Here is a 53,159-nt window from a genome sequence, read left to right as displayed (position 1 = left end):
ATCAACTCCTCCTCTAATGATTTAAACCCATCTGCCCCATATGTTGGCTTTTGGAGAGACTCTCTGTGAGATATCATACGTTGTTTCTAGATCTCTGTCCAGTGCCCCATACTCTATTCATGTATGTTGTCCAATAGAATAATGGTGAAAGATCTGTATCTGATGATTGTTTATTGATAGGTTATCATAAACGTTTGACTATATAAAATCAATATCTATCTATCTATCGATCATCTATCTGCCTATCTATCTATCTATCTATCTATCTATCTATCATCTATCTGCCTATCTATCTATCTATCTATCTATCTATCTGTCTGTCTGTCTGTCTATCTTAACTGTTCCCACTAGTGGAAGTCTGCATAAGGACTTTGGCTAGCACAGTGGGTCTTTCCCTCTTCTCCTCCCCGCACTGTGTCGGGAAAACTCTCAGAACAGCTTCTGAGGGGAGGTGAAGCATTCCATCCCGTGAGCTGAAAAGCTTGCACTTACAAAAAGTTGTCATAGTGCTACATTGCATTCTCCCAGGAACTCTTAAGTTTCAGACAAATGTGCATCTTGATTGCAAAAAAAGGGAAGAGACAGCATCCCCCCCCCCCTTCCGGGACAGGGGTGCCTGGTGGAGAGTCATGCCTGTCCTCCTATCAGCCATATTGCTGCGCTTACTGGGAGGGAGAAAGGAAGGAGAGTGCAAGCACAACAGCAGAGTCAATGTGGCACTTCTGTTGCTGTGCCTGCATTGTGTAGATCCACTGCCTCTCCCTCCCAGTAAGCGCAGCAACAAGGCAGATGGGTGGCCCGGTGTGCATTGTCTCCCCTCCCTGCTTTCTGCCCCAGCTGCAGGGCTAACTGTACCATCAGACACAATGAGCCAGAGATCTCAGGCAGCAGATGCAGCGAGGGAAGGAGTAGCAGGGGGAAGGCTGAAGGTCAGGGTTGCTTTTACTTGAAATTAACAGTGCACACAATGATTGTGGAAACTCACACTAAGGCAAAGTTGTCTGTTTTAAAAACTAGCTTCCCTATTTTACACATTACAAAAGAGGGTGTTTTATTCACATAGCAAAGTGAATTTTTTTTCACCTTCTATGTTTGTTTTAACAAACGCATAACAACAACTCTCAATTTAAAACCACATATTACAGAAATCCCAGCAGAACACACAACAGAAATACCATGAACCCCAGCATTATTGCTGAAATGCCTGAACAAACCGTCAAGATCTCCCCTGGATGGAGTCTAAAGGCCAGCAATGTGGGTACCCACCAAATTTGAGAAGCAGGAGCCTCCACAGAGAAGCTCTGCCCATGGGTCATTATCAAACATGTAGCTCACAGGGGTGGAACATGAAGGAGGGCTTCCCTTATGCACCTCTCTGTACACTGAGGTATATCAATGAGCCACCAAAAGCTTCATAGGTTAGGCTGACTTGTAAGGTAACAAAGCCATCTTCATGATGGTTCCACTATGTGAAATTCTCTTCCATCTAAAGTTCATCAGATCCATCTTTTGGTCCTTTCAGCAGGGTGGTAAAAGACTTCCCCTCCCTCCCTCCCTCCCTCCAGCCTTCAAGTAAGTTTGCCACAATTTTCTCCTCACATTTTAATTGGTTGGTTATTGCTAGTTTTGAGTGCCTCAACAACAATGTGAGCCTCAGGCCTTTTGTCTACATGATGCTGCAAGAAACTGTACAGATGAGTCAGACTTACTACGCTTCACATGGTTCCGTAGACGCTGGCTCTTCCGTTTCCCTGAAGAATGAAAACATTGAGGTATTTCAGTTCCTAATGGTACTATTCAGGAGAAAATTGCCAGGATGAAAAATAATAATGCCGATTTCTATTTCAGTTAAGCAGGCCATGGTATTCTATTCTGTTCTCCATCATTTTTTTTTTAAAAAAAACATTTCACCAATTAACTGATGACGACTGACTAAGCTGCAAAGCATATGGGCTCTGCTGTCTTTTAATAAAATAATTTACAGCAGTGCTATTTTTCTAGAAAAGGAGGTGCTGGAACTCACCATGAACACCTTCTTTGTTTTCTTACAATGGCAATGGTGCCCACCTGAGAGGTGCCAGAATTGAGTTCTGGAAGGTTCTGACTGGAAAAAATAAGCCTTGGTTTAAAGCCAGGTTCTATGCATACTTACTCTCACCATGATTTTGGGCAGGGTGTTGTTCCCAAGGAAGTGTGCACAGCGTTGGTATTAGGTTATTATGTACACACTACTAGCTTAAAATGCAGCTAGGTCATTCTTTTTTCAATTTGGATGAAAGCTGGTTGGGGGGAAATGTATCAAAGTGCAGGCACAGGATAAATATGGGTTGTGGCTAATGTCACGTGTATGCTGCTTCCCAAACCAATGGTGGGAACATACTGGATGCAGAGTAAATGGGTACACAACCTCTGTTGGCTAACAACTAAGAGTCCAGTTTTCCATGTAGCACTTCGGTTTCAAATTACCTTGCAATATTTCCAGGTTGGAAACTGCAAAGGCAGCTTTGAAAGGGCTTAGAATCAGCTAGTGCAGGAGTATTTCTACATTGCCTCAGGTTCTTTGGGACTTGATGGTCCTTTGAGACACCCTGACGTGAGCTCTACTGATGTACTGAACTCAGGATCAAGCGAGATGTGATTGCAGCAGTCCCATTCCCCCCCACACCTTTCCCATCCACAGGTAAAATGGGTGGGAGGATTTGCAAGAAATATAGAATATGCCTTAATCTGTATGAATCAAGGTCTTCCTCCTCCAGTGAGGCATAGCCCTGATACACTAATGCACAACTTGTAGCCTTAGTCATGGTTGTCCCCAAATGGAAGCAGTCGAGATAAAAAGAGACAACATGATATAACGGTTTGAGAGCTTAGTGGTTCAAATCCCTATTCAGCCATGAAGCTGACTGGCTGAGCTTGGCTCAAAAACTGACTCTCAGTATGACAGCAGCTCCTGCTCTCCAGCCATTGAGTTCCTACTGACGATGTGTGGACATAGCTTGAAAGAACCACTCCTCCCATCACATTCACCTGGGGGGCAGTGAGTGACACAATTCCAGTATACCTGAAGGAGCGTCTCTACCCCCATCATTCAGCCTGGACACTGAGGTCCAGCTCCGAGGGACTTCTGGCGGTTCCCTCACTAAGAGAAGTGAGGGTACAGGGAACCAGGCAGAGGGCCTTCTTGGTGGTGGTGCCCGCCCTGTGGAACCCCCTCCCATCATATGTCATGGAAGGCAGCCCTGTTTAGGGAAGTTTTTAATGTTTGAAGTTTTATTGTGCTTTTAATTCTGTTGGGAGCCGCACACAGTAGCTGGGGAAACCCAGCTAGATGGGTGGGCTATGTATGTATGTATGTATGTATGTATGTATGTATGTATAAATAAATATCTAATTTGGCACCTTCTCTATAGGCTGAATCCTGAATGACAGAGACTCTTATGACATGAAGCAACAGCCTCATAAGAACTATTGCCATATTGGCACGGCCTTGGGTCACTTAGGCTGGGAGAAGCAACAGAAAGACAGACAGATGGCTACTCCAGCACCCACTGCTCTGCCTTCCTCTGCCAGGAAGGACATACATCCTTCACTTCCCCTCCAGGTTATTGTTATCAAAATTGTTTAGGCACATAATAAAGCCAAGCAGATACATGGCCAAATATAATTCTTATTGCGGCACTTGAAACCAACCCATCCATTCAAGCTTCAACAAGGATTGTTAGCATTGTCTTGCAAAATAGTTAAGATTTTAATTGTTCTTAAAAAGTAGTTACCAGCCCCCTCAACAGTGCTGGAGTACAGTACACTAAATGTTTTGTCACAAATAATTGCAAAAATAAATGCATTATTATTCATGTGCTAGTGAGGGAAAAATGGCAGCACAGCACACATGGGTTCTTACATCATTGCCATGCACTATGTGTATGTGGGCAATATCTGTAAAGAGGAGGCTCCTCCAGTGATGTGGAACCCTGATTGCACATGGAGGGAACTCCTGAATAGGGATGATACAGTTGGATAATTTGAAATGGAAAAAGTGGCAACCATGTAGTCATTTTAAAGGGTTCTACAATCTGAACTCACTTGGTCCAATCCAGTTGTTTGTTCTTAAGTGCAATTTACACCATCAGCTCAATACATTTTTTATTCCCCTTGGATTTTGGGACAGATCAGTGTTTTCTACTGTGTGTTGATTTGTCAGATGCTGCATTGTCATGATGTGATCCTAATAAATGAATGAAGGTCTTTATATGGAACGAATGTATGCATGCATGCTTGCATTACATTTCTCAACGGAGGAGCCACCTTTGTAGGTAAAACCACCAAAGGTCTCATTGCACTTATGAGATAGATTGTGGCAGAAACTTTTGTGTAATGACTTTCCTGCTCCATCAGATGCATGAAATGTTACCCTTAGCTGGTACACACACACACATGCGCAAACAGAAGAGCCGAAAGACCATGGAATTTGTTTTTGTGGCATTTAAATGCAAACACACACAAGGTAAACATAGTGACCATTCAAATCAACACTAATAGGTGGTGATAACACAGTTGCTTTAGCTGAACTAATTTAATACCTGTAGTAAAAGAAAAGGCTATTGCTTTAATTGAGCCATAAATGAATAGAACTGGGTGGCTAAGGATGTTTTAGTTATTTCAGAGAAGACAACTCAATGGAGGCAACATATATGTTTTGCCATGCATAGATTAGCATTTGTCATCTACAACAGTGCACTACCTCATGTACAAGGTCTATGTTAATTCAGATTGGAACGCACACAGGGAAGATTTTAGAGTTTGTTCCATTTGTTTGTTTTATGAATATTTTGTTACATTATTATTTCTTACTATTTAAATTACAAAATTCTTTTAAACCCCTGAGTAAAGGTTGTTGGCTTATAACAAAAATTCCAAAGTGCATATTCGGGAAATTCCTTTATTAAGCCAACAGAAAGGTGTGCAAGTGTTGTTGTTGTTTTTAAACATCTTGTCTGGTAAAGAGGTTGAGGGGTGTGTGTGTGCGTATGCTCAGAAGCTTTCACAGAATTGTGTGACGTTTCTGTTGGCCTCATAAAGGAATTGCCCTAAATTGTTTTTGCATTCATTGCAAAAACATTTTCATCCTCACGGATTGCCTGAAAGCCTCCTTCACTTCCTTGTTCCTGAGGCTGTAGATCAGGGGATTCAGCATTGGGACCACAACTGTGTAGAACACAGAAGCCACTTGGTCCCGACCCAAGGAGTAACTTGTATTGGGACGCAGATATGTGAATATCAGAGTCCCGTAGAAGACCGTGACGGCTGTAAGGTGAGAGGTGCAGGTGGAGAAGGCCTTGTGTCTGCCTTGAGCTGATCGGATCTTCAGGATGGCAGCCAGAATGAACAGGTAAGAGAAGACAATGATGAACAAGGATCCAATGGTGGTGAACCCAGCGAGGGAAGAAATGATCATTTCCGTGACATGACTATCGGAGGACAGCGTTAATAGGGGAGGAGAGTCGCAGAAGAAGTGTCTGATGATGTTAGAGCCACAGAATGGCAGACTGCTTAAAAAACCTACCGTTACCATGGCATTTGTGAAGCCGATGAAGCACGAGCCAGCAACCAACAGGATGCAGACTCTCTGCGACATAACTGTGGAATAGAGCAATGGGCTACAGATGGCCATGTAACGGTCATATGCCATGTTGGCCAGCAAGAAACACTCAGTGCACACCCAGGCCACAAAGAAGTAAAGCTGAGCAAAGCATGCATTGAAGGAAATCAATTTGCTTTGTGCTAGAAGGTTCATCAGCATCCTTGGCGTGATGACGGATGAGTAACAGATATCAACAGCGGACAAGTTGCATATGAAGAAATACATGGGAGTGTGAAGCCGGGTGTTGACCCTGATTAACACGATCATCCCCAGATTCCCCATTAGGGTGATGATGTAGATCACGAGGAACACCATAAACAAGGGCAGCTGCTGTTCCGGACCTTCTGAGAATCCCAGGAGAATGAACTCAGTCACCACGGTGCAGTTTCCCTCCACAGCTACTTCCATATTCTGATATCTGCTAAATAATGGAGGGGGGAATTGTATCAGTCAGTTCTTATTACTACAAATGTCTTGGTGAACCATACTTAGAAATGAAGCTCTACATGAATGTCCTACTGTAGGGACAGGGCATCATTTTCAGTCTGAGGACCACATTCACTTCTGTGTAAGCTTCCAGGGACCACATGCCTGGGGTGGCCAGGGAAGACACATGCTCACAGAACCCTCCATCCATCCATCCACCCATCCATCCATCCAAGCAAGAGGCACATTCCAGCCAGGCAAAACAACTCAAGGAGGGTGCAAAGCAGGGTCAATGAGGGAGGTGTCCTGGGATGAGGGGATGTGGCTGAGGAGGGACTGTGGTCTGAGAAGAGTCTGGAGCATCAGATGGAGCAGTCCAGAGGGCTGCTTTTGGTCCCATCCCCACCGTTTTTATTATGTATTTTGTGTTTTTGTCTTGATTTTTTATGCTATGAACCACCCTGACATCTTTGGATGAAGGGCAGTATACAAATTTAATCAACAAAAATAAATAAACAAAACATTTTCAAGTGTTCAAAGCACTCCACATACATTATCTATCTACAATCCTGACAACTGTCTGTCTATAATCATTACAACAACTGCAGAAGGTAAGTCGGTATAATTATCTCTCATACTGCAGATGTGGAAGACTGCAATTGACAAGACAGTAGTTTGTACCCAGTGACTTCATAGGAAGGCTGAGATTTGAACTGGGGACTTCCTGATTCATAACTCGGTTTCATAAGGGATGTTCACATCTCACATTTAATGACTGTGCAGTCTGTATAGTACTCATGTACACAACAGTTGAGGTGTAGAATTATTTGCATGTAATTCTCAACAAGAGTACAGCCTGCGTACCTGTGTACAGAATAGCTGAGCTATACAAATCAACAAATTACACTCTTTTACATGAATACTTGTTCGTGTGTGAAGTCAGCTTCTACCTTTGTTCAATGTAACATGTGAACCAAGCTTTTTTAGTTTTGGCACTCCAGCAGTTCAAATAACATATGCTGAAAATGAAGAGAGCAGGCTCACCTTTCACTCTGCAAGAGGATCAGTGATAAGGGGCTTCATTAGTGAAAACAGGCTTTAGAAGCTTGTTCTGCTTTGGTGTGAAGATCAGGGCTTGTCTTTTCCATGAACAGGCAGAAGATTCCATTGTCCCAGAATAGCTAGTTTCTGGGGTGTAGACTCTAAAATGAAGGAACACCCTGGTTTCTAATTCTTGTTGCAAATGTTCTGTTGTTTGAATGTTAATCTGGAATCATCTCCCAGTCCCTCAAGCATCTTATGATATATACCTTGATTCTGAAAGTTCAGGTCTGTAATGCAACAGAAGAGAAATAACGTTCAGTTCTTTGTTTTTCAATGACCATCCTTCCTGTTACTGATGAATTTGTTCATTACCTTAGATCTCTTTGTTCCTCTGTATACCACACAAAAGTTCTAAGAAGCAACTGCCTCAGTCAAACTTTTTACACTGCTAAAAGCTACCATAACTTTTTCATATTCCATAACTTGTTGATTTCTGGTGACTTCTATTGAGCAGACTCACAATCTGCAAGGTGCGTGTTGTTCTTCATCCTCCAACCCCAAAGGGAGCTTGGATTCAAGTTAGGCAAATCTTGTTTGAAAACAAAATGTATTTCTTCACTTCAAGATGGCAACTGAGTAATTCCTAATCAACTCATTATAACTTACTATATATACTAGCAGTGCAGCAGTTTATAGTGGCACCTCTCACCCTGCAAAGCCATATGTTGGTTCTATCTCCCAACCCCCCACCCCATTGCAAGACTGATAAGATATTAAAATTGTAGTGGTGGATTTCTGAAGTGAAAGTAGTTTCCTGTCAAAAGAGAGGAATCAATATACCACCATAATCATCAGCTCTAATTCCCTAATTTGCACCAGGCACTGTACAAAAATAAAAAGAAGAGCTCCTTGCCTTCTAAAGAAAAATGAGACGAAAGAAGAGGGAAGCTTATTAGACCCTGCTGGAGGAATTTCAGCTTTGAAAGAGGAACTACGTAAATTTTAAAAGTTGAAGGTATAGAGGTCAACTTATGTGCCTCCACATCTATTAGCATGACCAGGTTTCCTTAGCAACAGAGGCCAACATCACCTTCCGGGAGGCATTAAAAATAATAATATTTAGGAGTCCTGGAGACCAAATACCTGGCACGTGTTAGGTGGTGGAACTATGGTCCTCTTGGCATACTCTTTTGCTCTCTTGGCTAAGGCACATTTTGGCCATCAAGATGTTGTTCCTATTGAGATTTCTCTATCTGTTCTAGATCCTTCCAGTTATGCTTCCCTTTACCTTATTACAGTAGTGGCAGTAGTCTTCTTCGTGAGAGAAATGGGAAAGTGTTTAACCGAGCCTTACTTTATAAGACAGCAAAAGAGGGAGGAATGGTTGTTCCGAATCTCAGACTATATTGGAAGGCTTGTCAGCTTCACCAATTATTGCAAATTATTAGTCACAGTACAAATGTCTCTTGGCTCTCAATGGAATCCTAGAGGATACCAGCGCTACCTTTCAATGTTCCATCTCACCAATTCCTTCAGCATCTGGGGAATTTCCTTTTGCTTACTATGCTACAGGTGTGTGTGTGTGAAGCTGAGTTCACTTGTTTCCTTTGCCCTTCCCCCTCAACACCCTCATCTGGATCATCCATGGTTCTCCCAGCCTGAGTGGTACAGACATTTTCTGAAGTGAGAAGATGCCGGGATCCCATGTCTCTGTGACCTGTCTGTAAACGAGAAGCCAAAAACTCTTGCCTAGCTGTTGACTTTCCTGACTGATCCAAAGAACCACTGGCTTCAGGGCTTTCAAGTCCACAGCTTTGCTAAGAAGTGGCATTCCACCACCAACCTCCATAGGCCTTTGAGGAAGAATGCTGGCACCGTTTGAGGCTATTTCAGCAACAGGATGGGAAGCTGCACTGAAGGTTATCCATTGCTGGCATCTTACTCCAGTGAAGTTGAGCTACAGGCCCTCATCTCTATCCTCAAATTGCTGGAGGGGCTGCTCTGCCAGGGATCTTACTCCCTTATGTGGCCCAACTCTAGGATCTTGTATTTAACTGTATTTCTAAAATCGCCAGCCCCCAAGTCCCTAGCCCTGCTGTCTCTCTTTACTGGTCCCAAGCTACGTCACACAGATCTCAGTGTCTTCCTTTGGGTTGCTGCTAGAATGGCTGTGGCAGGAGTCTTTTGACTTTTCCTTCACTAACTGGTATAGTTGTCTCTGCTGTTCAGCTGTGATTGAGAGGCTTATTTATTTATTGAATTTATATATTGCCCTATAACTGGAGGTCTCAGGGCGGTTCACAGAAAAGATCACAACATATATAATCAGAATAAAAACACCCCCCCATAACCTTCCCCTCGAAAAGAGCCACATTTTAAAAGGGTATAGGATGTCAAACAGATCAACCAAAGGCCTGGTTAAAAATGAATGTTTTGCCTGGCACCCAGTGCCGGATTTACGTATAAGCTCAACAAGCTATAGCTTAGGGCCCCCAAAAAATTTAAAGAAAAAAACCCCTGGGTGTACATTTCCAAAATATAAGATAAAAAACAAATAAAATAAAACCCACATACAGTTAGAGCTTAATAATTATTTCACTATTAATATACTTCTTCTTAATGTTGTTGTTCAGTCGTTCAGTCATGTCCGACTCTTCGTGACCCCATGGACCAGAGCACGCCAGGGACCCCTATCCTTCACCGCCTCTCGCAGTTTGGCCAAACTCATTTCAGTACTATTAATATGCTTCTTAATTCTTAATTGTATTTCAGCTCAACAATTACTTTGATAAAATACATATTTTGTTATGTGCTTTTGATACCTACTAGGTCCATAAATTACCATATAGCATATATTCCACACAAAAAACAGCAACAATTTGTTGTTGACAAAGGACACCCGGACATATAAAGGGACCCATTACCCTCAGTAGCTTAGGGCCTCATCAAACCTAAATCTGGCCTTGCTGGCGCCTAAAGGTGTGTAATGAAGGTGCCAGGTGAATTTCCCTGGGGGAAGCATTCCACAGACAGGGAGCCTCTGCAGAGAAGGCCTATTCTTGTGTTGCCACCCTCCGCACATCTCAAGGAGGAGGCACACGAAGAAGGGCCTCAGAAGATGATCTCAGGGTCTGGGTAGGTCCATATGGAAATAGGCGGTCCTTGAAGTATTGCGGTCCTGAGCTGTTTAAGGCTTTATAGGTCAAAACCAGCACTTTGCATTGGGCCCAGAAACCAATTGGTAGCCAGTGCACTCGGACCAAGATCAGTGTAATATGTTCAAACCATCTTGCTCCAGTGAGCAAGTCGGCCACTTTATTCTGCGCTAGCTGATGTTTCCAAACTGTCTTCAGAGGCAGCCCTATGTATAACACATTACTCATATAAAGCTTACTCATAATTTAAGGCTGGCCAAAGGCAATGCCAAACCTGATGCAGTTGAAACTGATTCGTTTCCCTTCCTTGCAGACACTAACTCTTCTTCTGGTGCTCAAAAGCCACCTGCTCTGTATGCTTGCTTTTGGAGAGACTTCTTTGTTAACCTGCCCACTGCTTGTGTACCTCCTTTATGTACTTTATGTACTCAGCAGGGAAAACAATGAGAGGCCTGCATTTGCTACTTTGTTATTCTTTACTCTTTGTTGTACACTTTTGAAAATCAATATAATACATTAATACGAAACAGAGAGAGAAGTTTGAGGGAAAGAGGAAAACTTACGCAAACTTTTAAAAACTTCCCCCTTATTTATAAGCCATGCAGTTCACACTTACATCAAACATTATTTACAAAAATAAATTTATTTCATGCCTTATGCCTCCCATATTTGTAATGCAATAATTTATAAAACATGGCCACCTCTCAGCAAATTTTGTATTACAGAGGATACCATTTGTCTTATAAACCAAATCTGTCAACTTGTCCATTCCTGCTGTTTCAAGACACTCCAAAAGTCAATCTTGTATCAATCGTTCAGTACAGCTCTCAGCTTCTCCAGCTTCTCAAATCAGCTCTTATGTTTCGAATCAATAACTCACTAATTAATATTTCAAATACTTTTGACATCTTCTGTCAGTTTCATCCACAAGTATCTGGTTTGTTTGTTTAATATGACCAATTCAGAATGATGTGCAATGCATAATTTATCTTGCATTAAAAGCCTTATTATTGAGATGATCTCTGTCATATAGCAGGGTGTGTCCCCCCCCCCCGCCCCCATTAATGTTCCCTTCTGGAACTACTCAGGTGTTGCTGTGGCTCTTGGTAGCCTCAGAGACCCCCTCCTCCTCCGGACTCCCTTCCCTTAACTCTTTCTCTCCTGTCTCTCCCCCTTCCTGCCTGCAGCTTTCTAAAGCCTCTTCCCCCCTCACCTCTGACCCCTCCCTCTGCTCCAAGCCGTCCCCTGACTGCCCCGTGACACACAGCAGCATGTGGGTTGTCAGCACTCCTCAACAGTAATGTGGGGTGTTGCATCCTTTATTAGTAATGGATAGAGAAGCAGAATACTGTTGAGTATAACCTCCACATAGTTTCTTTACCTGGTACTTGATCCTTTAAAATCTAAACGGGCCTAGAATTGAAAAACTTCCCATTCCTTTGGTTTGAAAAGACTGAATGAATACATTTTTTAACTAGCCGCTAGATGTCACCAAAGATCCATCTATAGGCCGTCTGTGCAATGTTATTCACAATATAAGAGGCTCAAGCTATTGTTTCTGAACTCTAAGCTTGTGATATGCAATAGTTATTCCTCTAAGCTTCTTTCCAAACCTTTTTGTTCTGTGATGCCCTTTTGGTTTCACTCTTTACCTGAACTAAGCCTAAATAGGTGCAGCTGCATTTACACATATTGTCTCCTATTATTTTTGTCCCTCTTTCCTCCAGGCACCCCGCTCCTCCTCTCCTTTCCCTTCTTACAAAATTTGGGTCAGCGACAAGTCTCTGTTGCTTATGTTGCACTGTAAAGCACCCTGTATAATGATGGAGACTTGAGAAACAGCACAGAGCCTTAGGAACTTGAGCCAGGCAACTCCAAAAGAGGATGATCTAAGCCAGGGGTGAGGTACTTATGGCCCTCCAAATGTTGCTGGGCTACAAGCTCCCATCAATCCCTGACCATTGGCCATGCTGGCTGAGGCTTGTTATTTAACAAATAATATAGCAAAACAATTCTAACGTATTGGGGTTATAGCATTAAGGTTACAGTATCAGCTAAACAGAAAAGAGATTCAGAAAGGGAGGTCTGACATAAACATTGGTTACACTCAGAAGGGGAAATTTTGTAGCGTTATCCATTGTTTCAAATAGAGAGCATCAGTGTATCAATAAAGCAATAAAGAGAACAAAATATAACTACAGTATCACTCAGCAGGGCAAGGGATATTTACAAGAATATTATGGTTTTTGAGTCTGACAGCTGTCATTTTGAGATGAGTCCCCCCCCCCTTCCTATACGAGACAATAGCTGCTAGCTCATGAAAGGAGTAGATTGACAGCCATGCTGGGCTGTGGAAGTTGTGAATTGTTGCTGCCAATTGAAAGGAGAATTTCCTTCCTGAGGGGTGATAGGGTGATAAATTCCTGAGGGGTGATTTGCAAATGGAATGAAGGGGAAGATGTTTGAAAGCTGTGCCAGTGGATCATGGCGTCGAAGAGGAGGATTCTGGGAACTGGAGAATTGGCATCTCTCCAGTCCAGTTACCCCTCTTTGTTCATGGCTAAAATGGTAAAACTGGACATGCCCTGGCATCGCCCCCCCCCGTAATTCTTATAACAGGCTGATGGGAGTTGGGAGTCCCAACAACATCAAGAAGACCACAGTCCAGTACTACTGCCAACCTTGGCTTAAAGCATGGGCCTACTTGGCTACATGTTAGGATTGTGCACAGCCATCCTGACCCAGGTAGCCCTGGGAAACACCTGGTCCAGATCTGTCCCCAAATCAATGGGCAGGGCTAAAGTTTACTTTGCATTTAAAAAACCCTAATTAAACCTGGTTGGGAGAGGTGGGGGAAGAAGATGCTACACCCCCCCCCCCCGCCAACCGCACTGCATAGAGGGGGAAGGTTCAATCCTTCTGGGTGCTGCTTTGCTAGTGTGGGGAACATGCAAGCCTGCAGGATCGGACCCTCCACTCAACGACTGGCTTCCTTAGTGCATTTCCTGGAAGACCGAACCCTCAGCAGTAGTCAGACTACACGTGTGTGTAGTGTGGGGTTGTTTGAAAGCCCTTGTGCAAACAGCCCAGTGCTGCTCTTTGCAGATGCTGCCTGCCTCTCGTAATTTTCACCTGTCCTTGTCAGCCCTTGTTTGCTTTGGGCAGCCCAACCTGACCTGTGTGTGTGTGCATGATTGGGCACTGTCTTAACCTGATTTGGTTCGAGATTCAAGCTTTGACTGAATTGGGTGCACAGCCCTAGTACTTGTACATTTTGCTCCATAGCTTTTTTTCCTAGAAGGGCTAGTAACTTACATATATATATATATATATATATATATATATATATATATATATATAAAGAAAGCTGGCTGTGGGCCCCACTGGCTGTTGACCCAGCACACCAGAACCCCCAGCACCTGCCTCTCAGCAGCCCTGCTTCAGATGCATGGCTTATATCCACCAGAAGCTGTGGATTATATATTGAGGGTCCAATTCTGTGGAACTCCATTCTCAATGAGGTCACACCGGCCCCTTCCTTGTCGAACTTCAGGTGCTTGATGGAAACTTTCTTATGTCAGCAGGGATTTGTAATAAGTTGTACTGTGCCTGTTTAATAAACTTACTTTTTACCTGTATTTTTTGGTTCAAGCACCCTATTATTGTGAAGGATTCTTGATTGGTTGTTAAGCAAACCACTTTGGAAACAAACATTGGCAAAGGACAGGGTGGGCCTACTCCTAAGGCAGGCTGAAAAAGCTGCCTTAGGTGTTGAAATCTTCCAACATTTTTCTGATGAAAATAGGGACATCCTATTTAATAATAATGATAATGATAATATTTATAATATTTATACCCCACCCATCTGACTGGGTTGCCCCAGCCACTCTGGTTGACTTACAACATATAAAAAACATAATAAAACATTATACATGAAGAAACACCCCTATACTTGTATAGTTACTTATCTCCTTGGCTCGGGGGTTGCTTAACTCCATACACTCCAACATTTCTCTGATGAAAAGTAGGACATTCAAATCAGAAACCAGGATGGATTCTGTAAATCCGGGATTGTCCCTGGAAAATAGGAACACTTGGAGGGTCTGGAATCCCAGGAAGCTGTGCCTCCATAGACCCACCCCTGTCACTGCTGGGGTTGTGTGGCTGTTGCGGCTGTGGTGGATGCAGCTTCCGTCGAGATCTCGTGGGCAGCGGTGGAGGAAGCCGCTCAGGCACCTTGGGTGGCGTGCCCAGGGGTGGGGTGAGCCGTCCATAGGGGCGTGGTACACTGTGAGGCCTCCGGAGTCTGCCTGTGTCCTCCCACTCAGCTGCCCTACAGCTAGGGGGGAGGCAGCGGGCGGACAATTTGGGCAGCACGGAGCCTGTGCGCGCCCAAGCCACCACGTCTCTCCCAGGAGAGACGTGTGGCTTGGGCACGCTGCAGGCCCCGCAGTGAGTGCTGCCCGGCATTTTGTCACCCCCCTCAGTGGCAACACCCAGGGCGGACCGCACCCACCGCACCCCCCTTCCTCCGCCCCTGCTCGTGGGGTCTCATAGAGCTCTCATGAGATCTTTTTTCAGGCAGTGAAACTGGATGGGCCACCCTGGCAATGGGAATGCATTTTCTGTTTACCAGAGAGCAGCAGGCTTGCTAAGGGCAGGGCAGGCACACAAGCTTCACCCTCCAACACTTTGCCACAGCTCTTTCCCCCTGCCAAATATCAGCGACCTGAGGCGACTACACCCACATTCACACCATACATTTAATGCACTATGAAATCAAGACTTCCCTTAAATAATTTTTGGGAGCTGTAGTTTGTTAAGCTTGTTGAGGCTCATTAGGAGACCCCCTACCCCCCACCAAGCTACAATTCCCAGCGTGGTTTATCAATCCCTCTTCACAGGTAGCTCTGGGAATTGTAGCTCTTTGAGGGGAATAGGGCCCTCCTAGCATCTCTCAGCACCCATAACAAACTACAGTTCCCAGGATTCTTTGGGGGGAAGTCATGACTCTTTAAAGTGATACCATACTGTTTTAAATAAATGGTGTGAATATGGCCTACCTCAGTCTGCGTAATGGTAGGGCGGCCTTGCCGCAACTCAAATTTCCTGTGGATGGAGAATGTCTTTCCTACAGGGACGGAGAAATGTTTGCCATTGGCTTTGTTCTGAGTCTGAGGACAGCTTAGAGTAGTGAAATATACTCGGAGTCCTGTAGTGATTTCATGAATTAATGTCCCTTTCCCATAACTTCTGCTGTGTTCTAGCAAATACACCATGCTTTGATTTGCATATAGCTGCTTTCTATAAGCAACTCTCAGTTTAAACTCTATGTTCTGTGTTTTTTCCCTGTGGGATCAGCAGGGGATAGGACAAATAGCAGGCCCAGACAGAGAAGATGGGGACGTGTGGCTAACAAGAATGGTACTCATACTCAGAGGTGATTCATTCTGTCATGTGTAATAGAATAAAAGATAGAAGTGCATGATTAATGTTCTGTGTAGTCTCGGAGTTGGAGATCATACAAGTAGTTTTTCTTCCCCTTACCAATCTCTCCTAGGGAATTTTCCGTAGCCAATTCTTGCTCCTTTCTTGGGAATGAAGACATGCACCATGGAGATTGTGTGCACTGCTTCAGCCTAATGGTCCCAACTCTGGCAAGAAAACAAAAATGAAAACTCATGGGGTTTCCCCCTTTGAGTGCTTCTGTCTCTGGATTTGAGGTGATCAGTTTAAAGTAATTGACTCATATATCCGGCAACCGTGTCAACTCCCAGCTGTACTAATAAGCCCTCACGGGCATGATTAAAAAGTTATCGCTTGCCAGCCTGCCATTATGTAACTTATGCAAGAAGTCTGAAAGTTCAGGCAAATTGGCTCCTCAGTGCCTTGTTAAAATTCAACTCTGTTTCAAAGACGTTACTTTAAATTAGAGAAAGGCAGATGCAGGTTCTCTGGAACGAATGCTGGTTTGGACACGACACCTTGGCATGCCTGTGCATCATGACAAAAATGACCCACGATTCCTCCTCCTTATCTTGCCCAGATCTGCCCCCCTACTTTCCTGCAGCATGGTTCTGTCCCTGCAAGCTAATCATACCACATAAAATGGGCTAGTTCATATTCTCACCAGGATGGTCCCTCTATGCATTAAATTATTATTATTATTTAATTAATTTTCATTTTTCACATCACACAGAAAACAACTCAGCTCCCAACACATCAATCGCTTTTCTTAAAAGTATCAAATCAAATTCTTATAGTTCACTCCAATTCCCCCCCCCCCATATTGCCATGAGATGGCTACTTCCGCATCAACAGGAGGTGGATTTGCGGGCGTCACGACCCGATCACGTGTGTAGGGGCTGAGCCCAGCCCTTGCGGGATTGGCAGGTTATTCTCGCGCTTCCCACAGGCCGGCCAATCCGGTTGGCCTGGGGGGCGTGTCTTAGTCCCTTTAAACTAGTGACGGGCGGGAAACTCGCCCTCTTTGTCCCGCTTCCCAGCTGGTTAGGTTCACCCACCCACCCTCCCTTAGATTTAGCTTCGACCTTGCTATGGACTTCGGTTGGTCGCCTTGGTTGGCCAGGGGGCCTGGTAGGACTTTTTCCCAATGGGTTTTTCTCACCTACCTTGTAGCAATTGTCACAACTCTTGGTTTGGCAGTTAGGCATTGGAAAATCTCCATATGAAGGGGAGGTAGCGTCATCAACTGCCCCTCAATGGAAGGGGACCTGGACCGTTAAAGGATTCCGGGGGCGTGGCCCTGTCCGAAGCCCGGGGAGCTGAGGGCCTAAGGCACGCCCCTAACGGTGATCACAGGGGGAATTCTGGGAGATGTTCATCACTGGGGTTCCTTACAGGTGGTTAACCCTTCACTGACTTCCAACACACGGGTTGGGGTCGGATATAGCTGATAGGGTCCAATGCCTAAGCCAATACTGCTCAACATACGTAACCAATAAAGTTGTGGCCTTTACGCCCATTAAAATTTACATAATGTGTCTGTGTCATTATTTCCACGGGGAGGGGAGGGACATTGCTATGCAACTCTAGGGGTTTATAAGCACAATCTTCTTGATGCACAATCTTCTTTGTTATGTCTTCTCAGCCAGGGCTATTGCCCATGCTCTGGAGTACTATGCTTCAATGTTCAAGCCCAAGGTAGTGTGCCATCGCATGGCTATTTCCATACATGCCGCCACGAGGAGGAACGTTAAAAGTACTTTATGAACAATTGGTAGAGTAGACATGTCCTTTATTCCAAGTAAAGTAAGCTGAGGGGAGGTTTGCAGGCCCGCTTTATATATTAAACTCAATTCTTTGAATATCAAAGCCCAAAATGGGTGAACAGATTTGCAAAACCACCATATATGTATGTAAACTCCCCTCCAACAGGTTGATGTTGCCCCTGGTATCATGTGGGATATTTGCAAGGGGGAAAGATACCACCTATGTGAGTTTCAAAAAGTCCGTTCCCCTTCCCCAGGGGACGGCTTTGCGGGAGGGCCTCTGGGCCTCCCAGTGAACCGGCTGTGGGTGGAGGGATGCCACCCGCATCATTGGGACTCCTGGGCGTGTCACGCCCCCTGGCTGACCAATCGGGATGGCCGGGGTGTGTGGCCGCCTGCTGTTTAATTGGGCCAAAACTGTTTTAAAAGAGATCCCACAAAAAAGCATGTTCCATTTTTCATTAGAGATTATCACATGACATAAGTTTTGCTTAATTAAGATGATGAGTGGCTTAATTGTAAGGCACTTTGCAATGTGCCCAGCTGCCCTGTAAGCAATGTGTAATATAATATAATATAATATAATATAATATAATATAATATAATATAATATACAATGTAATGTAATAACAGATACACAGAATATTTTTTAAAGAGGGAGGCAAAGGCGTAGGAGATGCAATGCCCAACACAAAGGGCAAAGGGCTTGGGTTTCCCCTTGCAATGCCACTGCTAGCATGCCTGCAATGGAATGTTTATTGGAACGGTTCATATAACCCTTTCCCCTTACAAATAAAAGGGAGTGGGGCTGGGCAGGCGTAACTGAATGCCTTTATTTATTATTTATTAATTAAATTTCTATACCTCATCTGTGAATCACATGGTGGTTTACAGTATACATAGCACAATAACAAACTAAACAATACCCCTCACAGTTTAATAGGTTTAATTGTCTAATTAGCCAAAGGTTTGGGAGAAGAGGAATGTTTTCACCTGGCACCTAACAATATGTAATGAAGGCTCAGGTGAGCGTCCTTGGGGAGAGCATTCCACAGACGGGGAGCCATCACAGAAAAGGCCCATTCTCAGTTGCCACCCTCCAGACATCTTGTGGGGGAGGCACGCAAAGAAGGGCCTCAGATGATAATCTCAGGGTCCGGGTTGGTTCATATGGGGAGAGGCAGTCCTTGAGGTATTACAGTCCTGAACCATTTAAGGCTTTATAGGTCAAAACCAGCACTTTGATTTGAGCCCATTAGTAGCCAGTGCAATCAGGACAGGATTTGTGTTATATGCTCAAACCATATTGTCCCGGCGAGCAACCTGGCCTCTGGCCACTGAACACAACACGAGCTGAAGTTTCAGAACTGTCTTCAGAGGCAGCCTCATATATAACACATTGCAGTAATCTAGCCTAAAGGTTACCAGAGCACATAAGAGCCAACTCCTAGGGGCAGTGGGGGCTTTTGCCCCCACAATAAAATATTTAAGGGCGCCAGACCCCTACAAAGTTGATGGGCATTCCCATTCAAATGGTGTGTGTGCACTGTGTCATTTGATCAATTATGTGGGGCGGGTTTTACCTGGGCCCCCACAATATTTTATTCAAGTTAGCACCCCTGCCAGAGCATACTTGACTGTCAGGGACTGGCTAGATGAGGAGGAGTGGTGGAGACCGCCACCCCAGGAGGCTTCTGGGTAGGAGGCAAATGAAGATAGCTGTCAGGATGCTGTCAGCGGCTCCCAGCTGGTTGCCTAGGAAAGTATAAAGACAAGGAAAAGTTTCTTACAGTCCTTTTTTATTTCAAACTTTGCACAGGGAGGCTATAGAACCCAGCCTCTTGGATAAAGGCATTGTCCCGAGTGAATCTCCACCTCCCCCTGGTTTCTCCCATTCCTTATTCATCATCATCATCATCATCATCATCATCACCATCACCTCCTCTACGGGTGCTGCTAAGTGCCCTTTGTCTTTCAGCTCTTTGTTCTCCTACTTTTAAGGCTTGCTGGGTTCTGGAATGTTTTCTAATGTCAGCCAGCTGCTGCTTCGGCTCTCCCATTATTTCCCTATTTCCCCCCCTCATCTGCCTCTGAGCTGTGACCTCCCTCAAATCCCTGTTGTAAATATATAATTTCTTCTTCCTCCTCCCTGGAAGTGTCAGGATGGGGAGGCGGTCTCCACTATTCATTCTAACTCTGCCCAATCCCTGATAATAGCATGGAAGTTGTTTAAGGGTGATGGGGTTTATCTTTCAGGTCAGAACATGTTCTTGGAGGATCTGCAAAGAGCTCTGAGCTCTGGTGTGTTTCCCTGGAAATGAACAAGCGGGAGCTGATCACCTCCTGTGGCATTTGGTATGGGCAGGTGAGAGGAATTAAGGCATGCTTGCTTTATTGACATTATTGGTTTGAGGGCACTCTTCAGTCATCTTTCACAGGTTATACTTTGGGGTGTCCTTCGGGGGGGGCAGTCCTACTGGCAGGGTCATGGTGTGAACATCAAGATGTTTGCAGCAGGGAGGGAAGATTCTTTCTAAACATTTCTGTATGGCTGCAGCAAGTGACTCTGAATATGCCCAGGAGCTGGGAGAAATAGAATCTCTCCCCCCCCCCATATATTACAATTCACCTGCCCAGCTGGTTGTATTTGATTTGCTTAATCTGATTGAATTAGGTTGGGTTGCACAGATCCTCTAATTTGGTATATTTAATCAATACAATCTGTTTACCCATAGTAATGTTTTTCTCGAGTTTTCTTTCTTGGGTGTTGGCAAACAGGATTTGGCCCAATGAGCTTTTGCACAGCTGAGATTTCAAGTCAGCAACTTCAGGATTCCTCCGAGACCCGTGTCCCAATATAGAGTTTATGCCATCTCCCCGCCCTCCTCCACCTCTGTGGCAAGGGTGGGGGGGGGAGATGTTGTCCTTCTGACTCATGACAGAGGCAATGCTTCAGATTGCCGTGTGACAACATTTTTCTTGACTCCTCATAAATTCCTCACTGTCTTGTTTGTTGATGTGATTCTACAGTTCACAAGGAAAGCAAGGAAGGCTAGTGGATGCAGTTTACTGGGTCTCCAATCTTAGGCAGTCAAAACACTTTAGGTCTATAGCGCTGTTTTTCAGTCATGGACATATTATATTCATTCGGTGAACTAAATATAAGAGATCGGAAGTCATAATCTTAATTGAGTTTCTATGTGGAAATGTATACCTTAGGTTTAGTGATTGTTTTGGGAAAAATATCATAGCATCTTTGCAATATATTGTCATTAGGTAAGTTTAAAATCCATTTGCTCTTATTAAACTGTTTTGCAGCTTTGGCAGATAAATGTCTTGCCATACAAATGCCTGTTATTAAGTGATAACATAAACTTGGAGAGTAATGTTGTTATATGCCAGTAAGCACATTTTCTTGGTTTGATAAGTTTTTAATCTCCTTCTTTTAACATGTATCTTGCAATGAAACATGGACTAGAATTCTGAGCAGTTTCATTAAATCACTTGATAATTTCTTATGAAAATCTATGGTTATGAAGCATAAAGAACTAGCACCTCATTGTTTGGAAAGTTTAACATTTGCAGCAATTGATTTGAATAATAATATCTGTCAGGAAACCCCCTCATCATTGCTGATTCCAGTTTACTATTATGGATAGTGGTTGAAATACAATTTAAATCCAATAATGATTAACATTTCTGAGGATTTTCTACTCCTCTGAGTAATATATACTAATAGCAAACTCATTCTCTGAGGTCTTTATGTAGTGTGTGGATATTGTACTATCCATGTGTGTAGTACTTTTCAAACACAAGAGGGAGATACCACCAGCCATAGGAAACTCCAATGTTTGCTGAAGTGCACCAAGTCTTTTTGTGAGGAAAACTCTAAGAGCAGGGAAAGGAGAAAACAAAAGCAGTCCAGTGGGAACTTAGCATGCTCAGTGACTACAGAATGCTGACTTGCTGTTGAAGGCAAGGAGAATGGAATGAAGTGGCTGAAAATTCCGTGGCTGCAGCACTCCACACTGCAACATTTTGTTGAAGCTCCTACTTGGATTTTTAACAGAGATAATGACTATTGAAGTCAAGCAACTAAAAGCAAAATGCTACACAATATATACTGTTTCCTAGGATTTACTGTTTAACTACCACCCATCATTCTGGTACTCCTCAATATTTTGAACAGGTTTATTTAAGACTGTGTATTGCAGTATATGCAGTAAAATTTTGAGGGGTAGGGCATTTTGATTATGATTGCAATCCTGTGGTCCTTGTGGTGCCTGACCTGAGGCCATAAGATTGTGCAGATCTTCCTTTCCATTGGTGGAGACAGAGGTCTGCCATAGGAGAGGGAGATCTGATGAGGGAGGTTTTCCTGCAGCATCAGTGTTTAAGATCTGTTGCTGCTGCTTTTTGCCCTGCCTCCAGTGTTCCAGGGTGGGGGTGGTAAGGGGAGGTTTTGCAACCATTGGATCCAGAGCCCTTTCATTCCCTTGACAAGCCCCTAGAACAGGGGTCTGCAACCTTTAAGACACAAAGAGCCACTTGGACCCATTTCCAAAGGAAAAAACAACAACTGGGAGCCGCAAAACCATTGCAACATTTAAAACAAATATAACGCTGCATATATTGTTTCTTACCTTAATGCAATAATAATAAATAACGTATAGGAGCCAATGCAAAGTATAATTAGTAAAAACAACAAGAATAAGTTCTTACTTTTTTGCATTGACTCAGGGGCGTACCCAGGATCAAAACTGGGGGGGGGGGGGCAAGCCATGGTCGTTCAGGTTGTGACATTTCAGCACGGAAAGGCGAATGAAACCAAAATTTTAGGGAAATTATATATAATTATAGCAGTGCTTTATTACAGTAGTTATTACAATTATTTGCTTGGTTTTTTTTAAATTTTTATTCTAGTTACATGTCTTATACCAGGGGTGGCCAACTCCCAAGAAACTGTGATCTACCGGTACTTTCAGCAGTGATCTACCCCCGTTTTGGGGGGTTCAGCTCAAAGTTGTTTGGGGGGGGGTGTGGTGGGTGGGAGAGAGGGCTTCCCCCTCTAAGATAGGTTGGCAAGCGAACTAATAAAGAAAGAAAAAGGGGGGTGGAAATGGAAAAGTGGGGTGGAAAAATATAAATTGGGGGTGGGGTGGGGTGGGGAGGATATCTATTAAAAATATGTAGTAGTTTAAAAAATAAAAATAAAGGGGGGAAATCTTTTTCTTCTTTTTCCTTTTTTTTGAAAACAAAAACAAAAGGGGAAGAGAAAAGAAAAAGGGGGGATAGAGGGAGAAAAGGGTAATAATAAAAATTCAAATAGAGTGGCTGCAGCAGCTGTGGGGGTGTTTGTTTGTTTTTCGTTTGTTTGTTTGTTTTAAAAATGGGATTTCTCCCCTTGGATTAAAAAAGGAGGGGAGGAAGAAAAAGAGAGGGGGGTGGGAGAGCAAGGCAAAAAGCCAAAAAGCAAAAAACAGGTTTTTTTTGGGGGGAATCACGCCAGGCACTGCAGCGCGCCGGCCTCGGGGCTCCGGGCCCCCGAGCCGCCCTTGGGGCTGTCGTTGAGCATGTACACCGCCCGCAGCGAGCGCTGGCGAAGCACCGGTTGGCGGAGGTTTCAGAAGCAGCCCGGACGTTTTTGCCGCCGCCGCTCCAAAGCAGCTCTACTTCATCCTGTTGGCGACCATCACCGCCCTCCCGTCACAGCGACGCCTGGCCCGCCTGCTCCGCCCTCTGCGCAGCCGCTTTGAAAAGGATTCCGCCCGACAGGGGCCGCTCAGAACAGGGGCCGCTCCAATCGCCGCCACCACCTCCCGCTGCCTTTATTATCCCGACTCTTCTCTCTCTCTCTCTCTCTCTCTCTCTCTCTCTCGATAACTCGCAAAGCCCAGCTCCTTCTTCTCGCCGCCCTAACGCCACCCTCATTGGCACGTTCCCCTCAAACAGGAACAGGCATCCCGGCGGCTCATTGGCCGGACAAAGCGTCGCTCTCCCGTGCCCGCATCCCGCCTTCATCCTCAGTGGCTACCTCGGCGGTAAGGCCCCGGCTCCGAGCCTATGCACCAAGGCGGGCGATCTGTCCTGCCAATCGGCACGCCGAGGTGGTAAAAGCTCAGCCCTCCCCACACGCTTATTGGTGTGAAGAAGTCGCTTCCTCTCTCTGGGAGTGGTCAAGGTGGACATCAATCTTGGGTCTGTCTTCGGGAACCCCGAGAGGGCTGAGAAAGACCGCCCAGCTCTTCAACGTTGATGCGGATTATTCATGGTTTTTTGGCCCTTTTTGTTTTTGCCGATAACCATTTAATTATTATTGAAAGGGCATTGAAAGGGGGCATGCCGGAGCCGCGGGAGACCTGTCAGAGAGCCGCATGCGGCTCCGGAGCCGCAGGTTGCTGACCCCCGCCCTAGAAGGTAGCAGGGGTGGGGGAGGGTACACAGCCCTGATGTTGGCATGCATCATATGGTGGGGTTATCAGAGTGCTGGGCCAGGATTCAATCCCCGACTGAGCCAGGAAGCTCATTGGGTGGTGTTGGGCCAGTCACTATCTCTTAACCTAATCTACCTCACAGGATTGTGAGGAAAAGATGGGGAGAAGAAAAACTGTATGTCACCTTGAGCTTCTTGGAGGAAAGGCTGGGTAGAAAGCCAATCCAATCCAATCCAATCCAATCCAATAAGTCAGTCAATTAATCAAAAAAAAAAAAAAACTGTGAATGGGGAGGGAAACTGTGAGAAAGACACTCCCCTCCACCTTGCCAGGGGAATTCCAGCAGTGCTTAGGTGTTGGCCACTAGGCCTCCATCCCTCTCCTAGTAGGTACAAGAAAATGACTCTTTTCATAGTAACTTCTGACAGTAATATTGTGCTTAACACCTGAATGGTTTTGAAAAGAGATTATAGTGCTGTCTCAAATGCTCTCCCATTTTGTGTTCAATTTTATATTTTATGAGGTTTTCTTTATTCTTAATCACAAAATGGTTTCAAAACTTTTTCAATTGTCCAAAGGAATCTATAGTCAGGTTTTGACCACCTGCATGGGAGAGACATTCATCAGAAACAAACAGGATCAGGCCATCTATGATTAAAAGTCAGATGCTTAAACAATTGTTATACAGTGGTACCTCGGGTTAAGTACGCTTCAGGTTAAGAACTTCGCTTAAGAACAGAAATCGTGCTCTGGCGGCTCAGCGGCAGCAGGAGGTCCCATTAGCTAAAGTGGTGCTTCAGGTTAAGAACGGACCTCCGGAACCAATTAAGTGCTTAACCCGCGGTACCACTGTATTGTCCTTCAACCAACATTCCTATTTATAAAAAATCTGCTTTGTTTCCTTTGTATTTTAGACATTCTAGCTGACCAGATTGATTAGGAGGACAATGCAGAAAGACAATGCCACAGCAGCAAAAGACTTTTACTTGACTGAACTCTCTGCTCTCCCAGAAGTGCGAATCACCCTCTTTGTGGTGATTCTGCTGACCTACTTGATCACTCTGGCAGGAAATGGGGCAATTCTCACGGCAATAGCAACAGATAGTCACCTCCAGACCCCCATGTACTTCTTCATCAGCAGCCTTTCTTTCCTGGATGTCCTTTGCCCCACAGTTACAGTGCCAAAGATGCTCCAGATCTTTATGTCGGAGGACATGACAATATCATTTGTTGGCTGTGTATTACAACTCTTCTTTCTGATTGATGCTGTGGGCACCGAAATCTTCTTGCTCTCAGTGATGGCATATGACCGTTATGTGGCTATCTGCAGTCCCTTGCACTACACAAACATCATGACGAAACGGCAGTGTGTTCAACTGACTGCTGGGACCTGGCTAACTGGCTTCATCAATTCCATGATTCATACCTCATTGACCTTTACAGTATCCTTCTGTGAGCCCTATAAAATCCAGCAATATTACTGTGATATCCCACCACTAATGGCTGCCTCTTGCTCCTCTACCTATCTCCCAGAACTGGTTCTCCTGCTTGTGGCTGGCATTTTAGGAGGTGGTGCATTCCTAGTCACTCTGATCTCTTATGTCTATATCATCTCTACTATCCTGCGCATGCGCTCTGCTGAGGGAAGGCGCAAAGCTTTTTCTACCTGTGGTTCCCACCTGACTGTTGTTTTCCTGTTTTATGGGACCACCATTGCCACCTATGTTCGCCCCACCTCCAGCTATTCGCCCAAACAGGACAGAATTGTTTCCATGTTGTATGGGATTGTTACTCCTATGCTAAACCCTATGATCTACAGTCTGAGGAATAAGGATGTTAAGAGAGCCTTGGTCAAAGCATTTCGCCTGAAAAGATTTTAATGAAGTTATTGGGTTCTATCATCCCTGTCCTTGAATACTGTCCTTCAAATACATTGTACTTCTGAGTTAAAGTCACTACAATATTCCTTCCTTCCTTCCTTCCTTCCTTCCTTCCTTCCTTCCTTCCTATGAGCCTGTACTGGGAGACTATCATTTAATGACCTGTTATGAAGTACAATATTTACTGAAATCTACAAAAATTAAGGTGCACATTAGATTCAAGTAAATACTGTATGCAGTTTGGACACAAATCTGCAATTCTCACATGCAATCTGACACTCAAATATAGGGATCTTTTCATGTTGAGACCTGGAAGCATACCAGAGATTGTCAGAGGAATTAGGGGGCATTCAGGAGTGGGGCTCTGAGAAGGTTTTAAGGCAAAAATCACAGGAATGCAGGTTAGAGACTTTGGGGCAGTCACCCTTTAGCAGTGGGAGGGTATGGATAGTGAGGAAAGGAGTAAGTGAGATTTTAGGGTGAGACAACCAGACAGGGAAGAGAACACATTTCCCCAAGAAAATGGGGCTGGCTTCAAAGCAGAAGGCAGGTGAAGGAGAGAGAGGGATGCTTGAGAGTTTAATGCATTTCCTTATTCTGCAAGGATGACGTCTGTTGGGGTTGATGGACATCTGTGTGTTGATAACAGGAAGATCAATCCTGGCAAGCTATTTGATATACCATCTTCTTTCCCCCTATTTCTGACTTTCTAATAGCTGGATATGGAACAGCACACACCAAAATTTCTAGATTCTTCTGGGTGGCCTCTCAAATGGAAGATAACAGGAATGCAAGATGTAATTTATAAAAGAGCCTTTTAAACCAGATTTGGTCCCGAGCAAATTTCCTGCCCTTGATCCTCATAGAAATCAGTGAAATTTTTATGAATAAATAAAATTTGCTGGAGTTCACCACAACATAGGACTAACATTTTTTCTCTCTGGATCAGGAGCATGGGCAGGGCGGGGGCAGGGAGGGGCAGCTGCTCCCCCAAATCAATAAAAACCAATAAAAAATACATAGCTAACTGAGGTTCTGCCCCCCCCAAAGACCTGCCCCCCAAACAAAAAACCTGGCCCATCATTAAGACCATTGTATTCCTTTTGGCCAAAAGAGCTTTTGCACAACTGAGTCTTCAAGTCAGCAACTGCAGGATTCCTGTGAGATCTTTGTCCAAATGTAGCCACTTTCTCTTGGTGCCATTTCCCCTCATGGCAGATGCAGTGTTTTTTAAACTTTACTTCAGAAAACATATGCCAGCATTTCTCTTGACTCAACATAATTTATGGATTCAAACTACAAGAAAGAAGATTCCACCTAAACATTAGGAAGAACTTCCTGACAGTAAGAGCTGTTCGACAGTGGAATTTGCTACCAAGGAGTGTGGTGGAGTCTCCTTCTTTGGAGGTCTTTAAGCAGAGGCTTGACAGCCATCTGTCAGGAATGCTTTGATGGTGTTTCCTGCTTGGCAGGGGGTTGGACTGGATGGCCCTTGTGGTCTCTTCCAACTCTATGATTCTATAATTTTTTTAATCATCTTACCTGATAATGTGGTGCTACAGATTACTTGGAAAGCAAGAAAGGCTTCAGTTTGTTGGTAGGTAGTCTAATATTTTAAAACTGCAGTGCTGTTTCTTACTCATACGCTTATTGTATGAATTCCACAAACTAACAATCAGAGATCAGAAGTCATGATCTCAGTTGGTGATCTTTTGCAAATTTCCTTTTCACAATCTTAAACTCCTTATCTGTAAAATGGGAATGCATGCTGTAGGTTTAGGTTTTGCAGTAAAAAAAAATCTTTTTAGCATATTCACAATGTATTGTTGCCGTTACCTAATTTTAAAATCTATTTAGTTGAGTTAAAACCCACTACCTAAGTTTTAAATCCTTCGGTTTTGTGATTGTAGTTGAACAACCATAGTGGGTGGAATTCAGTGTTGGTCAAAGTGGCCCATGAGCAGGGCAATGAGGTCCACCTGCACAATGGGACCTCCCCCCCCCTTCTGCCATGCACTCCTCTTGCACCCTGCTCTGGGTTTTCTCCCAACCCCCTACAGCAGATTTAGGGATTACTGGGGGCACAAGGTGGAAGGAGATGTGTCATGAGTGGACTTCATTCTATGCAAACAACAACTTAGTTGAATCCCACCACGTATCTTTGCAATATGTTATATTAATTCTAAATTATTGCACAGTGAAAAGTACATATGACCTTGTTTCAAACAAGGGTCAAGCAATTCCCTCCCATTCAGTTGCCAGTTCCCTTTGTCCAAGCTGGTAGCCATGGGTAGATGAGGGGTGTGTGGAGACACAAAAATTCAATCAAGCTCAATGTAAATAAAAGTCGGATACATAATCAATTATATATTGTTAAGTAGTTAAACAAATTTACTCTGTTTCCACTGTATATTAGATATCTCAGTTGACCTGATTGGCAGGAAGTTGAAGATAGATGATATCACAGAAATAAAAGATTTTTACCTGCCTGGGCATAACTCATCTTCTATGGATCAGGGCCATTGCATTCAAAATACCTTTTGGCCAAATGAATTTGCACACTACTGAGACTTCAACTCAGGGACTGCAGGATTCCTCAGAGACCTTTGTCCCAATATAGAGACTTTGTCCTGATACCATTCCCCCAACCGCCGTGCCAAAGGAAAAACAACACTTTGCCCTTTTGAATCAAGTCAGAGGCATTGTTATTGGATTTTACTTGAGAAGAGGCATGTCATCATTTTCCTGATGAGACATAAATTCTTCACATTGCCCTCTCTTACTGTGGTGCTCAGGACTGCAATGAAAGTAAGGAAGGCAAATAGATGCTTTATTCAATTGTACTGGCAGACTTAGGCAGTCAAACATTTTAGGTAGGTAATGCTATTTTTTAGCAATACACATACTGTATTCATTTAATAAGCTGAAGATCAGGGATCAGAACTCATGATACCAATGGGTGATGGGCAAATTTCCATGTCACAATCTTAAATCCGTTACCAGTAAAAAGGGACTTTATACTATAGTTTTACGTTTTGCAGTAGAAAAACCATAGCATCTTCACAATATAAATTGTTGTAATGACTTAATTTTTAAATCCATTTCGTTTTAAAATTTGTATTAAAACACATTCCATGGATTTAAAATTCAGTTGTGGGAATGTATAATTTAGGTTTAGTTACTGCTTTATAACAATTATTGTATGTCTGCATTACACTGGTATTGTTATGTACATTTTGAATCCATTTATTTTTATTAAACAGTGACAGATTTGGCAGATAATCCTCTTAACCAAAAAATGTCTGGTATTAAGAGAAAGTGTGATTTTGGAGGGTAATGTTGTTAGATGCCACTATATATGTTTTATTGATCTTAGGATTTTTTATATTTTTTAAATCTGATATCTTCTTCTTTCAACATGTATTTTAATGAAGAATTAATGAAATTTTAAAATGAAAAATAGACTAATATTTTGAGAAATCCTATTTTGTCAGTTGAAAATAGCTGATGAAAAAGCTGAAATAATTTGTATCTGGTTTTATAAAGTTTAACATCTGCAACAAATTGACATTGACTGGATTAATATATTTTAATCGCACATTCATGCGGTCTTTATGTAGCCAAAAAGGTACCACCCATACCAGGATTATTATTATTATTATTATTATTATTATTATTATTATTATTATTATTATCTGATGTAGGAAACCCTGACATTTGCAGAAGTGGACAACATATTTAGGGGAGAAGTTTTAGGTGGAGGGAAACTATCAAACTCAGCATGCTCATTGTCTGTGTAATGCTGTCTCACTGTTTGGGGCAAGGGGAGTGGAAAAGAGTGAATAGAACTCTGTGGGTGGACATTGGAACATTGTGTTGTAGGTCAAACTTGTATTTTAAAAAAAGATAATCAATGTCTGAACATTGAGGGAGCCTGCCCCCCTTAAAAATTATACCAAGGGGACTGAGGTGCCTACGATCCCCTAGAGTTGGGGTGTTGGCACCCTGCTTCCTGACTGGCTATCTTATTAATAACAGTACTACCCTTAGGTTACAAACGGAATCGTCCCTTCTCTTTCTCTCTTAACAAATCTGCTTTGTTTTCTCCCTACTTTAGATATGCAATTTGAGTGGCAATGGAGAAAGCCAATATCACAAAAATGAGAGATTTTTACTTCACAGAGCTGTCTGATCTCCCAGAAGTGAAAATCTTCCTCTTTGTAGCAATTCTGTTGATTTACTTGATCACTCTGGCAGGGAATGGATCAATCCTCACGGCAATAGCGACGGATGTTCACCTGCAGACTCCGATGTACTTCTTTATCGGCAACCTGTCTTTCCTGGATGTCCTTTGCCCAACTGTCACTGTGCCCAAGATGCTCCAGGTCTTCTTGTCAGAGGACAAGTCAATATCATTTGTTGGTTGTGTATTACAACTCTTCTTTCTGATTGATGCTGTGGGCACTGAAATTTTATTGCTCTCAGTGATGGCGTATGACCGCTACGTGGCTATCTGCAGTCCCCTGCACTACACAAACATCATGACGAAAAGGCAGTGTGTTCATCTGGCTGCTGGGACCTGGCTAACCGGCTTCATCAGTTCCATGATTCATACTTCACTGAACTTTACATTATCCTTCTGTGGGCCCAGTAAAATTCACCAATATTACTGTGATATCCCACCGTTAATGGCTGCCTCTTGCTCCTCTACATACCTCCCAGAACTGGCTGCTCTTGTGGGTGGCATTTTAGGAGGTGGTGCATTCCTGGTCACTCTGATCTCTTATATCTATATCATCTCTACTATCCTGCGTATGCAGTCTGCTGAGGGAAGGCGCAAAGCCTTTTCCACCTGTGGTTCCCACCTGACTGTAGTTTTCCTGTTTTATGGGACCACCATTGCCACCTATGTTCGCCCCACCTCCAGCTATTCGCCCAAACAGGACAGAATTGTTTCCATGTTGTATGGGATTGTTACCCCTATGCTAAACCCTATGATCTACAGTCTGAGGAATAAGGATGTTAAGAGGGCCTTGGTCAAAGCATTTCGTCTGAAAAGATTTTCATGAAGTTTTTTGGTTCAGTCCTCCCTGTCCTTGAATACTGTCCTTCAAATATGTTGCACTTCTAAGCTAAAAGTCACTACAATATTCCTTCATTCCTTCCTTCCTTCCTTCCTTCCTTCCTTCCTTCCTTCCTTCGAGCCTTTACTCGGAGACTATAGTTTATTGATTTACCCGAATCTAATGCACTCTTCTTTTGGGCCAAATTATGTTGCAAAAATAAAGGTGCACATTAGAGTCGATGGTGCATTTGATTTGAGTAAATACTGTATGCAGTTTGGACACAAGTCTGCAATTCTCACATGGAATCTGACACTCAAATCTAGGGATCTTTTCAGGTTGAGACCTGGAAGCACTCCAGAACCTAGCACCCCAAGGGTTACACAGACAGCAGAAAATAAAACCAGAAGTAAATTTTATTACAACTAGCTTATGGCCGCAAAAGGAAATTAGCAGAGTTACTAAAAATTAACAAAAATAATAAACATCACACTAATACTAGGTTGAATTTAGAAGAGTTTAAAACTAATAGAAGAGTTATTCTTAAAAGTTTTCCTAGATACTCATTTGAAAACACGGGTGTGGTGTAGGAAGGCAGAGAAAGAGGATGTTGGCTGAAGGGGTGAACCTTTTAGAACCAGGGTAGGTGGGTGACTTAGACTTGTTTGCTTGTAGAAGAGAAACAGAGAGAGAAATTATGGGGTGATCAGGAGTGGGGTTCTGAGAAAGTTTTAAGGTAAAAATCACAAGAATGCAGGTTAGAGACTTTGGGGCAGTCACCCCCTTGCAGTGTGTGTGTGTGGGGTATGGGTAGTGAGTAAATGGGGAATGCAAGGTGCAATTTAAAAAAGAGCCCTTTAAACCAGGTTTGGTCCAGAGCAAATTTCCTGCCCTTGATCCTGGCCAAGCTGGTAGCCATGGGTGGATGAGGGGTGTGTGGAGACACAAAAATTCAATCAAGCTCAATGTAAATAAAAGTCAGATAGGTAATCAATTATATATTGTTAGGTAGTTAAGCTTCAAATAAATTTACTTTATTTTCACTGTATTTTAGATATCCCAGTTGACCTGTTTGGCAGGAAGTTGGAGAAAGACAATATCACAGAAACAAAAGATTTTTACCTCACCGATCTGATCTTCCCGAAATGCAAATCTCCCTCTTTGTGGCAATTCTGCTGACCTACACCGGTAGGGAACAGGGCAATTCTCTTGGCCATAGGGACAGAAGTTTATCTCCAGACCCCCATATATCTCTTCCTAAGTAATTTATCTTTTTAGATGTCCTTTGCCCAACTGTCACTGTGCCAAAGATGCTCCAGGTCTTCTTGTCAGAGGACAAGGCAATATCATTGGTTGGTTGCATGCTACAACTCTAGTTTCTGATTGATGTGGTGGGCACTCATATTTTATTGTTGCTGTGATAGCATATGACCGCTATGTTGCTATCTGCAGTCCACCACACTACATAAACAACATGGCAAAAACTAAAAACAACAACAACAACAACAACAACAACTTATTTATACCCCGCCCATCTGGCTCGGTTTCCCCAGCCACTCTAGGCGGCTTCCAACAAAAGATTAAAAATACATTAAAGCAAATATTGCCTTGAAGAGACTTTGTCCTCCTGAGAAAAGTAGCAGTGCAAGTCCCATTGAAAGCAATGAGATTTCAAAGTTAAAGTAAGTTCCCTTGAGTTCACCAGAACTTGGGCACAACCCATCTTCTATGGATCAGGGCCATTGCATTCAAAATACCTTTTGGCCAAATGAATTTGCACACTACTGAGACTTCAACTCAGGGACTGCAGGATTCCTCAGAGACCTTTGTCCCAATATAGACACTTGGTCTCAATGCCATTCCCCCAACCGCCGTGCCAAAGGAAAAACAATACTTTGCCCCCTTGACTCAAGTCAGAGGCATTGTTTATTGGATTTTACTTGAGAAGAGGCATGCCATCATTTTCCTGATGAGACATAAATTCTTCACATTGCCCTCTTACTGTGGTGCTCAAGACTGCAAGGAAAGCAAGGGAGGAAAATAGATGCTTTATTCAACTGTACTGGCAGACTTAGGCAGCCAAACATTTTAGGTAGGTAGTGCTATTTTTTAGTGATAGACATACTGTATTCATTCAATGAGCTGAACATCAGAGATCAGAACTCATGATATCAATGGGTGATGGGTAAATTTCCATGTCACAATCTTAAATCCCTTATCAGTAAAAAGGGACTTTATACTGTAGGTTTCGGTTTTGCAGAAGAAAAACCATAGCATCTTCACAATATAAATTGTTGTAATGACTTAATTTTTAAATCAATTTCATTTTAAAATCTGTATTAAAACCCATTCCATGGATTTAAAATTCAGTTGTGGGAATGTATAATGTAGGTTTAGTTACTGCTTTATAACAATTATTGTATGTCTGCATTACACTGGTATCATTATGTACATTTTCAATCCATTTATTTTTATTAAACAGTGGCAGATTTGGCAGATAATTCTCTTACCCTAAAATGTCTGGTATTAAGAGAACATGTAATTTTGGAGGGTATTGTTGTTAGATTCTACTATACATGTTTTATTGATTTTAGGATTTTTAAACAAGAATCTGATATTTTCTTCTTTCAACATGTATTTTAATGAAGAATTAATGAACTTTTAAAATGAAAAATAGATTAATATTTGGAGAAACGTTATTTTGTCAGTTGAAAATAGCTGATGAAAAAGCTGAAATAGGTAATTTGTATCTGGTTTTATAAAGTTTAACATTTGCAACAAATGGACATTGACTGGATTGATATATTTTAATAGCACATTCATCTTGTCTTTATGTAGCCAAAAAAGGTACGACTCATACCAGGAAACGGTATCATCTGATGTAGGAAACCCTGACTTTTGCAGAAGTGGATAACATCTTTAGGGGAAAAACAATTAGGTGGAGGGAAACTATCAAACACAACATGCTCATTGTCCATGAAGTGCTGTCTCACTGTGGAAAGGAGTGAATAAAGCTCTGTGGGTGGACATTGCAACATTGTGTTGCAGGTCAAACTTGTAGTTTTAATAAAGATAATCAATGTCTGAACAGTGAGGTAGCCTGGCCCCCTTAAAACTGATACCAAGGGGACCGAGGAGCCTACGATCCCATGGAGTTGGAGCATTGGCACCCTGCTTCCCAATTGGCTGTCTTATTAATAACAGAACTAACCTTAGGTTACAAACGGAATAATTCCAGCTCTTGCTCTCTTAACAAATTTGCTTTGTTATCTCTATACTTTAGATAGGCAATTTGAGTGGCAATGGAGAAAGCCAATATCACAAAAACAAGAGATTTTTACTTCACAGAGCTGTCTGATCTCCCAGAAGTGCAAATCTTCCTCTTTGTAGCAATTCTGCTGATTTACTTGATCACTCTGGCAGGGAATGGATCAATCCTGACGGCAATAGCAACAGATAGTCACCTCCAGACCCCCATGTATTTCTTCATCAGCAGCCTATCTTTCCTGGATGTCCTTTGCCCCACAGTTACAGTGCCAAAGATGCTCCAGATATTTATGTCGGAGGACAAGTCAATATCATTTGTTGGTTGTGTATTACAACTCTTCTTTCTGATTTATGCTGTGGGAACCGAAGTCTTCTTGCTCTCAGTGATGGCGTATGACCGTTACGTGGCTATCTGCAGTCCCCTGCACTACACAAACATCATGACAAAAAGGCGATGTGTTCAGCTGGCTGCTGGGACCTGGCTAACTGGCTTCATCAATTCCATGATTCATACCTCATTGACCTTTACAGTATCCTTCTGTGAGCCCTATAAAATCCAGCAATATTACTGTGATATCCCACCACTAATGGCTGCCTCTTGCTCCTCTACCTATCTGCCTGAACTGGTTGCTCTCCTTGTGGCTGGCATTTTAGGAGGTGGTGCATTCCTGGTCACTCTGATCTCTTACATCTACATCATCTCTACTATTCTGCGTATGCGCTCTGCTGAGGGAAGGCGCAAAGCCTTTTCTACCTGTGGTTCCCACCTGACTGTAGTTTTCCTGTTTTATGGGACCACCATTGCCACCTATGTTCGCCCCACCTCCAGCTATTCTCCCAAACAGGACAGAATTGTTTCCATGTTGTATGGGGTGGTTACCCCTATGCTAAACCCTATGATCTACAGTCTGAGGAATAAGGATGTTAAGAGGGCCTTGGTCAAAGCATTTCGTCTGAAAAGATTTTCATGAAGTTATTGGGTTCAGTCCTCCCTGTCCTTGAATACTGTCCTTTAAATACGTTGTACTTCTGAGTTAAAGTCACTACAATATTCCTTCCTTCCTTCCTTCCTTCCTTCCTTCCTTCCTTCCTTCCTTCCTTCCTTCCTATGACCCTTTACTCGGAGACTATCGTTTAATGATTTACCTGAATCTAATGCATTCTTCTTTTGGGCCAAATTATGTTTCAAAAATAAAGGTGCACATTAGAGTCGATGGTGCATTTGATTCGAGTAAATACCATATGCAGTTTGGACACAAGCCTGCAATTCTCACATGGAATCTGACACTCAAATCTAGGGGTCTTTTCAAGTTGAGACCTGGAAGCACTCCAGAACCTAGCACCCCAAGCGTTACACAGACAGCAGAAAATAAAATCAGAAGTAAAATTTTATTACAACTAGCTTATGGCCACAACAGGAAATTAGCACAGTTACTAAAAATTAACAAAAAGAATAAGCATCACACTAATACTAGGTTGAATTTAGAAGAGTTTAAAACCAATAGAAGAGTTATTCTTAAAGGTTTTCCTAGATACTCATTTGAAAACACAGGTGTGGTGAAGGAAGGTGGAGAAAGAGGATGTTGGCTGAAGGGGTGAACCTTTTAGAACCAGGGTAGGTGGGTGACTAGACTTGTTTGCTTGTAGAAGAGAAACAGAGATAGTCAGAGAAATTAGGGGGCGTTCAGGAGTGGGTTTCTGAGAAAGTTTTAACGTAAAAATCACAAGAATGCAGGTTAGAGACTTTGGGGCAGTCACCCTTTTGCAATGGGAGAGTATGGATAGTGAGGAAAGGGGGAATTGAGATTTTAGGCTGAGACAACAGACAAGGAAGAGAACACATTTCCCCAAGAAAAGGGGACTTCATGGGGCTTCAAAGCAGAAGGCAAGGGAAGGAGAGAGAGGGGTCGACTTGAGAGAGATTAATGTATTTCCTTACTCTGCAAGGATGACGTCTGTTGGGGTTAATGGTGGTGACATGGAAATCACAGCATAGGAATGAAGGAAAGCCAAGGGTAAAATGCAAAGTGTGTGAGTGTGTTGTTCCACAAGAAATGTTCTTCTACAGAGACAGACAAAGTCTCTTGGGTAACCATGGATTCCTAGTTAGTTAGGAGAAAAGCATCAGTTCTTATGTTTGAGTTGGGCTTGGAGATTAAGAAAAAAGCAAAGAGTGTAAACTAATGGCAAAGGTTTGTACTTAAGGCTAAAACAGGCTCCTCAGCCCTCATCTACTGTCATGAATGAGCCAGCCCCCAGGGAAAGTTTGCAGCCAGCTCCCAGTGAAGGAAGTAACCAGGAAGAGAGAGGATTAACTGCAAGACAGGATGATTACAGCCAACTCCCCCGCCCGTAGGAATGCCAACTGATAGTAGAGTTGTGGAGAGTCGCCAGTGCACTAGCGAAGAACAAAATGCAGGGGCTAGAAACGAAAGCAGCCCAGAGAGTGGGAAGGACCATGGAAGTACTGTTTCAGAGAATGAGGAAGGGGTGGGAGCTGATCCCTTTAGTCCAAGGTCTAGGGGCATATGGGGGGTCTGCAAGACAGAATCCGTCACAAGAGGAAGTACGGCTGTTTCTGGTCTCGCTGGAAACACCCTCCTTAGAAGGGACATCTTTGATTTATAGATGGACAGCTGTGATCGCCGCTCCGGTGAACTCTGTTTTTGCACTAAATCTTCTAGTTAATTAACTACACTTGTTTGTTATCAACACTCCCTGACATGTACTCATACTGAAGGCACTGGCATGTTGAAGTTGATATTGATTTTGCTGACTAATGCTGGTTCCGTCTGTGTGTTGATAACAGGAAGATCAATCCTGGCAAGCTATTTGATATACCATCTTCTTTCCCTCCTATTTGTGACTTTCTAATACAGTGCTACCACGAGTTACAGACACTTCAGGTTACAGACTCTGCTAACCCAGAAATAGTACCTCGGGTTAAGAACTTTGCTTTAGGATGAGAACAGAAATTGGGCTGCGGTGGCGCGGTGGCAGCGGGAGGTCCTATTAGCTAAAGTGGTGCTTCAGGTTAAGAACAGTTTCAGGTTAAGAACGGACCTCCAGAACGAATTAAGTTCTTAACCCGGGGTACCACTGTAACTGGATATGTAACAGAACACACCACAATTTCTAGATTCTTCTGGATGGCCTCTCAAATGGAAGATAACAGGAATGCAAGATGCAGTTTATAAAAGAGCCTTTTAATCCAGGTTTGGTCCCGAGCAGATTTCCTGCCCTTGATCCTCATAGAAATCAACGGGATTATATGGATAAATAAAGTCTGCTTGAGTTCACCATAACATAGGACTAACATTTTTTCTCTCTGGATCAGCAGCATGGGCAGGAAGGGGCAGCTGCCCCCCCATAAATAAAAATCAATAAGAATACATAGCTAACTAAGGTTCTGCCCCCAACAAATGACCTGCCCCACCCAAAACAAAAATCCGGGCACCGCCCATCATCAAGACCATTGTATTCCTTTTGGCCAAAAGAGCTTTTACACAACTGAGTCTTCAAGTCAGCAACTGCAAGATTCCTGTGAGACCTTTGTCCAAATGTAGCCACTTTCTCTTTGTGCCATTTCCCCTCACGGCACATGCAGTGTTTTTTAAACTTTACTTCAGAAAACATATTCCAGCATTTCTCTGGACTCCACATTTTTTTTTATTGTTTTGCTTGATAAGGTGGTGCTACAGATTACTTGGGAAGCAAGAAAGGCAAGTAGCTTCAGTTTGGACGCAGGTGGCACTGTGGTCTAAACCACTGAGCCTAAGGCTTGCAGATCAGAAGGTCATCAGTTCTTATCCCAGCGACGGGGTGAGCTCCCGTTTTTTGGTACCAGGTACTGCCCACCTAGCAGTTCGAAAGCACGTCAAAGTGCAAGTAGATAAATAGGTACCGCTCCAGCGGGAAGGTAAACTGCGTTTTCGTGCACTGCTCTGGTTCACCAAAAGTGGCTTAGTCATGCTGGCCACAAGACCCGGAAGCTGTCTGCAGACAAACGCCGTCTCTCTCAGCCTATAGAGTGAGACGAGTGCCGCAACCCCAGAGTTGTCTGCGACTGGACCTACCGGTAACGGTCAGGGGTACCTTTACCTTTACCTTTAAGATTGTTGGTAAAATGGCATTTCCTTTTCACAGTGGCTCATTAATTCTAAATTATTGCACAGTGAAAAGTACATATGACCTTGTTTCAAACAAGAGTCAGGCAATTCCCTCACACTCAGTTGCCAGTCCCCTCTGGCCAAGCTGGTAGCTTTTGTGGATGAGGGGTGTGTGGAGACACAAAAATTGAATCAAGCTCAATGTAAATAAAAGTCAGATACGTAATCAATTATATATGGTTAAGTTGTTAAGCTTTAAACAAATTTACTTTATTTTCGCTGTACTTTAAATATCCCAGTTGACCTGATTGGCAGGAAGTTGGAGAAAGACAATATCACAGAAAGAAAAGATTTTTACCTCACCGATCTGATCTTCCAGAAATGCAAATCTCCCTCTTTGTGGCAATTCTGCTGACCTACACCGGTAGGGAACGGGGCAATGCTCTTGGCCATATGGACAGATGTTTACCTCCAGACCCCCATATATTTCTTCCTAAGTAATTTATCTTCTTAGATGACAAGGCAATATCATTGGTTGGTTGCATGCTACAACTCTTATTTCCAATTGATGTGGTGGGCACTCACATTTTATTGCTAGCAGTGATGGCATATGACCGCTATGTTGCTATCTGCAGTCCATCACACTACATAAACACCATGGCAAAAGCTAACAACAACAACAACAACAACAACAACAACAACAACAACAACAACAACAACAACAACAACAACTTCTTATTTATACCCCGCCCATCTGGCTCAGTTTCCCCAGCCACTATAGGCGGCTTCCAACAAAAGATTAAAAATACATTAAAGCAAATATTGCCTTGAAGAGACTTTGTCCTCCTGAGAAAAGTAGCAGTGCAAGTCCCATTGAAAGCAATGAGATTTCAAAGTTAAAGTAAGTTCCCTTGAGTTCACCAGAACTTGGGCACAACCCATCTTCTATGGATCAGGGCCATTGCATTCAAAATACCTTTTGGCCAAATGAATTTGCACACTACTGAGACTTCAACTCAGGGACTGCAGGATTCCTCAGAGACCTTTGTCCCAATATAGACACTTGGTCTCAATGCCATTCCCCCAACCGCCGTGCCAAAGGAAAAACAATACTTTGCCCCTTTGACTCAAGTCAGAGGCATTGTTTATTGGATTTTACTTCAGAAGAGGCATGCCATCATTTCCCTGATGAGACATAAATTCTTCACATTGCCCTCTTTTACTGTGGTGCTCAAGACTGCAAGGAAAGCAAGGAAGGCAAATAGATGCTTTATTCAACTGTACTGGCAGACTTAGGCAGTCAAACATTTTAGGTAGGTAGTGCTATTTTTTAGTGATAGGCATACTGTATTCATTCAATGAGCTGAAGATCAGAGATCAGAACTCATGATATCAGCAGATGATAGGCAAATTTGCATGTCACAATCTTAAATCCCTTATCAGTAAAAAGGGACTTTATAATGTAGCTTTTGGTTTTCCAGAAGAAAATCCATAGCATCTTCACAATATACGTTGTTGTAATGACTTAATTTTTTAAATACATTTCTTTTTAAAATCTGTATTAAAACCCATTCCATGGATTTAGAATTCAGTTGTGGGAATGTATAATGTAGGTTTAGTTACTGCTTTATAACAATTATTGTATGTCTGCATTACACTGGTAACATTATGTAAATTTTCAATCCATTAATTTTTATTAAACAGTTACAGATTTGGCAGTTAATTCTCTTAACCAAAAAAGGTCTGGTATTAAGAGAAAGTGTGATTTTGGAGGGTAGCGTTGTTAGATGGCACTATACATGTTTTATTGGTTTGTTTTTTTAAAAAACAAGAATCTGATATTTTCTTCCTTCATCATGTATTTTAATGAAAAATTAATGAAATTTTTGAATGAAAAATATTTTGAGAATCTTATTTTGTCCGTTGAAAATAGCTGATGAAAAAACTGGAATAATTTGTATCTGGTTTAATAAAGGTTAACACATGCTACAAATGGACATTGACTGGATTAATATATTTTAATAGCAAATTCTTGCTATCTTGATGTAGCCAAAAAGGTAGCATCCACACCAGGAAAAGGTATTATCTGATGTAGGAAACCCTGACATTTGCAAAAGTGGACAACATATTTAGGGGGGAAGTTTTAGGTGGAGGGAAACTCAAACTCAGCATGCTCATTGTCTATGCAATGCTGTCTCACTGTTTGGGGCAAGGGGAGTGGAAAAGAGTGAATAGAACTCTGTAGGTGGACATTGCAACATTGTGTTGTAGGTCAAACTTGTAGTTTTAAAATAGATAATAAATGTGGGATGTAAAAAGGACAGGGGCAGTCAAACCCAACTTCCTTATATGGAACTCTACAGTTGGGAATGAACTCTACAGTTAGGAACTGCCAACTGTAGTGTATATGCCGAGTCTCCATGTCGCTGGTCAGTTGTCGTGTCTATCTCTAAGACAGTTTAAAAGTAGCATTATTAAAATGCACCGTTGGCACTAGGCCAAAAGTATAAAGAGGGACTTTCTCTCAAAAGGAGAAAGTCACCATATGTATGTTATTTAGTAACTTTTAAGCCTGCCTCTAGGATCCTTATGTGACTAGATGATGATTACTTGTAAGTAAACGTTATACACTTTACCAAACACTGTGAAGTGTCTTATTGAAAGAGGGATAAAAAGGGGAAGACACCAGGACAATATTTTTAAGACTCTAGCGAGTCTATGCAAACTATCTGCTGCGCATATGAAGTAAAAAGGGAATGTTAGCTCTGCTGATATTATCGAGCTTGTAAACGCAAGTTGGGATAGGATATCTAAAACAATATATCCTCTCCCACATCCCTCAACATTCCCACAAAGGGTTAGCGGGCCCAGAATTGCATATTTTTGTGTATTTTTAAAGGATTGCATCGGATTGCAATTTTGAGTTGAGTGGATTTTCCTGGTGAGCACAAGGCCTAAAGCATCCATTGTGCTGAAAAGGGGAATTAACTACCCCTCCCCTCCCTCAGTGTTCACAGTAATCCAAGGCAGTGAAGATTTGTTTAGAGATTTTTGCATTTTGAGATTTTTGAACATTTTTCAAAAAATTTTGGATTTTAAGATGGCTAGTGCAAATTTTGATAGTGATACAAAACTAGGGATGATTGTGCTGAGTGAGAATAATTTTATGCACTGGAAGCAGCGCTTAATAGCATATCTAGATGCAAAGCATGTTTTGGAGGCTGTTGAAGATCCCATGCCTACTGGCACAAGTAGAGAGGATTTAGCCAAGATAGCAGCTTGGAAGCGCAAGAACAGTGAAGCTAGGCATATAATTCTATGTGCACTTCGCAATGAGCATCTATCATTAATAAATAGTAAAGATGATGCATCTCAGATCCTAAAAGACATTGAACGCATGTATGGAGAATCTTCCAGGAACTCCTACAGAAGCTTGATGTATAAATTAACCAGATTGAGAATGAATTCTAAAGGAGAATTCACAGCGCACATCAGCAAATTTACTGAGATTATTCAAAAGATTGACCTCACTCCTAAGCCTTTTGATGAAGAAACAAAGGTATCATTTTTGCTAGCATCCCTAGGACCGTGTTTTGATCCATTTGTCAGTCTAATGGACCATAGAGAAGGTCTAACTTTCAAAGACCTGACCAGTCATTTAAGAGAAGAGTGTAGAGAGAGAGCAGAGTCTCCAGTAAGAAATGCCAGAAGCAAGGACAGTAATTATGCGTCCAGGCAATTTACAAAGTCCAGAGAAATGCCCAAGAAAATAATTTGCTACAATTGCAACAAGGAAGGCCATATTTCTAGGAACTGTAAAGCTCCTCCTAAAGCAAAGAATTCCCAAACCTCTCAGCCAAAATGGCAAAAGAAGGGGAAATTTGAACGCACTATGCTACTTCAAGAAAGGAATTTAGCTGTTCATAACCGTGAAAATAAACGTAATATGTGGATTTTAGATTCAGGAGCCAGTTCACATTATTCATTTAAAAGAGAAAATTTTAATGAGATAAATGAAGATGAAGAATCTGAAATAGAGATAGCAGATGGCAGAGTTATTAAAGCAAAAGGTGCAGGTTCCATGGACTTGAAATTCAATATAAACAATGAACCTGTTAAGACCAAAGTGCTTAAAGTTTTGTACGTTCCAGAACTAAGTTGCAATTTACTCAGTGTGTCCAGTTTGGACAAGAAAGGTTTCCAAATCACATTTGGAAATGGAGAGTGTAATGTGACTAAAGATGGTGAACTGTATATTCAAGCAAAATTAATTAATGGTGTTTATGAGATTGATATTTCAGAGACCCAGTCTGCAAACGTCGCGCATCCCAGCCAGAAAGATGAAGCTGATATGCAACTATGGCATAGGAGACTAGGACACAGAGACACCACCACCATTATGAACCTACAAAAAGGTGATCTTGTAAGAGGTTTACAGGTAAAAGAAAGCAAAGAGGCTCTGACAAAATGCATAAGCTGCATTACTGAGAAGGCTGTGAAACCTTCTTTTCCACGTTGTGCAGAACAAAGAAGCACTAAAGTGCTTGATATCATATATTCGGATCTATGTGGTCCAATTAATGTTCCATCACTTGGCAACAACAAGTATATTCTAATTTTTATTGATGATTTTTCAAGATATTGTGTTGCATATTTCATCAGAGAGAAAAGTGAAACAGTGGAAATGTTCAAAGAATACATTGCCATGGTCAGAAACAAGTTCCAACGCGCTCCAGCTGTGTTGATGACTGACAATGGAGGTGAGTACTGCTCACGTGAAATGCAGACTCTCATGGCCAAGGAAGGAATTGTACACGTAACTACAATCGCTTTCACGCCACAGCAGAACTCCATTGCAGAGAGAAAATTTAGATCCATTATGGAAATGACAAGGTGCATGCTAAAGGAAGCATCCTTGCCACAGAAGCTGTGGGGAAATGCAGCTGACACAGCAGTTTATTTGCAGAATAGATTGCCAACAAAAGGAGCAGAGCGCACACCATTTGAACTTTGGCATGGCAAAGTGCCTAATTTGTCACACATTCGTGTGTTTGGAAGTCTGTGCTACTATCACGTGCCCAAAGAACACAGACAGAAGCTAGACTCCAGAGCACAAGCAGGTGTCTTTGTTGGATATGCATCTGGAGGGAAAGGCTACAGAGTATTGGACTTAAAAAGTGGCAAAACCAGTGCGCACCATGCAATTTATTTTGATGAGCATGCGATGGTTAACACAAAGAATACAGTTATTGACTGTTCCAAGGAGTCAGAATGGACTCAAGAACTTATTGACTTTCCTTCTGAAACCCCAAGAAGTGCTAATCTGCGTTCTAATGTCATAGCACCCCCTACAGGGAATGCACCAGAACATGCAGAGGATCAAATTCCTACTGGCTTCAGAGATGAAGAGGATGACTTAGACATGCCACCATTGGAGGAGGATGAGGATGTTGATGCGGTTCCAGAACCAGAGGTCAGACGCTCATCCAGAACCAACAGGGGTGTTCCAGCACCACGGCTGTCCTATTTTGCAGGGTCGGCATCTCCACAGGAACCTTCCACATGGGAAGAGATACAGAAAATGCCACCTAAGGAAGCTAATCTCTGGAGGAAAGCCACGCAGGACGAAATGGATGCATTGCATCAAAACAAGACTTGGACCCTCACGGAACTACCTCCGGGTAAGAAAGCCATTGGCTGTAAATGGGTTTTCAAGATTAAGAAGGGGTCAGAAGGGGAAGTTCAACGCTACAAAGCTAGACTTGTGGCACAAGGATTTTCACAGAAATATGGTGAAGATTATGATGAAACGTTTGCACCAACTGTAAGATACAGTAGCGTGAGAATGCTTTTAAGCATTGCAGCATCCAAGCAGCTGAATGTAAAGCACATCGATATTGCCACTGCGTTTTTGCATGGACAGATTTCCGAGGAAATTTATATGAGACAACCCAAAGGTTTTGTGAAACCACATGAGGAACATTTAGTGTGCAAGTTGCAGAAGGGACTGTATGGTTTGAGACAGGCTGCTAGAGCCTGGAACCAGAAATTGCACAAAATGTTAACGCAACTTGGCTACAAGCAAGGAAACGCTGACAAATGCTTGTACAGTAAGTCAGGTAATGGACAATTCTCATATATTTTGGCTTTCGTTGATGACTTGATTATCACGACATCAAATAACAGAGAATATGTGCAGATTGTGAAACACCTCAGCAAAGAGGTGGGAGTCAAAGAACTAGGAGATGTCAAGTACTACCTAGGAATCCAGGTGGAAAGAGAGGAAGACGGATCGTTCCTTCTCAGCCAGCGACAGAAAATAAATGAACTGATTGAATGCATGCAGATGCAAGACGCAAACCCAGTTGCAACGCCCATGGCCACAGACTTTCTGAAGAATCAGCAGGATTCGAAGCTGTTGCCAGATAACTGTGAATATAGGTCGGTAATTGGTAAACTTTTGTATTTAGTTACCACATGTAGACCTGACATAGCCAATGCAGTGGGGATTCTTAGCAGGAAAGTGAGTTCTCCCACTGAGCATGATTGGGCTGGTGTGAAGAGGGTGGTGCGTTATCTGAAGGGTACAGTGAATTGTAAATTGAGGTTGCCAGCTGTCAGTGACCCTAAGTTGGTGGGCTACACTGATGCAGATTGGGCTGGGGATAATGCAGACTATAAGTCAACAAGTGGTCATGTTTTTATGTTTGGGGATGGACCTGTAGTATGGGGCAGTTATAAACAGAACTGTGTAGCATTATCTTCCACAGAAGCTGAATATATTTCTGCATCGGAAGCGTGCCGAGAGATTGCCTGGCTCGATGAACTCATCAAGGACTTTGGTTTGGTGAGAAAGCAAGCTGTCAGTTTGCTGGAGGACAATCAGAGTTGCATAAAACTGAAAAGTTCCTTGCCAGGACAAAACATATAGGTGTGAGATACCATTTTATACGTCAGGCAGTTCAGGATGGACTTGTGGAACTGTCGTACTGCTGCACCAATGAGATGGCTGCGGACATCCTGACAAAACCCTTGCCTAGAGAGAGTTTCCAGAATCTACGAGTCAAGCTGGGACTCTGGGTGGTTGAATAAAGTTGAATTTGCCTGAGAAGGGGTATGTGGGATGTAAAAAGGACAGGGGCAGTCAAACCCAACTTCCTTATATGGAACTCTACAGTTGGGAATGAACTCTACAGTTAGGAACTGCCAACTGTAGTGTATATGCCGAGTCTCCATGTCGCTGGTCAGTTGTCGTGTCTATCTCTAAGACAGTTTAAAAGTAGCATTATTAAAATGCACCGTTGGCACTAGGCCAAAAGTATAAAGAGGGACTTTCTCTCAAAAGGAGAAAGTCACCATATGTATGTTATTTAGTAACTTTTAAGCCTGCCTCTAGGATCCTTATGTGACTAGATGATGATTACTTGTAAGTAAACGTAATACACTTTACCAAACACTGTGAAGTGTCTTATTGAAAGAGGGATAAAAAGGGGAAGACACCAGGACAATATTTTTAAGACTCTAGCGAGTCTATGCAAACTATCTGCTGCGCATATGAAGTAAAAAGGGAATGTTAGCTCTGCTGATATTATCGAGCTTGTAAACGCAAGTTGGGATAGGATATCTAAAACAATATATCCTCTCCCACATCCCTCAACATTCCCACAATAAATGTCTGAACATTGAGGGAGCCTGGCACCCTTAAAACTAATACCAAGGGGACTGAGGTGCCTATGATCCCATGGAGTTGGGGCGTAGGCACCCTGCTTCCTGACTGGCTATCTTATGAATAACAGTACTACCCTTAGGTTACAAACGTAACCATCCCTTCTATTGCTCTCTTAACAAATCTGCTTTGTTTTTTCCCTACTTTAGATATGCAATTTGAGTGGCAATGGAGAAAGCCAATATCACAAAAACAAGAGATTTTTACTTCACAGAGCTGTCTGATCGCCCAGAAGTGCAAATCTTCCTCTTTGTAGCAATTCTGTTGATTTACTTGATCACTCTGGCAGGGAATGGATCAATCCTCATGGCAATAGCGACGGATGTTCACCTCCAGACTCCCATGTACTTCTTTATCAGTAACCTGTCTTTTCTGGATGTCCTTTGCCCAACTGTCACTGTGCCCAAGATGCTCCAGGTCTTCTTGTCAGAGGACAAGTCAATAACATTTGTTGGTTGTGTATTACAACTCTTCTTTCTGATTGATGCTGTGGGCACTGAAATTTTATTGCTCTCAGTGATGGCGTATGACCGCTATGTGGCTATCTGCAGTCCCTTGCACTACACGAACATCATGACGAAACGGCGGTGTGTTCAGCTGGCTGCTGGGACCTGGCTAACCGGCTCCATCAGTTCCATGATTCATACCTCATTGATCTTTACATTATCCTTCTGTGGGCCCAGTAAAATTCACCAATATTACTGTGATATCCCACCATTAATGGCTGCCTCTTGCTCCTCTACCTACCTCCCAGAACTGGCTGCTCTCCTTGTGGGTGGCATTTTAGGAGGTGGTGCATTCCTGGTCACTCTGATTTCTTATATCTATATCATCTCTACTATCCTGCGTATGCCGTCTGCTGAGGGAAGGCGCAAAGCCTTTTCCACCTGTGGTTCCCACCTGACTGTTGTTTTCCTGTTTTATGGGACCACCATTGCCACCTATGTGCGCCCCACCTCCAGCTATTCTCCCAAACATGACAGAATTGTTTCCATGTTGTATGGGATTGTTACCCCTATGCTTAACCCTATGATCTACAGCCTGAGGAACAAAGATGTTAAGAGGGCCTTGGTCAAAGCCCTCAGCCTTAAAATATTTTCACGAAATGGTTAGGTTCTGTCTTATCTTTCCTTCAATACTCTCAGAATATGTTGGACTTCAGAGCACATTCTTAACTAATACTTGATTGATCCATTGAGAAGGAAAGCAAATGAAGTCTTGATATCAGGCCTGGTCCAGATTTTCCTCAGTTTCCACAGCACATATTTTAAGGGAAAAGATATGGTACCTTTAAAAGGGTCTTTAAAAGGGTTTATCCTGGGAATTTAAACTGTTGTTTTCATAAAGAATATAAGTTTAAAACCATGACTGTTATTGGTGTTTAAATTAGTGGGTTCACACTAGTTCACAGTCTTACACCTGGAGTAACAACAGCAGCAACAACAACAACAGGCCTCACTATTTGTGAGTACTGATGGTTCAAACTCCTTGCATCAAGGAATTCTGGAATCAGGAGCTTCAACCTGTCTTCACGTAGTGCCTGAGAGTAAGTCCACCTGAATGCAGTGAGAGTTAGTTCTGAGTGTAAACATTTTATAAAAGATATATGCTTCAATTCATACTTTGTTTATCTTTTACTCTCACTGTATGCAATCCCCCCTGCTACTGTAGCTCCTATGCTGTAACCCATGTGCATCTAGATTGTATGCTCCTTGACTCAGCAACTCTCTTGTTCATGTTTCTCTGAAAAGTGTCGTGTATCCTGACAGAGTTATAAAAGTATACCTAAACAACTCAATCTTCTTAATACAAATTGATAATGTTTGCAGATGATATTATTCTGTTCATCACAAAGCTCACAGTTCTGTTCCAATATCACTGCAAACCATAGATGCTTTTGGCAATATCTCTGGATATACTATAAACTGGTCCAAATCGGAGTTGATTTTCATAGGAAATAACCTTTTTGGTTCAACTGTTTAAACAATACTAATTTTGTATTTGCATAGGGAACATTAAATATTTAGGCATATGAATACCACGAGACTTATCTATATTAGCGTCATTAAACACCAACAAAATATATCATGGGTTATCAATGGATATTGACAAAGAGGAATTCCAATTCACATACTGAGCAAATACTTTCACAAAATTAAATCTTTGTTTCAAAAATGCCTTTGGGGCTCTTCAGTTCCAAGAATATCTATGCCAAAAATGAAAATACCAATAAAGAAAGGAGGGTTTGGGACCCCAGACTTAGAATTTTATCACCAAGCATATTTACTGTCAGGTACACAATTCTGGGGGACCCACAACAGCGGTCTAAATTGGGCTGCTTTGGAATATTCCTATGTAGCACCGTTCAAAAGATGGGTGGCACTTGGGTCTAAATAAATTAATACTTGAGATGCTATTGAAACAATATCAGTTTGAATGATACAGCACCACATGCCCAAAAAATATAATTTTGACTCTTTCTCCCTTGACAAAATGACTTTGTGGGGAAACTCGTCTTTAAAAATAGGTAAAGAAATGGTTGTTTGGAATTCCTTTTGAATTATATACCCAGCACATGGAACCTTACAAAAGGACAATATGACTGGACTCTTCGTGCACTTACCACAGCAAAAAGACCGATACTGATTAATTGGAAAAATAAAAATGTGGCTCCCTTCTACAGTTGGATTGAAGACTTCCACAAACTTGCAGCATATGAACAACTTGCATATAAACGCAGACTTGCCATGGCCAAATTTAATGATATTTGGAATTCATTCTTACAAACACTGTAATAGGTTAAGATCTGGTGAAGTACAATACAGTGGTACCTCTACTTATGAGCACCTCTGGTTACATATCCTTCGGGATACGCATGCGGCAAACCTGAAAGTATTTTTTTCACGCAGAAGTGCTCTACCATGCTGCGTGCGTGTGCAGAACAGGCACCTCCGGTTGCGGAAACCTCCGGATCCGACTGGAGCTCCGGAACGGATCCCGTCTGTAACCAGAGGTACCACTGTAATAACTTTGTGAAGTACACAGTTTTGGTCCCCCCCTTTCCCTTTACCTTCCCTTCTACATGGGGGCTGTTTCTCTCTCTTTTATTTACATCTCACCATGTTTAGTGCACTTCCTAACTTTCAATAAAAATGTCTGAAAAAATATTAATAACAATAATAAACAACTCAATCTTCTTCAACACAAAAGGAACTGGAAGACATAGTTCCTATAAAAACCATGAACAATTACGTGTAATTTTTACAGGAGGTTCTCATGCTTTGCAGGCAAATGATCCCAGGTTCAATCCCTGGCACCTCCAAGTAGGCATTCGGATAATATTCTGTCTGAAACCAGGGGTGGCTGATTCTCAGTAAGTTCCCTTGAGTTCACCAGAACATGGGCACAACCCATTTTCTATGGAACAGGGCCATTGAATTCAAAATATGTTTTGGTCAAATGAATTTGCACACTACTGGGACTTCAACTCAGGGACTGCAGGATTCCTCAGAGACCTTTGTCCCAATATAGAGTCTTTGTCTTGATACCATTCCCCCAACCGCCATGCCAAAGGAAAAACAACACTTTGCCCTTTTGAATCAAGTCAGACGCAATGTTTATTGAATTTTTCTTGAGAAGAGGCATGACATCATTTTTCCTGACATAAATTCTTCACATTGCCCTCTCTTACTGTGGTGCTCAAGACTGCAAGGAAAGCAAGGGAGGCAAATAGACTTAGGCAGTCAATCTTTTTAGGTAGGTAGTGCTATTATTTAGTGATAGGCATACTGTATTCATTCAATGAGCTGAACATCAGAGATCAGAACTCATGATATCAATGGGTGATGGGTAAATTTCCATGTCACAATCATAAATCCCTTATCAGTAAAAAGGAACTTTATACTGTAGGTTTCGGTTTTCCAGAAGAAAAACCATAGCATCTTCACAATATAAATTGTTGTAATGACTTAATTTTTAAATCCATTTCATTTTAAAATCTGTATTAAAACCCATTCCATTGACTTAAAATTCAGTTGTAGGAATGTATAATTTAGGATTACCGGTAGTTACTGCATTATAATGTAGGTTTAGTTACTGCTTTATAACAATTATTGTATGTCTGCAATACACTGGTATCATTACAGTATGTAAATTTCCAGCCCATTTATTTTTATTAAACAGTGACAGATTTGGCAGATAATTCTCTTACCCCAAAAAGGTCTGGTTTTGAGAGAAAGTGTAATTTCGGAGGGTAGTGTTGTTAGATGACACTATACATGTTTTATTGATCTTAGGATTTTTAAACAAGAATCTGATATCTTCTTCATTCAACATGTATTTTAATGAAGAATTAATGAAATTTTAAAATGAAAAATAGACTAATATTTGGAGAAATATTATTTTGTCAGTTGAAAATAGTTGATGAAAAAGCTGAAAAAGTAATTTGTATCTGGTTTTATAAAGTTTAACATTTGCAACAAATGGACATTGACTGGATTAATATATTTTAATAGCAAATTCATGATATCTTGATGTAGCCAAAAAGGTACCATCCACACCAGGAAAAGGTATCATCTGATGTAGGAAACCCTGACATTTGCAAAAGTGGGCTATATTTTTAGGGGGGGAGTTTTAGGTGGAGGGAAACTGTCAAACTAAGCACGCTCATTGTCTATGCAATGCTGTCTCACTGTTTGGGGGCAAGGGGAGTGGAAAAGAGTGAATAGAATTCTGTGGGTGGACATTTGAACATTGTGTTGTAGGTCAAACTTGTAGTTTTAAAATAGATAATCAATGTCTGAACATTGAGGGAGCCTGTCCCCCTTAAAACTGACACCAAGGGGACTGAGGTGCCTACGATCCCCTAGAGTTGGGGCGTTTGCACCCTGCTTCCAATTAATAACAGAACTACCCTTGAACTGGGGACGCGGGTGGTGCTGTGGGTTAAAGCACAGAGACTAGGGCTTGTTGAACAGAAGGTCGGCGGTTCGAATCCCCGCAACAGGGTCAGCTCCTGTTGCTTGGTCCCAGCTCCTGTCCACCTAGCAGTTCGAAAGCATGTCAAAGTGCAAGTAGATAAATAGGTACCACTCCAGTGGGAAGGTAAACGGTGTTTCTGTGCACTGCTCTGGTTTGCCAGAAAGTGGCCTAGTCATGGTGGCTACATGACCTGGAAGCTGTACGCCGGGTCCCTCGGCCAGTAACGCAAGATGAGCGCCGCAACTCTAGAGTCGGACACGATTGGACCTAATGATTAGGGGTCCCTTTACCTTTACCTTTGTCCTTAGATTACAAACTGAATGGTCCCTTCTCTTGCTCTTTTAACAAATCTGCTTTGTTTTCTCCATACCTTAGATATGCAATTTGAGTGGCAATGGAGAAAGCCAATATCACAAAAACAAGAGATTTTTACTTCACAGAGCTGTCTGATCTCCCAGAAGTGCAAATCTTCCTCTTTATAGCAATTCTGTTGATTTACTTGATCACTCTGGCAGGGAATGGATCAATCCTCACGGCAATAGCGACAGATGTTCACCTGCAGACTCCCATGTACTTCTTTATCGGTAACCTATCTGTCCTGGATGTCCTTTGTCCAACTGTCACTGTGCCCAAGATGCTCCAGATCTTTATGTCGGAGGACAAGTCAATAACATTTGTTGGTTGTGTATTACAACTCTTCTTTCTGCTTGCTGTTGTGGGCACTGAAATTTTATTGCTCTCAGTGATGGCGTATGACCGCTATGTGGCTATCTGCAGTCCCTTGCACTACACGAACATCATGACGAAACGGCGGTGTGTTCAACTGACTGCTGGGACCTGGCTAACTGGCTTCATCAATTCCATGATTCATACCTCATTGACCTTTACACTATCCTTCTGTGAGCCCTATAAAATTCACCAATATTACTGTGATATCCCACCGTTAATGGCTGCCTCTTGCTCCTCTACCTACTTCTCAGAACTGGCTGCATTCCTTGTGGCTGTCATTTTAGGAGGTGGTGCTTTCTTGGTTACACTGATTTCTTATGTCTATATCATCTCTACTATCTTGCGCATGCAGTCTGCTGAGGGAAGGCGCAAAGCCTTTTCCACTTGTGGTTCTCACCTGACAGTAGTGTTCATTTTCTTTGGAACCACCATTGCCACCTATGTGCGCCCCACCTCCAGCTATTCACCCAAACGGGACAGAATTGTTTCCATGTTGTATGGGGTTGTTACTCCTATGCTAAACCCTATGATCTATAGTCTGAGGAATAAGGATGTTAAGAGGGCCTTGGTCAAAGCATTTCGCCTCCAAACGTTTTCATGAAGGGGCTAAATTCTCTTCTTTCTGTCCTTCAATACTCTCATAATATGTTTGGCTTCTAATCACATTCTTGACTAATATTCGACTGATCGATTGAAAGGAAATAAAATCTGGTTGATATCCTCCTCAGTTTCCACAGGACATCTTTTAAAGAGAAGAATACATGGCCTTTTGTTTTGAAATAGGGTAAAGTTTTGACATCGTGATTGTTTTTGCTGCTCTGATTTGTTTGCATTGAAGCTTGAGTGGGTTAAATTTGTGGGTTCACACTAGTGCACAACATTACATCTGGACAGGGGCATAGCACGGGGGGGGGGGTGCCCTGGGTTCCATAATGGAGGGTTTGACAAATTGTCAAGGAACATTTTTTTTGAATTTTTCTTTTGAAAATGCCTGCTCCGAAGGTCTTATCATACTATACTAGGTGTTCACTTGGCTGTTTTCCTATGTCATGAAGGCTGAAATTTCAGTTCAGTGGAGCACTTACTGTTCCCAACCCTAACCCTGTGGAAAGCCATCTAATTAGACTTTAATTTGATTTTGAGATGTTTTTAGGAGGTAATTTAATTATTGTTTGATTTTATACCAATGTTATGTATCTGATATTAGCCACCCTGAGCCCAACTTCGGCTGGGGAGGGTGGGATATAAATAAAAGTTTATTATTATTATTACTTGTTATTATTCCTTTGTAAGGAAATATGAAATAACAAAACCATTTTTGCGCGCGGGGGGGGGGAATCAATGGGGGGTTGACAAGAAATTTTTCGCACCGGGTACCACCTGACCTTCCTATGCCTCGGGGGGGGGGGGGTTGACAATTTTTTTTTGCCCCCGGGTACCAATTTACCTTGCTATGCCCCTGCATCTGGAGTA

At 42.5% G+C, this 53,159-nt stretch overlaps 6 protein-coding genes across 6 annotated transcripts; 5 read left to right on the top strand and 1 right to left on the bottom strand.

Moving 5' to 3' along the window:
* Positions 1–5,104: 5,104 nt before the first annotated feature.
* LOC117044894 (olfactory receptor 1052-like) lies at positions 5,105–6,049 on the bottom strand. The gene has a single exon (XM_033145723.1). It carries the CDS (start codon positions 6,047–6,049, stop codon positions 5,105–5,107), a length of 945 nt encoding a protein of 314 aa, XP_033001614.1.
* Positions 6,050–24,879: 18,830 nt separating this feature from the next.
* LOC117061170 (olfactory receptor 5V1-like) lies at positions 24,880–25,812 on the top strand. Its single transcript, XM_033173857.1, has one exon. The coding sequence runs from the start codon at positions 24,880–24,882 to the stop codon at positions 25,810–25,812; it is 933 nt and encodes a 310-aa protein (XP_033029748.1).
* A 4,136-nt stretch (positions 25,813–29,948) lies between these two features.
* Positions 29,949–30,881, top strand: LOC117061160 (olfactory receptor 5V1-like). The gene has a single exon (XM_033173847.1). The coding sequence runs from the start codon at positions 29,949–29,951 to the stop codon at positions 30,879–30,881; it is 933 nt and encodes a 310-aa protein (XP_033029738.1).
* A 3,296-nt stretch (positions 30,882–34,177) lies between these two features.
* LOC117061152 (olfactory receptor 5V1-like) lies at positions 34,178–35,113 on the top strand. Its single transcript, XM_033173839.1, has one exon. The coding sequence runs from the start codon at positions 34,178–34,180 to the stop codon at positions 35,111–35,113; it is 936 nt and encodes a 311-aa protein (XP_033029730.1).
* Positions 35,114–46,145: 11,032 nt separating this feature from the next.
* On the top strand, positions 46,146–47,090 carry LOC117061140 (olfactory receptor 5V1-like). The gene has a single exon (XM_033173827.1). It carries the CDS (start codon positions 46,146–46,148, stop codon positions 47,088–47,090), a length of 945 nt encoding a protein of 314 aa, XP_033029718.1.
* A 4,261-nt stretch (positions 47,091–51,351) lies between these two features.
* Positions 51,352–52,287, top strand: LOC117061129 (olfactory receptor 5V1-like). Its single transcript, XM_033173816.1, has one exon. It carries the CDS (start codon positions 51,352–51,354, stop codon positions 52,285–52,287), a length of 936 nt encoding a protein of 311 aa, XP_033029707.1.
* The last annotated feature ends 872 nt before the right edge of the window (positions 52,288–53,159 follow it).

This window comes from Lacerta agilis, chromosome 1 (assembly GCF_009819535.1).
Source record: "Lacerta agilis isolate rLacAgi1 chromosome 1, rLacAgi1.pri, whole genome shotgun sequence".
Lineage (NCBI taxonomy): Eukaryota > Metazoa > Chordata > Lepidosauria > Squamata > Lacertidae > Lacerta > Lacerta agilis.
Note: the sequence above shows the minus strand (reverse complement) of the source record. Positions and strands in the feature narration are given on the sequence as shown.

Excerpts from the sequence above, each read along its gene's own strand:
- LOC117061160 (XM_033173847.1), top strand. The coding sequence starts at position 29,949 with ATGGAGAAAGCCAATATCACAAAAATGAGAGATTTTTACTTCACAGAG.
- LOC117061152 (XM_033173839.1), top strand. The coding sequence starts at position 34,178 with ATGGAGAAAGCCAATATCACAAAAACAAGAGATTTTTACTTCACAGAG.
- LOC117061129 (XM_033173816.1), top strand. The coding sequence starts at position 51,352 with ATGGAGAAAGCCAATATCACAAAAACAAGAGATTTTTACTTCACAGAG.
- LOC117061140 (XM_033173827.1), top strand. The coding sequence starts at position 46,146 with ATGGAGAAAGCCAATATCACAAAAACAAGAGATTTTTACTTCACAGAG.
- LOC117044894 (XM_033145723.1), bottom strand. The coding sequence starts at position 6,049 with ATGGAAGTAGCTGTGGAGGGAAACTGCACCGTGGTGACTGAGTTCATT.
- LOC117061170 (XM_033173857.1), top strand. The coding sequence starts at position 24,880 with ATGCAGAAAGACAATGCCACAGCAGCAAAAGACTTTTACTTGACTGAA.